Consider the following 72,089-nt stretch of genomic DNA (forward strand, 5'->3'; position numbering starts at 1 on the left):
AATAGCATGGAACAAGACCGAATTTGTAGAATCATATTACGATTTTAAAACATCTAGCACAACTTAACTAAGTTAAAACTTCTAATTTCATTTTTTGCGACTTTAGGACAAACATGATACGTGACCAATTAAGCAACCAAACTCAGTAACTATGGGACTTGAGGGACAGGCCCAAATCCCCTTTGCAAATTGACCTCAAAACTCCAAGCTTAAGGAGCCTGAACCCTGTAAAGCAAAGTGACCCCTGTACATTCAAACCAAGATTCGCAAATCTCAGTATTATCCAGTGGCTAACACACCAGGAGATCTTAAATACTACTGAAAACATATGTTTAATTTCATAATGGTAAACAGTTCATGCAAGGGCTTTAACCTAAGCTAGATCTTATATATAACATAAAACTTCAACTAGTTACATCCTTCTCAATGCCAAACAGTAAGTGAACTAGATTTATAATGTGCAAACATCAAACTCATGTAACACTTATCATTACATAGTTACTACATAATGTTGAAATAGTAGGAAAAAGAGAGAACACTAAATTGAACGCAGCTTGTATTCCATCAAGTTTTACTTGAATTACACAGTCAACATGGGCCAGAGATATACCTGGAAAGCAAAAATAATAGAAAATGAGAAGATCAGCAACATGCAATAGCAGTCATCCTAGATTCAACCACTCAGCAATGAAACAGTGAAATTCACTCAGAAAACTCAATAGAACAGTAAACCAATCAACAAACTTAAACCAGCTCTTTCAATACCCAAGTTCAATCCATTTTAACCTCAAAGAGAATCAGAAATTGTTTCAGTAATGGAAAAACTTCAAAATTCAAAGCAGAAAATTCAATGGAACAGTATTTTTCTCAAACCTTCAGCCGTTTGTGATTTTTTCAATCCCCCCTCCCCCCAAAATTCAGCTAATGATCTTTTTATAGAGGGGTGCTAGGGAAACAAATACAAATTTCAAATTTGCCCTTTGCACCTTTCAACATTTTTATTTTAGCTTAGAGGACCTTAATCTAAAAATCATAAAATCAAATTGGTCCCCATCCCAACTTCCTAGAAGTTTCCTTAAGCTGTTACAAAAGATTCCCTACTCCAATTTCCTAAACTACCCCCACGAACCCCTGAAATTACCCTCAGCAAATTACACGTGTCAAGTTGACCCAATGGCCTGATTTGATACGGGTTTACAACCCAAGTTTAATTCCCTCTTGGGCTTCTGATTTTTCAGAGCCCCATTCACAATCAGAAATCCACAATTCAAGAGCCACAATTTAAAAACTAATCAAAATTTCCCCAAAAATGAGACCTGGAACCCTTAGAATGCAATCAACAAAAAAAGAAGGTGAATGAACTAATTAACCTAAACAACAGCATGGAACTAACTAATCTATAGGCTTAATTAACCAAGTGACTAACTAGAACAAAAATCATGCGATTTAATCAATCAGAAACTAAACAACTTAAACAAGATCAGAGAACAGTCTTGGAAACAAAAAGAACAAAAAGAAAGACTAACGAAGACCAAACAAACATATTCTAAACTCGGCCGAAAATTTGGTGAAATTTCAAATAAGGAAATGAAAAAGAAGGAAAGGAGACAACAAATGAAAATAGAACTAGAAACAGACCCAAAAAGAAGTGGAACTCACCGGTTAGACTCGAACTCGAGACTTGACACTCCAACTTCGTCCCTAAATAAAGTTAGTCACCTATTCTTTGTCAAAAAACAAGTGAACAACACTATTTCGTGACAAAACCCGCTCTAAAACTCATGAGGGTTGGAACAATAATCATGCAAGCCCAAGTTTAGATTTAGCTCTTAGAACCCGGATTTTGATTTAAGATTCGAGGAGTTTAAAGAGGATTTAAGGGAAATAAATGGTGGATTTAGTATGAGGGGGTCTTGATGGTTCCATGGTGTTAATTTGGGAGGGATTGGAGGTGGCGTCACCGGTGGAGGTTTGGGGAATTTTGGGGAGGCGGCTAGGGTTCATCTCTGAAGAGGGAGGGTGTGAGAGAGACGAGTGAAAGGAGGGGATTACATTTCAGACACTCTTATATTAAAACCCACCCAGTTCCCGTCCATTGGATTAGACAAATTCGACGGCCCAAATTAGAGATGATTAAAATGGTGTCGTTTCGATTGTAAGGGGGATGGACTAGGTTGGGGACGGTTCAGGGGCTGGGTTAACCGAATTTTCGATGGGTATGGAATTGTGCTTGTGATTTTTAAGACTAAAACAAAGGCCCAAAATTGACTTCTCAAATCCTTTTTTTTTTCTTTTCTTTTCTTTTCAAATTCAAATCTCTTTTTCAAATAAAATAAAATCATAAATTAATTCTTAAAACTAAATTAACCTACAAAATTGGATTAATTAACTCCAACTAGCAATTACCACTAGTAATTAAAAACCTAATTTAAAGAGAAAAACTACCAAAATTAGAATTAAAAGCGCAAAAATAACTATTTTTTATTTTTCCAATTTTATAAAAAACTAATTTGTTAATTAATCCTAAAATGTAGAATTAAATCCTAAATGCAAATGCAAAATATTTTTATATTCTCCATAATTTAACCAAAATTAACATGCACAGACAAATGCAAACAATTGACAGAAAATGCCACAAAAATTCACAAAATTGCAAACAACGGAAAACATTATTTTTGTTTTGAATTTGTGAGACTAATTCACATAGGGCAAAAATCACATGCTCAAAGACTTGAAATTTAATTGTTTCTGCCTTCTTTGTCTTCCTTATACTTAGTCCCCCAAGTGTTTGATCTTTGAAGTATGAAATCTTGAGCACTTGATTATTCCTTCCATGCGGTCATTTTCCTGAAAAGGAAAAACATACGGGACTTAGAGGTACAATTTTAGATGAAGACTCCTTAACCCATTATAGTTCCATCAGAATAGTTGTAACCCTAGTCCTGGAATTATGTTCTTTCCACATGTCTTTGAAGTCGTAATTCATCATTTCGTGTGGGCTAGATTTTTTCCTATCATCTAAAATCGTTAGTAAAATTTTAACAATTCAAAAATAAAAATCGTGAGTGGGGATACCTGACTGTTGGTATTTCCTTCCCTTAGAAATAGTATTTCTTCAGATGAACAACATTCCAATTTGAAGGTAGAATCTTGCCATCCAATGTTTCAAGCTCGTATGCACCTTTTCCTACGATACCATGAATCTTGTAAGGCCCTTCCCAATTTGGATTTAACTTTCCTGCATTGGCTGCCCTCGTGGATTGGAAAACTTTCTTGAGTACGTAGTCCCCAATCTTGAAGTACCTGAGACGAGCTTTCCGATTGTAGTACCGCTCAATAACTTATTTTTGCGATGCTATCCTTATTAATGCAATTTCCCTCCTTTCTTAAAATAAATTCAAGTTTACCCGCATCTCTTCTTCATTCAAATCTTCGGTAGCTTGAGTATATCTCGTACTTGGCTCCCCTATTTTGACTGGAATTAAGGCTTCAGCTCCGTATACAAGTGAAAATGGTGTTTCTCCCGTACTTGTTTTTGATGTTGTTCGGTAAGCCCACAAGATTCCAGGTAGTACCTCTGGCCAATTGCCCTTTGATTCTTCTAGTCTTTTATTCAAGTTGTTGATAATAACTTTATTTGTTGATTCAGCTTGTCCATTGCCCACCAGATGGTAAGATGTCGAGGTAATCCTTTTAATTTTCCATCTTTGGAAGAATTCTGTGATTGAGAACCTATGAATTACGGGCCGTTATCACATACGATCTCCTTTGGCACCCCAAATCGGCATATGATATTTCGCCAGATGAAATCTTTGGCCTCTTTTTCTCGTACCTGTTTGAAGGCTCTTGCTTCTACCCACTTAGTAAAATAGTCAGTGAGTACTAACAAAAATCTTACCTTGCCTTTGGCTTGTGGTAGTAGACCTACTATATCCACCCCTCACTTCATAAAAGGCCATAGTGCCATAAGTGGATGTAATAATTCAGCTGGTTGATGCATGTTGTTGCCATATCATTGGCACTTGTCACATTTAGCCATAAAATTTTCCGCCTCTTCTTTCATTTTTGTCCAGTAATAGCCAACTCTAATTATGGTTTTACTAAAGATCTTCCTCCAGCGTGATTTCCACAATGTCCCTCATGTATTTCTTTCATCACATATTCCGTTTGAGAAGGCCCGAGACATCTTGCTACAGGGCCACCGAACATTTTTCGATATAAATTGCCTTGATTTAAATAGTAATGAGCAGCTTTTTGGCGAAGTGCTTGAGCCTTTTTCTTATCTTCAGGTAGTATTCCATACTCCAAAAAATTGACAATCTCATTTCTCAAATCCCAAGTCAGATTATTGTAATTTACCTCGTTTTTGTCTTGATCAAGCACTGAATGAAACAAATGTATCACAGAAGCGTTTTCTTCATTTGTTACTTCTGCAACAGATGCAAGATTATCTAGAGCGTCTGCCTCGGCATTTTCTTCCCTTGGTATCTACGTGATTTTCCAAGTTTGGAATTGTCTAACAAAATCCCGTTCCTTTTCCAGGTATTGTTGCATCCTTGCCTCTCTAGCTGTATAAGTCCCCTGCATTTGGTTAACTACGAGATGCGAATCGCTTTTGATTATGACCTGCTCTATTCCGAGCTCTCATGCCAATTCTAAACCTGCAATCACAGCTTCATATTCTGCCTCATTATTAGTGATTGGATGACATTTTATGGCTTGTCGTATGGTTTCACCCGTAGGTGGTACCAAGATAATGCCTAGACCTGCTCCTTTTACATTTGATGAACCATCAGTAAATAAGGTCCAAGTACCTGGATTAGACCCGTTAAATACTTGCAGTTCTTTTTCTGCTTCCAATTGTATCCCTTGGCTAAAATCTGTTACGAAATCTGCTAAAACTTGTGACCCTATTGCAGTTCTAGGTTGATATGTAATGTCATATTCACTTAGTTATATAGCCCACTTGGCTAATCTACCTGATAACTCTTGTTTATGCAATATATTACGTAAGGGGTAGGCAGTTACCACAGAGATAGGATGACATTGGAAATAAGGCCGTAATTTCCTAGATGCCATAATTAATGCTAGTGCACGTTTTTCTAAATGTGGATATCGAGTCTCAACATCTAATAAAGATTTGATAACATAATAAATTGGAGATTGTTTACCTTGGTCCTCTCGTACTAATACGACACTTACCGCAACTTCTGAAACAACAAGGTAGATAAGTAATTTCTCTCCATCTTTTGGTTTGGCTAGCAATGGTGGATTTGACAGGTACTCTTTTAAGCGCTTGTTGACATTCTTCAGACTATTCAAATTGATTTTTCTTTTTCAAAGATGAAAAAAATTTGAAACACTTTTCCGACGACTTGGAAATAAATCTTCCCAAAGCTGTTATTCTTCCTGTCAGTCTTTATACTTCTTTTTTGCTCGTGAGTATATCCGTAATTTCCTCAATAACTTTAATCTGTGTGGGATTTACTTCAATGCCACGGTTAGAAACAAGAAAACCTAAGAACTTACCTGACGACACGCCAAATGCACATTTCTCTGGATTTACCTTCATGTTAAATTTGCGAAAAATCTGAAATGTGTCAGTCAACTGTTGAATATGATCCCTTACTTGTTGTGATTTGACCAGCATATCATCTATTTACACCTTCATAGTTTTTCCTAGGTGTTCTTGAAACATTTTGGTTACTAGATTTTGGTATGTTGCCCCAACATTCTTTAAGCCGAACGGCATAACTTTGTAACAATAAGTCCCCCTGTCTGTGATAAAGGAAGTTTTCTCTTCATATAGAGGATCCATTTTAATCTTATTATATCCTGAATAGGCATCTAAAAAACTTAATAATTCATGCCCTGCAGTAGCATCAATTAGTTGATTTATGTGTGGTAACGAAAAAGAATCTTTAGGGCAAGCTTTAGTTAGATCAGTGTAATCTACACAAACTCACCACTTATCATTCTTTTTGGGTACTACCACAATATTAGCCAACCAATCCGGATACTTTACTTCGTGGATGAACCCCGATTTTTAAAAGTTTTTGCACCTCGTCTTGAATTACCTGATTCTTGAAGGAGCCTTGCTTCTTTTTCTTTTGTTTGACAGGTGGGTATGATGGATCTTCATTTAATTTGTGGTTCATTACTTCCGGTGGTATACCTGTCATATCTGAATGGGAACAAGCAAAACAATCTGCGTTAGCCTTTAAAAATTTAATCAACTTGCATTTCATTTCTGGGCTAAGGTTGGTTCCAATGTAGATTTTTCTGTCTAGCCAATGTACAAATAGTACCATAGCTTCCAGTTCCTTGATCGTTGTTTTGATGTTTTCATTCTCTTCTGGTTCTTGAATAATATCGGGCCTCGAATCTACATTTGTTTGCCCATCTTCAGTTGAGGCTCGTGTTGCTGCATCCTCAACTGAATTCTATGATTGCTATTTTTCATCACTTTTTGCACTTGAATCTGCCACAGAGTTTATGCTTCGAGAAGCTTGTTGATCACCACGGATTTGTCGTATTCCCCATTGTGATGGAAACTTGATGACTTGATGTAAAGTAGATGGAACATTGTCCATTTCGTGAATCCATGGTCTGTCGAGAACCATATTGTAAGCCATATCCATTTACTACCTGAAATTTGGTGTCTTTGACAACTCTTTCTGCGAAAGTGGTGAGTATTATTTCCCCTTTTGTTACGATGCTCGAGTTATCAAAACCAGACAAGGTGTGTGCCTTGGGTATCAGCTTATCATCGGCTTGCATCTCGTTTACTACTCTTAACAGAATGATATTCATGGAACTACCTGGGTCAATCAAAGCTCGTTTTACATTAGTGTCATGTACAAATAAAGATATTGTCAGTGCATCATTATGCGGGGTTAGCACGCCATGTGCAACTGCACCATCAAATGTAATACTATCTTCTTCCAAAACCTGTCGAACTCTCTTCCTGTAGGTAACTATAATTTTTGACACTTTTTTTGCTGTCTTGTATGTCACGCCATTGATCTCTTCTGCTCCACTTATGACATTAACCGTCCTTTTTGGTGAAGGAGGTTTTGCTGGCTCCTACCTATTCTTCATATATGCTTGCTTTGCTTTTTCACTAAACAATTCAGTTAAGTACCCTTGTTTTAATAAATGTTCTACTTCACCTTGTAACAATCTGCAATCTACCGTTTTGTGACCGTGATCGTTGTGAAACTCGCACAAAAAATCGGGATTCTGCCTGTTTGGGTTTGATCTCATTTCCTTTGGCCACCGTACCTTGTCTCCCATGATTCTCAAAACAACCACTAACTCGGATGTGCTAACAATAAAACTGTAACCACCGATCTTTGCTTTCGAGCTTCTATCATCATCTCGCATGTTTCATGCTTTTTCGAACCTTGATGATGAACCTGACTCTCTATCTCTTGATCTGGGATCATACCTTGGGTTTTCCTGTTTTGAACGCGACTCCCTTCCTGCTAGTCTCATGTAAGACTTGTACCTATTTTTACTGGACCTTTTTTCAGTTTCAGCTCGTCTTGAACTCACCCTTTCATCTTTCCGAGACTGAATAATAGTATCTTCTTCTATCCACAGCTTCGTGTTGTATCTATTATAAACATCACTCCAAGTTATTGCTGGAAATTCTCGTAAACTTTCCTTGAGTCTCCTCATAGCTTCCGAGATTTTTTCATTTAGATTACTGGCAAAGGCCATAGCCGCACAGTTATCAGGTACACGTGGCAGCATCATCCTCTCACGCTGAAATCTGTCTACGAATTCCTTGAGCAGCTATGTATCTCCTTGTTTTATTTTGAAAATGTCCTCCATTCGTTTTTTAACTTTTTGAGCTCCCGAGTGTGCTTTGATAAATGAATATGCAAGCTTAGGAAAAGAATCTATAGAATTTTCACGTAAAAGAGAGTACCATGTTAATGCTCCCCTCGTGAGCGTTTCTCCGAATTTTTTGACCAATACTAATTCAATTTCTTGCTTGGTCAAATTGTTGCCCTTTACACCAATTGTGAATGTAGTTACGTGATCCCGTGGATCAATTGTTCCATCATATTTTGGAATATCGGACATCTTGAATTTCTTTGGAATTGGTAAAGGAGTGACACTTGGCTTCTAGGGTTGTTGAGAGTATTTGTCCATATCTATTCCCTTGATTACAGGAGGCACTCCAGGTAACTGCTCTATGCGATCCCTCTGCTTTTTGGGCTGCTTCTGCAAAGTTAGTACTAAACTTTGTAAATCAGAATTGACTGGGTTACCTGACCCTCCATCACGAGATTTGCTAGGAGTTCCTCCACTGCCTGAGTTAACGAATCATGAGCGAGGATTTTCCACGGTATTGTTGTTTGGAGTTGGTGTTGGTGGTACAACACCTGGCAGATGGTTAGCAAAATCCTGAAGAGCATTACTGACCTGTTGGGCGATTAATTTTTTTTCAAAGCTTCATCAATAGCTTGATTATTTGGGAACTGCTCATTCGTATTTGATTCATATCCGTCAGGAGTCCCCTCTCAGGATTGTCGAGGAGAGTTTCGTTGCGAGGGAACTGGAGTTCCTTCATCTTGTTGATTCTCCTGATGTTGCTGATTTTCTTGGTGTTGTAAATTTTCTTGGGTGTTGCCGTTGACATTCAACATGATTGTTTTGACAAAAGAGTCGATTTAGAAAGTAAAAGATTATTAGATTTCCAGTAACGGAACCAATTTGTTTAACCAGAAAATAGAAATTTTAGTCAAAGCTTAATTTTAGAAGAACTCGGGTTATTGATAATCAAATAAGGAAATAATTACGTAATGAAAAAGAAGAATTGAATTGAAAAGTAGATGAGTAAGCAAATAAAGCAAAGTAAATTAGTGTATTTCAATAATAATCAGTGTTCCCATACAAATGTTATTTCTCTCCTTTTATAGCTATTTCTAAGTACTACGTTTCTTTCCTTTCATAATAGAGCTATAATGAGTAATTAATGGCATTAATGTAACGTTATAATTAGCAATCGTAACTGTTTCGTGAAGATTTTATAATGTTCCCCATCATAGATGCTCATTGATTACGGATAATACGTATCTGTAGTTTTTTCTAACTAGGTTCATTCCTCCGATGTCTCTTCAATCAAGAGGTCCGAGTAACCGTTCGTAACCGTTCCTTCTTGTTTTCTTGAATATTTGCCTGTACCTATTAAGGCTTGCGGCTCTTTGAATACTCTTTGCCAGCTGTCATTCTTCCATTGATCCACGTGTCTCGACATGTCAGCACATAATTAATTTCAAATATTAACTCGATTTTCCCTAATACAACAGATACGGAAAATAAACATGGAACCAAAGGTAAGAGATAAACCTACAATATTTTGGCAAAAATTGCTCCGTGTATGTCCGCCTTCAGCTATCGTGCTCATAGGTGCAATACTAAGTTTTTGAGCTAACTTTTATTGTTGAGTTAGGTCCAAATTTCATTACTTTATTAGTAATTGAGTTGATCTAACTTAGTTATTTTTTCTTCTTCTACCAGTGTAGTAGTTTAAGTACTTGTTGAATAAGAATAACTAAAGATAAAAAAATTCTTATAGGATCACCACATAACAATTTATTAATTATCGTTTTTTACATAACAATCCCTATATTATTCCGTACTATATTGCATTATAATTTTCATATAAATGGTGTGTGAACCAAATACTATGTATTTATTGCAGCCTAAAAGTCTAAGGATTCATGGGCATTTACTAATGAAATGCCCCAATGAAATGCCCCATTTACTTGGCGAGGTGTACCGACAGCCACTTTAAAGTCTGTTGTTTAAAATATATTTGCAGTTTACAATGAATTTTAAGATTATTCAATTTGACCAAACTTCATGACTAAATATGTTTTTGAGATGCTAGTATGGCTAGTCCTGAATTATAAGTCAAGGCTTAGTGTCCTTAATTTTTGATATGCTAATTTGTAACTCAGATACTGCTAATTTAAAAATTCAGAACATAAGATTCGAATTTGTGGACACAATTTTAAACTTTAGGAAACAATGTCTTGAAGTTTGAACCTTGAGAACATCGTATCATGAAGTTTTATAATTAACTAATCTTTAAATATGTTGTAAATTGTGTGTATATATTAAATAACATACTTAAGAATGGCTACCTAATGTCATTTCCAGCATTTAATTTCAGTTGTTTGGACCTCAAAAGTTCTGATCATTTTAATATGAAATTTTTATATTCCTATACCATATAGTAAACTATATTACCCTCTATGCTTAACTTTTAATATAATTACCTTTTATATGCCTAATTACCATTTATGTACATTTTAGGGGTTTTAATGGTATTAATTAGTCTTCTAATTTAACTCTACCGTATATTCTCACTCCCCCCCAAGTTTCTCTCTCCAAATCACACCCCCTCACCCACGTATCAAACCACACCCCACGATTTTCTCTTCTAAAATCGGCGAAAATCTGTAACTCCTCCACCATTGACAACCATTAAAAAGCTTTGATCGAATTTGGGTTTTCAAAAGACATTATTTGTTTGGATTGGATGTTGTTGCAAAGAATTGAGAATTCTCTCTACGTCTCTCTCTATCTCTCAATCCCAAATTTCAGTAATATAAAGCAAAGGAAAAGAGAGCAACAATTCCACCATTGACAGCCATTTAAAAGCTTTGAAGCTTTGAATTCGAATTTGGGTTTTCAAAAATCATTATTTGTTTGGATTGGGTGTTGTTGCAAATAATTGGGAATATGGTTTGGAGTTTATATCTCAATTTTGAGGGGGTTTTGGGTGATGAGGGAGTAGATTGGACTTGATTTTGGCTGAATTTCAGATTGAAACTCGAAGAAGAAGAAGAAGACATGACATACATTATATTTACGAAATTGTAGTAACATTGTAGAAAAATTATATTTTGTTGTTTATATATATATATATTATTTAACTATTGTATGAAAGTTGAACAATATTGTATAAAAATTATATTTAAGTTGTATGATATTGTAGTTGTATATAACTGAGTAGAAATAATGTATGAAAATTGTAGATAAGTTGTAGATATGTTGTATAATATATAATTAGTTGTATGAAATTTATTTTTACTATGTACAAAAAAATGCAAAATATACAAAAGACATATTGTAAAATTTTGTATAAAATTTGTATTTAAGTTGTATGTTATTTTAGTTGTATTTAACTAGGTAGAAATAATATGTGAAAGTCGTAGATAAATTGTATAATATATAATTAGTTGTATGAAATTTATTTTTATTATGTATAAATCAGATACAAAGGACATATTGTATAAATTTTGTATAAAAATTATATTTAAGTTGTATGATATTGTAGTTGTATTTGATTGTGTATAAATAATGTATAAAAATAAACACGTCGTAATAACTGTTGGAACTTTGAAAGTGAAGTTAGCTATTCTATTTGTATTTGCTATGTAAATAGTAGTAGAAGATATGATACAATACGAACCAAAGAGGACCATTATTCATTAATGAAAACTCAAATCCACTCAATTTGTCCTCGCGAACTTACGGAGACGTATGCCTAACTCAAAACTACACTAACATTACACATAAGTAACCATAATTTCTGTTAACAAAAACCAGTGTCAAGAAAAATTATGTCTTTCTCTGGGCACAAATCAATATTCTAGTAATTATTTTCAAAATCAGGAGACCTTTGGTAATCTCCTAAAACCATACACATTGAAAGATAAATTTTATTCATTATTGAAGGCACTCAAACAAGTTTCCTCATCTGATGAAAGTTGCAACCAAACGAGAGATGCAAAAGAAATCAAGGAAGAAACAAGTACTAAATAAAAATAAAAAATACGACCCAAAAATTATTTAGCGAAAACATGAAATGTAACTTTATTTGAAGCCATGAAATACATCTTTAAGCTTTTCTCTTCTAAGTGATAGAATCTCTTGTTGAAAAAAAAATATCAGCAAAATGTATATGCACAGATATACAGAAGGAAAAAATATCAAATAAAAGTAAAAACTGAGAAACCTTCTTGAAGAAATCAGCGGAACATAATGGAAGATTCGGAGAGAAAGGGGAGAGAGGAGAAGAAAAAAAAAAGGAAAATGATGTAACTAAATCCCTTAATTGAAGGTACTAATAATGAATTTGGAGCCTTTTAAGGTGGAATGTATATATTTTGTAAACAAAACTTGTGTAGATAGGGTAATTTACTAAACATGAACATTTAGAGTAATATAGTTTACTATATGGCATAGGAATGTAAAAATCCTTTCAATATGTGGTCAAATTTAAAAAAGGCCCAAAAAGAAAAATTGGATCGGTACTTCTAGAAACTTCCATCTGTATCGGAAAAAGGCTCAAGTTCAATCAGTATCCAAAAGGCCCATAAATACTTTAACATCTTTAGGACAGCAGGAAAAAGAAGCGAACGGTCTATTGTTTAGGGTTTTAGAAAAACCCTGCAGCTTCCAGTTCTCCTTTTGCAATGGCGTTCTGGGGTCTCTTTCCGTTATTTTCATATATGAATTCCAATTTTTAACAGAAGAAACGAAATGCACTAATCATATAAATTTATAAGTCTCTCATTTTCTTTTGTGTCTGCTTTCAGGAGTTGAATTGAAGCCTGGTAAACCATTCACTCATAATTTTGAAAGTGAGCGTGGTAGACTTCATGTCTCTCAGGTTTGTTTCAATAGTTTAAACACTTGCTTTCCCCATTACGATGTTCATGTGACTAATTGTATGTTCATTTGAACTATTGTAGCATTTAGAATCTTTGGCCTTGATATAATTTGGATAGACAACAACACCTATATATCAATCCCAAACAAGTTGGAGTCGGTTATATGAATCTTCATTGACCATGTTACTCCATACTAACTCATCTGAGACCAATATTGTACAAAATAAAAAGTACTACAAGTTCTTTATATTTTCTACCCACATCTAAATCTCTGAAAGGCTAAATAACTCCTAGGAAAACATAGGACGTAAAGTAAAAGTGATAACGTGACTAAAATCTTTCTCCAACTAATCGCTTAAGTTTGCATTGTCCCAAGAGATTGTAGGTCCTCGGAGCAACTTCCTAGTTCCTTCCAAGTTGACAGAATTTAGATATTGTTAAAATTTTATATTCTTCTTGTTTACTTATATTTTTCGTCGATGTGGTTGAAGTGCTTAGAGTTACGAAATGGTGGTATTGATGCTTGTCACATATTGGGTTATTGATATCTTGTTTTGTCAGAATACATGGGAATTTTATCAAATAAAGAATTAGTATATCAATCGTTTAGGTTTTCGGTCATATAATTTGGTCGAATTATGTTTTTGTGTACAAAGCATAATCCTAACTTTTTTCCTAACACTAGATCCTCCTTTCCTAGATCTTTGTTATTACTTGCCATTTGCTTTCTTTGTCATATTACATTGTTGTTGCTATTGTTTGTTTATTGCTCCTTTTTCTGGTCCAGAGCAGAGGGTCCACAGGAAACAACCCCGCTACCCTCTTAAGGTAGGGGTAAGGGTTGCGTACCCACTAGCCTCCCCATACTCCATTTGTGGGATTTCACTAGGTTTGTTGTTGTACTAAATTTGGAAAGGAGCATTAAGCTTTATTGGTGTATAGCAAAGACGAGTTAGCTCATCTAGAAATATGTGGAAGTTATCTTTGGTGTCCCATGTCCATTTGCACTTGTTTAAGGTACATTTTTTTCCTTCTCATTATTATGCTTATTTCATTTGTTTTCTGCATGATTCAGGCAACATTAGGCACTGGCTCAACAAACAAAAAAAGCATCGTTCAATGTATAGTAGGTGATAAGAAGCCGATTTACTTGTGTTCCTTACTGCCAGAAAAACTGGAGACATGCCCATTGAATCTCGAGTTTGAGGAGGAGGAAGAAGTTACCTTTTCAGTTATTGGTTCTCACAATGTTCATCTATCTGGTTTCTTTTATGGAGAGAGTGAGGGTTGCTGTGGAAATGAATATGGATCGTATCCTCTAGATGCTATTTTTTTATTCAGCTTTAATTTTACGATTTTGATTTATGGAATTACGTAAAAGAATCTGTTTTGTTGAAGGCTTGAATCTATTTTATGCGTTCCTTGACATTGGTGTAAAGCGATCTTTATGAGGAGGATGCTGCTGAGACTGATAGTGAGTCTGATGATTCAATCGAATTTGAGTATGACACAGAAAATGAAGACGAGGATGGCTCAACTGATGATGATTTTTGCATGTATCCACCTTCACCTATTCCCAACAGTGGAGGTAACTTTGCTTAATACTTTTTTCTTTGGGTCTCGGAAGAAACTGCCAATGGTGTATGAAGTGTTTGAACTTTTAGTAGTATAATATAGAGAAATGTTATAGGTGGTTTAAAAGAAAAGAAAAGAAAAATTTCTCCTTAAATCATTACAACCACCCTTTAACACGAAGTCTGGTATATAAGTGGGCGCAGAGTAGAGGAGCAGGTCCATACTTCCTCAAGTTTTGAACCTCTGGGCCAACTAGGGTTAGGCTAGCTAATTCACAGGCCATTCTTATCAAAGAGAAAAAGGAAAATATTTTTCTTCAAGTTGGTGGAACTATTTCAGGACTTGATAAAAATGAAACTATGTTTTGTTTTCTAGGTTGTTCCTTATCAAAAGAAAATCACTGTCAGGGGACTGATAAAAAGAAAAAATCTGTTGGAGGAAGAATTTAATTTCTAGGACTTGTTCTTTGTCAATATTAATTTCTTTTATGACTTCTGAAAGCATGACATTTACTAGTTTGGCAAAAAATGTTGCACCTATAACTCAAATAGTTAATTCGTGCGATTAAGAATGAGGATCTGTTCAGATAACATGTTACAACAACAACAACAAACCCAGTATATTCCCACAAGTGGGGTATGGGGAAGGTAGTGCGTACGCAGACCTTACCTCTACCTAGTAAAGGCAGAGAGGTTGTTTCCAATAGACCCTCGGCTTAGAAAAAGTGAGAAGAAGAAGGGAAAGAAGACAAGAAGACAAGGGGGTAAGAAGAAGAAAGAGAATAAATAAATTAATAAATTAAAAGAATGAAAAGAACTGTGTGTGTTGGGTAAACACTAACAACAAGAAATACGATAACAGAAGCGAACTAAATCACATGATAAAGTAACGATCTACTTAAGCATATGTAGGAACCTGAGTGCTACTAAAGTAACTGGTAAGAAAAGGAGAAACTTACAACTACCTACTAACCTTTTACCTCGACCTCCATACCTTCTTATCAAGGGTCATGTCCTCAGTAAGCTGAAGCCGCGCTATATCATGTCTAATCACCTCTCCCCAATACTTCCTTGGCCTACCTCGACCTCTTCTCAAACCCGCCATGATCAGCCTCTCACATCTCCTGACAGGAGCATCATTGCTTTTCTTTATGTGCCTGAACCATCTCAGTCTCGACTCTCGCATCTTGTCCTCCACGAAGGCTACTCCCACTTTTCCCGAATAACTTTATTCCTAATCTTATCTCTCGTGGTATACCCACTCATCCATCTCAACATCCTCATTTCTGTTACTTTCATCTTCTGCACGTGTGAGTTCTTAAGTGGCCAACACTCCGCCCCATATAGCATCAGATAACATGTTATCATAGTTGAATATTTTTCTGCTGCTCCTAGGACCATGTCCACCTTTCCACCCAAAAAGTTGAAAACTTGGCTTTCCATTATGGAATTGGTTCTTTATTGATAATACATTGATAATGAGTAGTAATAAATGTTCATACCATTGATTCCTCGAGTGAGTATGTATATCTGATCTTGAATATATATGAAGTGTATTTAGGGAAAAGGACCTTATATGACACAACAGTTTTATTGCGTAGTTTAGTCTATTAGCTTATTTTGATTATGCATTTTGAAATGCATATTTCCTTGTATTTTAAAATGCCTTACATTTTGTTTGCATTTTGAAAAGTGAAAATTGAAGAGATAGTGGAGGATGAAAAGCCTAAAGATGAAAATGCTAAATCCAAAAGGCCAAAGAAGAAGAAAAACCAGTCAAATGGGACTGATGACACAGAGAACTCTGAGCGCCAAATAGTTGTCAAGAGTAATACTGGCAGTCCTCTGCTGGAGAGTGAAGATGAAGATGGCTTCCCGATATCTGCTCCCAATGAAAACAAAGCTAAATCAGTGAGATCAAAATTAAAATCAGATGGAATTAAAGATCAGGATACCCATGAGGAAGTATTGAATGAGAAGGCAAGAGATACTGTTGATGAGAGGAAAGGCTTAAAAAAAAGAGGTCGTGATGATACTAGCAAAGTCAATGATGGTCAAAGGTGAGGAGCATTTTACTTTAGTGTGTATTGTGAATTTTGAATTTAGCATGTGGCTATATTCTATCTTCTCGATCTCAGTATTAAGCCTAGCTTTCGTGATTTATTTAGTGATGATAGTTCTGTTTTCTTCTTATCCTAAAAGCAGAGCAGACAATGTGGTGATGGAAAACAACGCTAAGCAAAATAAAAAGAATAAGAAGAAAAAGTTAATGGATGAGGAGTTGGCTCGTCAAAATGGATCAAACAACAAGTCAGAGCATGCAGAGGCTAATGATGAGCCAGTTCCAGTAGGTAAAACCGAAGATGGTCAGAGGTCAACTGATGAAAAGTAAGTTCTGATCTATTGTAGTCTAGAATAGAAAAGAATAAGGTTAAAGACTGATATGCTTCGTGAGGAATCTGGATTGTTATTTGCATAACTAAAGGCGCCATCTAGCTTAAAGTTTATCCAATTACACGTTCTTCTAGATTCTGGCCAGCTTCCATGTGCTGACTGTTATCTTTTATCAAACTCCGTTGCCTTTACTAGTAAGAAGTCTTATTTTTCCACTAAAACTTGTTCCAGGGATACTGAGAAAAAGAAGAAAAAGAAAAAGAACAAGAAAAATCAACAGGATGGAAAAGCAGTTACAGAGGTTGAACAAGATAAAAAGAATGGATCACAGGAGGTGGAGGAAAATGAAGAGACTAAGCCTTCTCAATTGAGGACCTATGGAAATGGGTTGGTCATAGAGGAGTTGGCAATGGGCAAGCCGGATGGGAAAAGAGCTTTCCCAGGAAGTAAGGTATAGTTTTCTTTTTTTGACTCTATGTGATCAATTGTTCTTTCACTCTGCCGTGGAACGTAATGAAATCTTGGTAGTCACAATTAAGTCAATCAGGATTTAAAGTTTCTCAATCTTTGAGTTCTCTTCGATGAACTTTGTATGGAGCACACTTGTTATTAATAATGACTTTCTGCCACTGAATAGGTTGGTGTACGCTATATCGGCAAGCTGAAGAAGAATGGCAAAATATTCGATTCCAACATTGGGCAAAGAACACCTTTTGAATTCCGTTTAGGTATTATATTTTATAGTATTTAAAGAAGACGACCTCTATTTATTTTGCTGTGTTAAGCTTGCATTTTTGTGCTTGTAGGTATTGGTCAAGTTATAAAGGGTTGGGATGTCGGTGTAAATGGTAATTAACGTGATAAGTAAACCTGATCATTTCTCTAATTTATTGTTACATTTCCTGTGTTGAGTACTAAGATTTTATCTAAATCTGACTGCCAGGCATGCGCATTGGGGACAAAAGAAGACTTACAATCCCACCAGTCATGGGGTATGTCATTTAAGTTTGTATTCTATTAGCAAATTCTGTATAATCTCCATTTATCATTAGCTCAAGAGCATGAAAACCTTCAACATGGCCCTAATTAGGGCATTGACTAGAATTTCCCTTGCTTGGGGGAGAAAAGTGCATCAGTGGAGTAAAGAAATCCAGAACCAATTTAATCATTTTCTAAGCAATTTACTAGTTTCTGTCTATAGACATCCTTTGAATTGCTGTTGCCTAATGAGCACCTTTCTTTTGTTACAGGTATGGATCTAAAGGTGCTGGTGGCGCCATACCACCCAATTCATGGTTGGTATTTGATGTTGAGCTAGTAAGTGTAAAATGATCCTGCCATTGCATGATGGAGATTACCTGATTTTTCCATTCGCAGAATCCCAAAATTGTTGTTGTGGCCTTGCTCTTTAAGCAAAAACAAGTTAGCTTCACTTACTAAAAGAAAGTGTACAAATTATACAAATAGAGCTCGGATGCCAATTTTGTAACAGGGCTGAATTTCAGACTCCTGTCCAAATTTTGAACTTAAATGATTTATAGACCTGCTTGTTTTCCAGAGCGTTTTCTGTTTGAAGACCAGAAGCCTTTAATGATTGAGTTTTGCTTGTGCATATTTGATAATATCTGTTCGTTTAGTAAGGTTTGAGTTCTTACAGTATTCATATTTTCTGGTTCAATCAGAAAAGTGAGAAGAGAAGTTGGATTGCTTCTGCATTCCGTGCAAGATTGGAAAAATCAATGGTTATTTAAGAATATCTCTTTTATATAGTTAGAGTTTCATTCTCTGCAACGGATTCTATATTATATGGCTGTCTAGTTTGAATGAGGCTATAGAGCAAGTTCAATTAAAGATCTCAAACTTCTAAGAACTATGCAATTTCCTCAAAAAAACTTTTATATATTTATATAAATAAACTTACGGAGGCCACTGTATTTGGGTTTTTCTTTAAACAGTTATTCCATTATTTAGCAATTTAGCGCCAAGGCTAAGGCATTCGGTATCTGCTTTTACTGAAACTTTTGGACCAGTAGTTCTACTAGTTATTGAATTTTGCGATGAAGTTATGGTTAATCTAAATCCATGTATGTTTTTGACAAAGTACTAGTAATTCAGATAAGAAAACTCTGAAGTCTGAAGTCCTTTGCTATTTTAATCATATTACATCCTATTTATGCGGACTAAGGGTGTGTTTGGCATGAAAGAAAATATTTTCCGAAAAATGTTTTCCAATTTTTTCATGTTTGGTTGGCTTAAATGTTTTGGAAAACATTTTCTCATCAAATCATTTTCCTCCAATTGGAGAAAAATTTTCCCTATCAAGAGAAGGGAAAACATTTTCTAAAACTCGTTCTCAATATTTGCCATCCCCACCAACCCACCCCCAATCCTACCCTACCCACCCTCTCCAACACCCCACCCTAAATAAAAATATTATTAATAATACTTTCTTTTGAGGGGAGCCTTGGCGTAGCTGGTAAAGTTGCTGCCATGTGACCTGTAGGTCACGGGTTCAAGCCGTGGAAACAACTTCTTGCAGAAATGCAGGGTAATGTTGCGTACAATAAACCCTTGTGGTCCGACTCTTCCCCGAACCCCGCGCATAGCGGGAGCTTAGTGCACCGAGCTGCCCTTTAATAGTACTTTCTTTTCGTGTTATAAGTAGTTTTTTTTTCATTTCAACAAATGAGTTTTTTTCATGATACAAAAAAGTATTTTTTTCGTTTTAACCAAAAAAATGCTTTCTTTTCATGTAGAAACAATATTTTTTTTTAATTCAACAAAAAAGTATTATCTATTATTTCAATAAATTGAGTACTTTATTTTCATGTTGTAGAAAGAGTACTTTTTCTACTATCTAAAAACACTGGAATTTTTTTTTCACTCACCAACCAAACAAGTAAAAATAAGTGATAAAATCACTCATTTTCATGGAAAACATTTTCCTTCGTACCAAACACACCCTAAGATATATTTACTAGTCCCTGAATATGGTTAGTTACCTTTACATTTATATAAGTTCAACAAGATACTACAAAGTTTAGGTGCAAAAGATACTCGTTTCCTGTTAATTACATTCTTAGTCTAGAATTAATCTTGAAACATTTACTACAATTTGTCAAAATTCTGTGAGAATTTCATTTGGAGTTTTACTAAATTTCACTAAAAAAAATTCTATCATACTTGTTGATTGTAGACTGTTGAATTGAAAAGACCCCCTTTTAGCATAAGAAACACCAGTTATTGTATGCATTTACAGAATTTATTCTTTTCTAATAAAAATAGATCCTAATTTGTCCACGATGATAGTGTCCAGTAAGGGTTTCATAAGAAGTTACTCTTGTTCTTCTCTTTCTCACGAAAGATTGTAATTTGAGGATGTGCCCACCAAGAAACTCCTTGTAAAGAAGCCTCAAATTGGCTTTTATTAATACATCCAAATGGGAAATAACCAAAACAACACGAGTGTACAAGAATGGTAGAAAGGCCATTTGTCCAAAAGCTGGGGTGAGTTTGTGAAATAAAAAATGATTCGGAATTTATGATTTAAGTTATATGCACCAACAATATCAAGTGATGTTAGCAACCATTGGCACAAAATACCTTATCACATAATTTATCGGAAATAGTCTCTCTACTTTTTAGTAGGGTTAACATCTACGTATACACTACCCTTCCTAGACCTCACTTATGAGATTATAGTGAGGTTGTTGTTCTTGTACCTGGGGAATAAAAACTATCAAGACAAAACAGGACAAAACTTCCCTTAAGTGAAATTTTTTTGTTAGATGGCCACCTCAAACTCCATCTATTTTAAATTTAATAGCAGGAAAATAGAGAAAAAAGAAAAAAGGATAGTGGAAGGGACTATAAAATGACAGATGACAAGGAAAGAAACAACCATAATAGCTTGAGTAATCAAATGCTAGAATGACATTATGCTATTTAGAGACTCGTTTGATTAGTAGGATGTGATAGACAAGAATACCCATTACAGTGGCATAGTCAAGTATTTCGTTTTCAAACTTTAATGACGTCAACAATTTTTTTTAGAATAGGTGCACCGAACGTTTTAAATTAAATTACACAACATATAGCTAAACAATATGTTGGTGGTGGACAAAGGAGTGTCTCCGGCAGATACAAAGGAGAATGGTGGTGGAATGAAGTGGTACAAGGTAAAGTGGAAGCCAAAAAGGAGGCGTACCGGGCGTTAGGGGGGAGCATAGGCGAGGGGGAGAGGCGAGCGTGCATGGAGTGGTATAAGGTAGTTAGGAAGGAAGCAAAGATGGCGGTCACGGAAACTAAGACTGCGGCTTATAGTCGTATGTACGAGGAACTAGGGGAAAAAGGAGGGGAGAATAAGTTATTTAGGCTGGCCAAGCTGAGAGAGAGGAAAGCTCGAGATTTAGACCGAGTGAGATGCATCAAGGACGACGATGGGAGAGTATTGATGGAAGATTCCCAGATTAAGAGGAGATGGCAGACTTACTTTCAGAAACTTCTTAATGAAGTAGGGGATCGGGATATTGTGCTCGGTGAATTGGAGCATTCCGAGAGTCACGCTGACTCTGGGTACTGCAGGCGCATCAAGGTTGAGGAGGTCGTGGGAGCTATGAGTAAGATGAGTAGGGGCAAAGCGACCGGGCCTGACGAGATTCCGATGGAATTTTGGAAGTGTGTGGGGAAAACAGGTTTGGAGTGGTTGACTAGGTTGTTGAATGTTATTTTTAAGGCGAAGAGGATGCCAGATGAGTGGAGGTGGAGTACGGTGGTCCCACTGTATAAGAACAAAGGTGATATCCAGAGCTGTAACAATTATAGGGGTATCAAATTACTAAGTCATACTATGAAAGTATGGGAGAGGGTAGTTGAAGCAAGGTTGAGGATGACGGTATCCGTCTCTGACAACCAATTTGGTTTCATGCCGGGTCGTTATACTACAGAAGCTATACACCTTGTTAGGAGGTTGGTTGAACAGTACAGAGATAAGAATAAAGATCTGCACATGGTGTTTATTGACCTAGAAAAAGCGTATGACAAGGTTCCTAGAGAAGTTCTCTGGAGAAGATTGAAGGCAAAAGGCGCGCCGGTTCCCTACATTATGGCGATTAAGGACATGTATGATGGAGCAAAGACTCGGGTTAGGACAGTGGGAGGCGACTCTGAGGATTTTTCGGTTGTTATGGGGTTACACCAAGGTTCTGTGCTCAGTCCGTTCCTATTCGCCCCGGTGATGGATGCGTTAACACATCACATTCAAGGGGATGTGCCATGGTGCATGCTATTCGCTGATGACATAGTTCTAATTGATGAGACGCGAACCGGGTGTTAACGAGAAGCTGGAGGTTTGGAGACAAGCTCTTGAATCTAAGGGTTTCAAGCTTAGCAGGACAAAGACGGAATACCTGGAGTGTAAGTTCAGCGCTGAGCAGAGGGAAGTGGGCGTGGATGTGAGGCTTGAATCACAGGTCATCCAAAGTAGAGACAACTTCAAGTACCTTGGGTCGGTTATCCAGGGGGGAGGGGAGATCGACGAGGATGTTACGCACCGTATCGGGGTAGGATGGATGAAGTGGAGGTTAGCATCTGGAGTATTGTGTGACAAAAGAGTGCCACTGACACTCAAAGGTAAGTTCTATAAAGCGGTGGTTAGGCCGGCCATGATGTATGTGGCTGAGTGTTGGCCGGTTAAGAAATCACATATCTAGAAGATGAAGGTAGCAGAAATGAGGATGTTGAGGTGGATGTACGGGCATAGTAGGATGGATAAGATTAGGAATGATGATATTCGAGAGAAGGTGTGCGTGACTCCCATTGATGACAAGATGCGGGAAGCAAGACTCAGGTGGTTCGGGCACGTTCAGAGGAGAAGCTCAGATGCTCCGGTAAGGAGGTGTGAACGGTTGGTTGTGGAGGGCTCGAGAAGAGGTAGAGGGCGGCCTAAGAAGTATTGGGGGGAGGTGATTAGGCAGGATATGACGATGCTTCAGATTTCCGAGGACATGGCACTTGATAGGAATATGTGGAGGTCGAGTATTAAGGTTGTAGGCTAGGAGGTAGCTGAGTATTGTCTTATGTCATAACTTTGGGGGACTAGTTTGGTAAGGATACTATTTTGCTTTTGCTTGGTATCATTCCTCTTGATTTCATGTTGTTCTTATTTTTCATATATATATATATATATATATGTATTTCTTTCGTATTGTTTCTGTGGTGTTACTAATAATGTTTTCTTTTGTCCTTTTGTCTTATTGAGCCGAGTGTCTTTCGGAAACAGTCTCTCTACTCCTTTGGGGTAGGGGTAAGGTCTGCGTACACACTACCCTCCCCAGACCCCACTAGTAGGATTACACTGGGTTGTTGTTGTTGTTTTTGTTGTTTGTATAGCTAAACAATAAAAATACATGTAAAAAGAACTATAATTATATAAATCAAAACTAATATTAAAGAAAAGACAACAATAACAACAACAACAAACCCAGTTTGACCCCAATATATGGGATCTAGGGAGGATAGTCTGTACGTAGACCTTACCCCTACCTAATGCACAGAGAAGCTGTTTCCAATAAAGAAAAGACAACAATAAAAGCTTTATTAATAAAAGTATAAAACGAAAGGAAAGAGACAATCGAGAGGGTTTATACAATGTAGAGAGCTTTTGTTGAATAAATTTTTATAGAGCTTGACTTTTAAATCATAGAATTTGTTTAAGAAATAATTCTCAATTAAGAAATTACTTTTAGGATCAGTTGTTTATTCTTGCATAAATTTTAAGTTATAAGAGTTATTTATCAAAAAAATTAGATTGAAATAAAAGTCAAATAAACCACATATAGTTTTGTTTGCCAAATAGTTTTAGCGAACAAAATGGGCAGATAAAAATATTTAGACATGGATCTGAATTCATGAACATCTCAATTTGAACACCCTAGACCGCTAGGCTACCTCGCCCTACTGTATTAAGGATGTTCAAAATATAATATGTAATCATATGAAGTAGTATTTGGTCTATATACGCACTATAATTTTGCGGCAAAGGATGTTGGATTGGGATCCGAATTTGCTCCAGTAACACATCCTCCATTATCTTTCAATAAGGATCTCTTGTTTGTTTGGTATAAGAAATTTATCATCTTTCAATATTGTAGAGAGTTTGATAATATTCAAGAAAAGAAAATGTGTTCCGCCATATGTTGTGGGATTCCTTGTGTTTATGCTTCAAGTAAGCTAACAATTTAGCAATAAGGTACCACAAATACAACAGCCGGTCAGTTCCTTAGCCCAGCAGCGTAAGCTCCATCAGTTCCTTCTTCAGAAATGGGAGGGGCAGGAATAGCGGCAAAAACAGCTGCATGCTCTCGATTCTGCTCCAGCTGGTGACCGGTTGGAAAGATACCAACAATAACCTGATGCACTCAAGATGTTACAGATTAGTTTTGCAAGCTCACACAAAATGAGGAAACGATAAAAAATTTAAAAGGACAAAAAAAATATTCAAAGTAGCAGTTAAATGTGGGTGCTATTTCAAGAACTTCCCCACTAACATGGATACACACAAAAAAAGAGAGATCAATTATGTTTTTTGTGTTGCAATGCCAGCCAACGTCGTAAATTCCAAAGATCATAAATAGTCCCAAAACTGCTTGCAAGTTGTTGGGAAAAGAATAGCAATGAGCTAAAAAAGCTGGGTAGTTCCATTCTAACCTGAACGAGGCTAGCGGCTACCAACAAGCCTGCAAGTGCTCCTCCTATAACCTGACCATCAGGGTCTGAAAGAGAGACACTCAGTCCACCAGATCTGCTTTTTGTTACTCCATCATCACTTGGCCTAAATGATCCCTCCAGAGAGAGAATATTAAAACGACCCTGCAGCAAAATCATAATTTGGATAAGAAGAAATGCTAATGATGAACATTCCATCATACTTCTTGCTTTCATTCCCAGTGGGAAATAAGTATTTCGATTCATATAGTAGAAAAGAAAATGGCATTTCTTCCCTCAAGAGTTGAAGGTCTGTGCTTTAAATCTACAAGTAAAATGTAACTATTATTTTAAAAAAAATATTCCGACGGCAAAAATAGAAGATAGACAGAACAGGGTGCCTTGGCAAAACAACAAACAACATATTTATTTTTTCATTTGTTTTATTCATTTGGTATGTATGTGGTGCAGTAGCCCCGTAAACTGATGAAGGTACACATCAGCATCCAAGGGGTGTTATAAAAATGTATATGCTGCAGCAAAGAAATCAAGCGCATCCATACATGCAAATCAGTATAGTAGAAGTAAACGGCTCACACCTCATAGGTCAAAGTTCCACCAGAAGAACTAGTCTGATGAAGTGTAACACTTGAAATTGCACCAATTGCAGACAGCACACAAATAGCTCTAGGTTCTTGTTGAGCAAATGAAATTATCTTCATGCTGACATCCTAATACACCAAAGAAATCAAAAGAAATTGGATTTTAAATATTCTAACAGAGGTACAAACAGCCAAGGAAATTTCAGCAAAATAAATGTCTAGAAGCAAGGCTCCTCAGCTATAACAATTGTTTGCCAACAGTAAGATGGCACTTGTCCTGCACTTGGCGTGTTTCATCAAATGCTTACTTTAACCTGGCGGACAAGCTGCACGGGAAATTTTAATGCATCCCTCAATTGACTGCATAACCAAGCCCCAAAATCAAATTGGAAAGAAAAAACTCTCCAATATTTGGACAGACAATTACAACCTCCATCTCATCTTGTTTGACCTACTTTTTACTTTGTATATCCCAAAAATATTACTTTCTAAAAACGGTGAGGCCCGTCATTTCTCTGTGACAACTTTAAACATTTCATGTCTTGAACATATTTTAACATATATCTACCAGAACACAGCACCAGTGCATGTGCACAAGTAGGTTGCGATAAACAAGTACATCATTTCTAGATAATTATGACTATAGACATCAATAAATGTGAGGAGTAGGGAGATAAATGTTCTAAGGTTAATAATTAATATAAGCTTTTGGCTCTGCCAGATCAAGTGTTTCAGTTTTCCCAGGTATGATGAGCATTGAATAATATCAAATTGTTTATTCCACACATATTCGAGATTCCAACATTGTCTTTCGTATATTCAGACGTTCAATACTGCATTCTTGAAAACCACATAAGAAATTTGATTTCAGGTACAATCTTAAAAGAAAAAAAAGGTTGTTTCGATACAACCACTGTGGCACCAGGAGTTGCCTATTTTCCAAAAGTTTAAGAGATATTGGTTTCAACACATGCTAAATAAAATAATTAATGATATGTGGTTTAGCACTCAGAAATTTCTTTATTAAAAACAGAAATAACCAGTAAGCACCAGCCACTTGTTACAGACCTAAGAAAGATGTCTACATCCGGACATTGAGATATCTACTTGTCGAAAATCAAACCATTCATATTTATATCATAGGCATTTTAAATGTAAATATGTATAATTGAGAAAGCAGAAAACTTATTGAGGAAAGCAGGTGAATTGAGCCATATTAATTACTTATCCAGTTACAGTTCAAGGATATTTTATCAATTGTATCGGATAGGAAGTAATAATCACAACAAGGAGTAAATGTTAAAACTACCTCTCCCTAACTCATTGACCTCTTTGACTTTCCTTTCCCAAAAAATCTACCTTTTGACAATTTTCTATCAGAAATCTAGGGCTGCTCAGCCTATGATGGCTTAAAAACCATGGTGATAATGTGCTTCATTTCATTCAGCTGTAGAAAGCAGCATGAAACCAGCAAGAGGCTAAGTGCGCATGAATTGCAAGCAAAGCAAAAGGCAACACATTTGTCTGAATGCAACACATGCCCTAACAAAAAAGGCTAGTTCTTGATATACCAATAAATTCTCACCTTTGAAGAGATAACATAGAACTCCTGCTTCAGTGGGAATAGATGTTCAAACAACAACAACAACCCAGTATAATCCCACAAAGGGCCGCCCCGGTGCATTAAGCTCTAGCACGGTACAGGATCAGTCTCTTGTTCTCAGTGCAACATGTGAAATGACTCAGTCAAGAGATCGATCTTAGGATACCGGCAAAGGAAGAAGGTGGATACTACTTTGATTCCGATTCGGGCGGAGGACCGCTATGTGCGGGGTCCAAGGAGGGCTGGACCACACGGGTCTATTGTATGCAGCCTTACCCTGCATTTATGCAAGAGCCTGTATCCACGGCTCGAACGCATGACCTCCTGGTCACATGGCAACAACTTTACTAGTTACGCCAAGGCTCCCCTCAATAGATATTCATACCAGAAACTCTTTTAGATATGGAATAAAGTTATGAATGTATGTATCATTCTCTACGACATAAGCATCAGCCATATTATTATTATTTTTGTTGTAAGAATTAGCATCAGCAATATAATTAATCCTAGCACCCAAGGGTCTACGCAGCACACCTACTTTGATTCACATCATACAAATGAAGCTCTCAGTTTGTTAGGTGAGAAAAGAAAAGGAGATGGAGAACAAAGAAGGAAGCCATTTTAAGCTTATAAAAGGATCTTTTTTTTTTTGACAGGTAGCTGCATTTAAACACAACAAAGGTTCAGGAAATGTTATTTCCTTCAGACCAATTTCACCAAGCAGAATACCATACTTTATTCAAGTGCTTTAACCTGTTTCTCCTGAAAAAGATCGAAAATTATATACCTCAAGTCCAAGTCAAATTCAGGAGTAATTTCTTACTGTTCACCAATATATTTTCTCTATTGTCTTCACTAGAAGGGCGTCATGCGTTCACTACTGGTCTGATGCCTTTGGCTGACTGACATATATAGCCAATATCCAATTTATATCCATATGGAAATTCTTTTTTGCTTAATATTCACCTGTTATAGTTTATTCCTTTTTGACTAGTCAAATTAGCTCCATTAGAGAAATTTGAACTTGACATACAGAATCATATATTTGATCAACGTGTCTGACCCATTATTCCTCTTCGTCCTTTATCTGTGATTTCCTGAGAAACGCATTGCACATATCACCAGCTAAGAGCTAGATTGAACCCACTTCCCAGATAGTATACCTAGAAGGGGATATGATCTTTCAAAAATTGAGCATTAAGGAACTATCATTAGTTAGTTTAACTGTACCTTCTATTTCATTTACACCTATGTTGCTCAGCGGGTGCAGCTATCCGATATGGGTGCGGATCTAGAAGTCGGAAACTTCATCCCATAAATTTAGGATTAGGGTTACGGATTCGAGTGTGGATATGGATGATGCGATAGGGCCAATAAATGTATAGTACGACATATAAAGTATATATTCCGATTGATTAAAGTTATAGATCTAAAATTATTTAATTCTTTATAAACATCACACACCAAACCCAATCAATCTATACTTCCGGGTCATAGATGTAGACAAAGTACCCAAGGTAAATTGACCAAATCCCGGTATGGATCCCACATCCACACCCAACTCATGTCGACACAGATGCGGCAAGAATTTTGAAGAGTCCAAGCAACATAAATTTACACCACTATTTGGCTGGATTAGGAAAGTCAAAAGAAAACTTCGAGAAGCATTCCATAACATCAGATTAACCTCTTCTTGTATCCCTACCACAAAAATTTAATAATTATAGTCATAAATGAAAGAAATAGATAAGATCAACCTCTCTATAACTCTAACTTTAACGCACACCATCCTTTCATTCTTCCGGTCATAAATCAGGCATAACGGAGTATGAACATTTGAAATTCATTAATATTGGAGTATGAACATCGGAAATTCATTAATACATAAGGCTTACCTCGCCAGCATTAACAATGATCACATGCGCAGAAAGATTTGCACCGACAAAGTATTCCATCCTCTCACCTGAGGAAATAGAAGATTTAGCAATAGCCAAACAAAGTTAAACCTTCAAGACACAGAAAATTAAACTTTTTAGATATAATATCAGCTTCGAACAAGTAAAATTGATAGGCAAGATAATTAGATTATATTTTTTTTATAAGGTAAGGTAATAATTAGATAGTATTTTTTTTATAAGGTAATAATAAGATAGTATTATTTTGACCGCAGAACACATAGAGACCAAATTTAACCAATTTCCACGGGAAATTGGAGAAAATCATAAGCAGTAAAGTTTCGTATTTGTATTAAGAAATCCGTTGATATTATAATAACATTTAGATGGGAACCCAATTCAAAAATGTGTTGCTGGTCCTGTGGTAAGATTTGGAGCCCAAGTTCGTCTCATTCTTGTTGCCCACTTATGTGAGTTCGAATCTCCTTAAGGACAATCTACACTTCCCTTTGTTTTTCGTTTTTTCCACAAAACTTTACAAAACACTCCACAGTCCTACATCTACACTTTATTCTTTTTTTTTTTTTTGTGTGTGTGTGTGTTCTTAATTTTGATAAACGAAACATAACAAATGACTAAAAGCCAAACTATAAAAAGAACCAAATATCGGTACTTATGTTGTATTTAAGTGGTTTGTTACTCTTTTCAATATATATATGTTGAATGTCGGTACTCTTTCCTTAGTCCGGTTATTATAATATATTAACTTGAGGTGGTTGTAGGAACCCATAAACTTCAGATTTTGGATCCAACTCTGTACTAATAGAGTCACTTAGGCCTTTCATCTCTAGCATTGTTATATATGACAACAGTATTAAATCTATTGATACAGTTTCAATAAGAGAGTTACATCTACTGATAAAATATCTATGCGTAGATTTGTATTCTAGTTTCAGAATTTGATATAAAGCATAATCAACTGAGTTTTGTTACTCGCTTGCATTTATTCATGAGGACATATCTAAAAATTTTGCATAATGATGATAACCTTTTTATCACTATGAGAGAGTAAACTATCTTAACACATTGCCGCTAGAAATAAACTTTAATCTTGTCGAAATCGAAAAGAACAAACGATCAGTGAGACGGTAAAAGAATATTACTCCATCTGTTTACTTGGCCAAGAGTGCTGAGTTTTATAGCATCATTAGCTGGTATAATTACTTCTATAATTATAACTGAATAAACTGATTCCAAGTTCAGTATTTCGTCTGTCATGCAAAAATATCAATATACTATATGTATACGTCTCATGGGTCAGAACAATATAAATTCCATCACTTTCCTGCCTTTTTAAAAATTATCAGCTTCTTCACTGTATGCACTTGGTTATTTGTTCTTATCCCATCTCTATATATCTCACAATTATTGTCTGAAGATAGACATGCGTGTTGATTTCAGTTTAGAAGACAGAACACCAAGTGGTCCAACTCTATTTGCTCAATGCATGAAGCTGCTTCTCTTCCCCCACCCCCTCCCACCAAGAAAACTAGTACCTTTAGATGCAGTGAAAATATTCTCCCCTTTCACTATCTTCTTCAACATCATAAATGCCATCAAAGATCCTTCCTGATAATGTGGACCCAGTCTAACTCTAAGTTAGTAAATACTTACAACAACGCAATCCAATAAGCAAAACAGAAACAAACAGAAATAGAGCAAACATATCCACACCACTAGATCCATCCCCATACTGTGAAACATTATTAATCAATAATCACAAACAAATATTCAACAGCGCGATCCAACGTTTAGAAAATTCTAATCCGATTAGCCGAGCAGCAATATCAAAATTGCATTCAAATTCTACAAAATAAAACAACTACGCCTCAGTCCCCAACATGTCGGGGAAAAAATGTTACCTGGAGTTTCGACCTCAAACTTGTTCTTCTTCTTAAGATGATCAACGGGGCAACTTCCACTGTTTCTCCAAGGTGAAAAATTTCCAGTAAGAGGAATTGAAGCTGATATTGGCATTGCTGACAATGCGACCGCGGCTACTTGAGCATCTGGTCCATACTTCCTAGGTCTTCCCTCTTCCTCTTCCCTCTCCCTCTTCTTCTTCTTCTTCTTCTTCTTCTTCTTCTGCTACAATTGTTCCACTAAACTCATTATTAGTAATACTTTCAATCCTTGGGGCCACTCTGTAGCTTTCAGAATTACTAAGTCCGTCTTTCTCCTTCATTCATATACTCCACACTGCTTAGTAAATAATCATAAACCCCTGAAAACTCCAAAATAACTTAAGCCCCCCAAAACAACTAAAGATCAAAAACGAAAAACAATAAATCAAAGCCTCAGAATTACAAGAGAATAAAAATACAATCTTTTTTCCAAATGCTATAAGTAATATATAACAAGTAATGTACCAAGAATCTGTAAATGCTAGAAATCAGTTTCGTCTACAAAAAGATCATCTGACTACGTCAAATTTTTGCAGTGGAAATCTAATGACTACTGATATTCTGAACTGTGGCATAAACTCTGCTACTGCAGAGGAAAGTACAGAGAGCTTAAAAGAAGAAACTATTTTTATGAAAATAGAAAGAAAATATGTAAAATCTTTGTGTTTTCACAATTTCTTTGAGGTGAAATTAGGGTTTTTGCAAGGAAAAAGGTAAAGGACAAAAAATAAAAGTTGAAAAATAATTTGTTTTTTTTTTTGGCAAATACATTTTTGTTCATAAATTTTAGGGAGAAATTCAAAAATAGCCGGATTTACAATTCGTTCAAAAATAGCTCAGTTTCAAAAGTAATCGAAATTTAGCCACTTTTCATGTAAAGATAAATCTGAGCGAAAACACGGTTCAAAACTTGAAAAATACGCCAGTATATTATACTAGAGTTCCAGCAAGTATAATTGTCCAGTATAATATGCTGGAGTTTGGAACACCGGTGCTCCAGTCTCCAGTATATTATACTGGAGTCAGCAAAGTATACCGGTCCAACATAATATGCTGGAGTTCATACACAGGTGCACCGAACTCCAGTATATTATGCTGGACCAGTCTCTGTTGCAGCAAAATAGTGGCTATTTTTCATTGACTTCGTAAACGCTGGCTATTTTTGAATGACCAGTCTGAAAACTGGCTATACCGTGCTATTTTTACTAAATTTTATCCATATTTCTCAAATTCCCAAAACCCAAATTTTTGGCCCAAAATATTACTATTACAGTTTTTTAAAAGGGATTTTTACATACCTATGCACTGTTGGAAACTTTATTACCATCCTTACTCAAGTTTTACTATAATTACATATTATATACCCAATTACCGTTTATGTACATTTTAAGGGAATTAATGATAATAATTAGTGTATTAAAATCACTCTAACGTATCTTTCACTCTCCCACGTTTCTCTCTCCACATCCCACCCCCTCCCCACGTATCTTGCACTCACCCACGATTTTCTCTTCACAAAATTCAGAATCCCTCCATTAACGCCTATTTCCTCTCTTCTTCCATAAGCATTCTAAATTTTACCCTCTTCTCCAAAAATCACCTCCATTAAAATTTGTGCTTAGCTTGATTTTCAATGAAGACGAAAATAACTTCAAAGAACAGCCCTAGAAAAGGCAAAGGAGCCGATATTCCTACATTTGATTTGGGTGTTTTAGAGAATTCACCCAAAAAAATATTATTTGTTTGAATTGGGTATTGTTGCAAAGAATTGAGAATTTTCTATACGTCTCTCTCTATCTCTCAATCCCTAATTTCAGTAATGTAAAGCAAAGGAAAAGAGAGCAGCAATTCCACCATTGACAACCATTAAAAAGCTTTGAATTCGAATTTGGATTTTTTTAAAATTATTATTTGTTTGGATTGGGTGTTGTTGCAAACAATTGGGAATATAGTTTGGAGTTTATATCTCAATTTTGAGGGTGTTTTGGTGAAGATTAGACTTGATTTGGCTGAATTTTAGATTGAAACTCGAAGAAGAAGAAGAAGAAGAAGAAGAAGAAGAAGAAGAAGACGACATGATATACATTATATTTACAAAATTATAGAAAAATTGTAGAAAAATTGTATCTGTTTTTATATAATTTTTTTATTTAATTATTATATGAAAATTGAATAATATTGTATAAAAATTTAAGTTGTATGACATTATTGTTGTATATAACTGAGTAGAAATAATGTATGAAAATTGTAGATAAGTTGAAGATAAGTTGTATAATATATAAATAATTAGTTGTATGAAATTTATTTTTACTATGTATAAATCAGATACACAATATACAAAAGACATATTGTATAAATTTTGTATTTAAGTTGTACATTATTGTAGTTGCATTTAACTGGGTGAAAATAATGTGTGAAAGTTGTAGATAAGTTGTATAATATATAATTAGTTGTATGATATTTGTTTTTACTATGTATAAATCAGATACAAAATATACAAAAGACGTATTGTATAAAATTTATATAAAAATTGTATTTAAGTGATATGATAGTGTAGTTGTATATAACTGGGTAGAAATAATGTATGAAAATTATTTTGTAGAAATTGGAAAGGGGGAGCACCCCTTGTTTTGTAGTGTAGATTCTGCGGACAATTTGTAACTGTATAAATCTGAGCTGGTCAGGTTCTAACGAAAATAAACAATATTCCATGTAAATTTTTGTACGCTCACGTTAACTTGTGCTTAATATTTTTGCAGGTTCCCATATTGATAATTCAAAAATTTAAAAAAAGGAAGCTAAAAAGCGAAAGGCCAAAGCTGATAAAGCTCCACAAAGCATCAAATCTAAGGAGCTTTTTGAACAAACTTAAACTTAAGGCTAGGAAATATAGTTGGTCAAAATAAGGTGCATTGAAGAACATAATTTTTGTCATGAAATAAAAGCAATTTAGTAAAACACGAACAAGAAATAAAAGCAATTTAGTAAAACATGAACAAGAAATAGAGATAGAGAGAAGGAAGAGATTTTCTTCTTCAATTGTGTGTATTTTCCTATCTATTACAAGGTCTTTATATAGGCATGAAAAGTGAAGAAAATATGTCATGAAATATGTCATTGAACATAGAAAATATGTCATTGAATATGTCATTAGCCATTTGAGAGAAAGATCATGGAGGAAGAGTAAACATCCACCATATTTTGATTTTTATCATAACACTCCTCCTTGAATGTCCATAAATAATGTGTCTCGTTAAAACCTTATTAGGAAAAAACCCTATGGGGAAAAAAATCCTAATGTAGGAAAAAGAGTACACATATTTAGAAATATCTCTTTTGGTTGCCTCGTTAAAAACCTTGGAAGGAAAACCCAATGAGACAAAACCTTGTAAGGGAAAAAGAGTACAACGCGTATTAACTCCCCTGATGAGATCATCAGTTCACATCGTTGAGCCTTCGTATCCCAATCTTGTACACTAGTTTCTTGAAGGTTGATGCCGGTAGATATTTGGTGAACAAATCAGCCATATTATCACTTGAACGGATCCGTTGCACATTAATATCACCATTCTTTTGAAGATCATGTGTGAACGATAATTTAGGTGAAATGTGCTTTGTCCTAACTCCTTTATGAATCCTCCCTTTAATTGGGCAATGCATGTTGTATTTTCTTCATACAAAACTGTGGGTAGTTTATCACACTTCAAACCACATTTGTCTCAAATAAGATGTATAGTAGACCTCAACCATACACATTCTCGACTTGCTTCATGAATAGCAATTATCTCAGCATGATTAGAAGAAGTAGCCACGATTGATTGCTTAGTCGATCACCAAGATATGATAGTCCACACATGTAAACACATAACATGTTTGAGATCAAGCCTTGTGTGTGTCAGATAAATACTCCACATCGACATAACCAACAAGATCGGTATTGCAATCATTGCCATAAAATAAGCCCACATCGGTAATCCCCCTTAGATAACGTAATATGTGCTTGATTTTATTCCAATTTCTCCTTGAGCAGAGCTATATCTTGTTAAGACATTAATTGAAAAAGTTATGGCATGCCTTGTAGTGTTAGCAAGATATATTAGCGCACCAATTGCATTAAGATATGATACTTTAGGACCAAGAAGCTCTTCTTTATTTTCATGAGGTCGGAGTGGATCTTTATTTATATCGAGTAATCTCGCAACCATCGGGGTACTTAATGGATGTGCTTTATCTACATAGAAGCTCTTTAAAATCTTTTTAGTGTATGCTGATTGAAGGACAAAAATTCTATCTTTCATATATTCAATTTGTAGACCAAGACAAAATTTTGTCTTTCCAAGATCTTTCATTTCAAATTCTTTCTTTAAATAGTCTACTGCTTTAGGAAGCTCTCCGGGAGTTCTAATGATATTTGAATCATCAACATACATGGCGATTATAACAAATTCAAATCCATATCCTTTTATAAGGACACAAGTACAAATTGAATTATTCTTATACCCTTCTTTCAACAAGTACTCTCTCGGGCGATTATACCACATGCGCCCTGATTGTTTCAATCCGTATAAGGATTTTTGAAGCTTTATTTAATAAATTTCTTGGAAACCTTAATATGCTCCAAGACAATTTAAATCTTTCAATGACATCCACTATACGCATATCAAGTTTTTCATATATTGCCAGATTAAAACCTGAAGTGACTATATCCACTATAAGAGAACATGTCTCCGTATAATCAATGTGAGGATATTTACTAATTTTCTTGTGCCACAAGTCGTCTTTATGTCTATCGACTTGAACCTTTCGCACAAGAACACATTTATACCTCAATTGACTTTATACTTTCAGGTGTTGGACTATCCGTCCGACTTCACATTTTTCAAGTGAAGTCAATTTCATTGCGTATTTTTTATTTGGCCAATCTTTTATCCGTCCAAATTTCATGATAGATTTGATCTCAAGATCCTCGTCAATATTAATCATATTGAGCGCTACATTATATTAACAATATTGTCGACAATCATTTTATGTCGGTTCCATTATTACCCAATAACGACATAACTTATTGAGATCTCTTTATTTCATTATTTTCAGGTACCTGAGCCTCTCCCATGAGGTCTTATGAAGTGTTATGTCGTGGTGCTCTTCTAGCGTAAGCACGTGATTTTTGCCCTATATGAGAATTACTCCCAAAAAATTCAAAAATAAAATGATTTTTCTTTGGTGTACAATTTTGTGATATTTTGAAGAATTATTTGTATTTATCTGTGCGTGTTTATTCGCTAAATTAATAAAAAATACAAAAATATGTCGCATTTTGCATGTAGGATTTAATTCTACAATTGTTAGTAATTAAAATTGTTTTACAAAAATAAAAAATTACAAAAATAGGCATCGTTTGCATTTTTAGCATTTAATGTCCAAATATACAATTTTATGCTTAATTAATACTTAATTGTGCGTTAATTGTTATTGGGAGTTAATTTGCGCCTTTATAACTTAATTTAGTTCTTAATAATAGTTTAAGTATTTTTATAATTTAGTTTTAGAAAAATAAAAGAAGAAAAGAGAGCGAAAATATAAAGAAAGTCGGAATTGGGCCTCTTCTTCAATTTCAAGCTATAGGCCCAAAAAATGGCCCAATCTTCCCTACGACCCAGTCCATTTCGAACTGGGTCGACCCAGTCCATTAACCCAACACCCCTTCTTCATTTTTGTCCAACACAAAACAAAACCAAAAAAAATAAAAAAATAAAAAGTGAATTATCACTATTAATAGTTTTATTTTTTGTTTTTTTATATATAAAAAAATCCGAAAATATTTTATTTTATTTATTATTTTTATTTTTTTTAAAAAAAAAATATATATATATATATATAGTAATTTCGGAAATGATTTTAAAAAAATAAAAAAATAAAAAATAAAAAGTAAAAGAATGTAGAAAATTTAAAAAAAAAAGTAAAAAGTTTTAAAAAATTTAAAAGTAAAAGAAGGTTGGAATTAAAAAATAAATATAAAGATATCTGAAAATTTAAAAATTTTAAAGTAATTGAAAGTAGCATTTTTAAAAGAAAAAGAAAAGATAGTGGTTTATTTTTTAAAGAAAAGTTAAATAAAGTGAGATTCTCTTTTAAAAAAATAAAAAGTGGGATTTTAAATAAGATAAAGTAATTAAAGTTGGAATTTTAAAAATAAAAGTAAATAAAGGTGGGATTTCTTTTTCTAAAAAAATAAAAGCAATTTGTAAGTGGGATTTCTTTTAATTTAAAAAATAATAAAATAATAAAAAACAAATCTGAAAATTTCGAAAATTTTGCTATAAATAGAAGAGAAAATTTAAGAAGAAGGGTGGAAAAAAAGAGAGGAAAAACTAGATAGAGAGAAGAAAAAAAGAGGGGGCGGAGTGAGAAGTATACACCCGATATACATTCTGTATACACTGAATATACAGGGGCAGAATTCATTTTGGAGAGTTTTGAAGTTGAAAAAAAATAGTTACTGCTTCATTGCCTCGCTTAAGATCTGAAATAGTCAGAACCTTCCTGCCTTTTACTTCTTCACTATACTTGGAGTCGTTTATAGTCTCCTGGGTTTTCTGCTATTCCTACTGTACTGGTTTGCGATGTTGCTGAATCTGTTGTTGCTGTGTTATTACTGCTGCTGACTTCTCCTTCTTTTGTTCTTGTACTGCTGTTTCCAGGTACACATTTGTACAATCTCGGCTTGAAGCAAAAAATGAAATATTAATCAGGCTTTGTTCCTGTTGAATTCCTCCTGTTTAGATTTGTGGTTGAATATAATTTTTCTTTCTTCGTATAAAGATGTAGTTGAATGATTAATGAATAATGAGGTTGTATATGTATACTTTCTTCATCTAATAATGTTAGTTTAAATTACGGAGAATAATTAATCTGTTTTGATATTATGGTCAATCTCATGTTCTAGTATTATTGAATAACAGAATATAAAATGAAAGCAGTTTTTCTTTGTACAAACTCGATCGCAATTTTCCATTCGCATTAGCCGTAAACTAATAACTAATAAGTTACGTTTTTCAGCATGTAAATAATTAAGAGATTTTCTTTTAGTTTAGAGACGAACTTAATAGAAAATATAGTCATTGTAGGTTTATCCTGTAAAAATAAAAATGAGACGAGCCTCGCCAAATAAAACGTATAGATTGCGGGGCCCTCACAAAATGTATGGTTTAATTAGAATTCGGAAGGACCGTTTAGCGAATTTCACGGTCTTCCCCAAAATAATAACGCGATAGTCTCTTTAGGCGCGTGTTTAATATTTTACTTTCTTAAGCCTGGGTGTGCATTTCATGTGACCCGAATCCAAATCCCAAAACATCAAATAAAACGTGTTCCGGATTGTGGGTGCATTTCATGTAACGCAGTCCAAAGACGTGTTTTAAGCGATGTTCATATTTCTTTTAAAAACAATAATAATAAAGCGGTTAAAAGATAAAATTTGCACATAAGTTCATATTTGTATAAAATCAGACAATCAAGCCGAATATAACAGTTGAGCGACCGTGCTAGAAGCACGGAACTCGGGAATGCCTAACACCTTCTCCCGGGTTAACAGAATTCCTTATCCGGATTTCTGGTACGCAGACTGTAATATGGAGTCATTCTTTTCCTCGATTCGGGATTAAAATTGGTGACTTGGGACACCCTAAATCTCCCAAGTGGCGACTCTGAAATAAATAAACCAATCCCGTCTCGATTGTCCTTTAATTGGAAAAACTCCCTTGCACCCTCGCGGGTGTGGAAAAAGGAGGTGTGACAGCTCTGGCGACTCTGCTGGGGACTTGGCCCAGAACCACTGGTTCAGGGTTAGAAATTCGAGCTTAAAATAACTGTTATAGTTGGCTTTATTTATTATCTGATTTTTACATGTTTATGCTTAATATGCTAAATGATGCTTTTACCGCTTTAATATTATCTGAATTGTGTATAAAACTGCTACGAAACTCTTCTTCTTTCTGAGTCTTCTAAATTTATGGTGTACACGTGCGCGTGACCCACCTTTCTGTTAGAAGTCATACCAAATAAGACGAAGTTGGGACAAGTAACTAGGCCGGGCAGACTTTCGTGCTCCCGGTACGTTGCCCCCATTTCGGCTCAAGCTGTCCACTTGGGTAAGCCAGGGCTAGAACAATATGCCTCAGGTTTTTTTTCACTTAGAATAACTCAGCTTCATGCCGGATCCCTAGTAGGAACGTTTGTTTGCATCACGTGCATTTGACTTTGGAGGCTCAACACAGGGGTTGGGTCTGTCTAGGACAGGTGTACCAAAAAATGAAAATGACCATCCTGATGCATCTTACTTGCTGCTATTTGCGCATTTATTTGATTCGGACTTTTGTGTTGACTGACTTTTGAATATCAGGAATAATATTTTGAAATTGAAAAAATAGCGGTTAGGGAATTGATTGTTTATTTTTGGAAAAAAAAAACAATGCCCAAATAACTGTCAAAACTCTGCCGAAATTTTGAGAAAATGAAAAAAAAATATTTTATTAGTTTGTTTTATTAAAAGCAAAGGAAAAATAGAAAGAAAAAAAAAGAGTCGTTGTTCTGTCTTGTTTTTAAAAAACAAATTAGAAAAAAAAATAGTTTGTCTTGCCATAAAAAAAATGAAAATGAAAAAAAGTCTTGTTTTAAAATGAGTTTTTATTTATTTATTTGTTTAGATACCAAAATAAAAATAACTAATAAAATAAAAAGAGTCGCGTCGAAAGTGGTTTTATTATTTGTTGCAAATATGTATATATATAAAAATCCAAAAAAGTTGTTCTTTATTTCCAAAAAATGTATATATATCTTTATTTGTTGCAAAAATATTTGTCGTGCCAAAAGTCTAGAAAAGTTTTTTTTAGACTCTCAATTTTCAAAACAAAAAAAAAATCCAAATTTTTTTTTCCGTTATTGACTTCTTTAGAAAGTCTTTTTAATTATTAAAAAAAATATATATATATATATATAATAAAATAAAATAAATTCGAAAATATTTTCATTCTTCTTTAAAAATTGAAAAGAAAATTCAAAATTAAAAAAATATTTTTTTTAGAAAGCGTTTCTTTTATTAAAGGTAAAATTCCAAAAAAAAATATTTTCTTTCTTCTTAGAATAAGAAAAAAAATATCTTCCTTTTACTTTTGAAATTCTCAAAGTTCAAATCAAAAGAAAAGGAATTCTTAGAAATCTTTCTTTCAAAAAGAAAATCAATCAAAAATCCAAAAAAAATATAAAAATACTTCCTTTCTTCTTTTAAAGCAGTTCTTTTACAAAAAAAAAATCATAATTTAAAATCAGTTTATTTACTTTATTCATGACCGGCCCGAACTACGCGGGTTTGATTCTCACCGGATGTGAGATACGTAGGCAACCCTCATCGGGTCCAACCCCCTTTTTTGCTAAAATAGCCAAAAACCAATAAATAAATAAAAAACGTGTCAAAATTTTAATTTTGTCATAAATAAGTCGGGCAGTGTCCAGCCTCCCATTTGCTAAAAAAAAATAGCCAAAAAAAAAATATGTCTAATTTTAATTTTGTCATAAAGAAATCGGGTGACGCTGTTTTATCAAGACATAGCCGAATGTTCCCGAAAAGGACGCCGGAAGGCTGACTTTGCATAAACAGCCACTTTTTGGGTCATGTGTAGGATTTTGGTTCAGTTGACCTACACGGCCTTAAAAAAAAAAAAATCTTCGTCCCCGAGGCGCTGAAGGGCCGTGTTTGCAACACCCGGTTTTTATTGTAATTTGAAAAAAAAAACAAAGAGTCAACGGTTAGGTGAATACCATTTGGATTTTTGGTCAAAATAAGCCGACCCAGCTTTGACCACGTCTTAAACCGTTCTTGCCAAAATAACCCTAGAGTATCTTTCAATTATTGAAAGGCTATTTTCGTAAAAGAATGAACAAGTTTGTAAAGTGTCGTAAAATAATACTCTCCGGCCTCAAAATTTGGAAGGGGCCACATTTGAAAAATAACCGTTTGGTTGTCTTTGTCAAACGGGAAAAGAAGCTGGTCGTTTATTTTTGGAGTTTGTAAATCTTTTAATTAGAATATGTGGGTTGTTTGATTTTCGAGTTTGTAGGTCATCTTCAAACCTTTGAAACCCAGTTTTGTTTAATATGAAAATTGAAAAAAAAATGATTAGTATTGTTTATCTTTTATTGGTCCGAACTACGCAAGGTCTGATTCATGCGGGGTCATGATACGTAGGCAATCTCCATAAGATTCGACCACAACAAAAAAAAAATGAAAAAAAGCAAAAAAAAAAGAGAATGAAAAAGAAAAAATGGAAAAAAAAGATTGAAAAAGAAAAAGAAAAAAAATGAAAAGAAAAATCGAAAAAAAAGAAAAGAAAAAAAATGTTGTTAATAATGGGGACCAACGGAGTCCATTCTAACCTGTTTCGCTTTGAATCACAAAGAAAGTTAAGGTGGTTGGTTTGTGGTAAGCCGGAAATACAAGACCGAGAAGCACACTTTGTGGGGATCAGGCATGATAACAGAAGCACTCGAATCCTATTGGGACTTGTTGACTAAGGTTGATGATATCGAAGTTGGAAATGGTCTGGACAATACTGATGCAAAGCTCAGTGGCTAAAGATGCCAATTTTGATAAAATGGGAGGACGCTCCGTTCCTTGGTTAGCAAGAGAGAAGCTGGTGGTGTCTTATTTTGTTGTCATTTCTGTTGTCCGGATTATTCTTAGGGTTGTAATCCGAATATTATCTTGTGTCAAACCTTCTTATCTTTCCATTTTTGTCGTATCAGTTTGTTTAAGTCTCGTTAATGTTGTGTTAAGATTTTATTCTGGTTGTTTTGTTTGTTTTTCTAACCATTTCGCCGGAAGTCTAATACAAAAGCCGGTCTTTTATTATTTCCAGTCATCTTTTTATTTAGTCCTTTTGTCATTTTCGTTCAATGCCGATTCTAGGGACATGACATGCGCATACAGTTTGGGCCTGGTCTATAAAGTTAATCATAAAATCCTGGGGAGGTGATCAAAGCATTTAAAGGAAATAAGAACGGTTTGAGATTATTTGAAGCCCGAGTCATATGGAACTGGGGCAAGTAAAACATAAAGAAAATCGTTAAATGCAAGATTCGCCAAATTGGCATGAGGGTCGTGCATGAGAGTGAGAGTGTCGCCCAGCAGTGCTTTAGAAATGACAAATGAAAAAGCAAGTGTTTAACATAATTGTCAAGTCCAGCACCATCGGAAGAGACTATAAATCTATGTTCAATTGTGTTGTTTGCACTTGGCATGTTTTGAAGACTGGAATGACGAAGGCATTTTATTCTGCTACCTAAACACTTTATCCTTCGTTACCCCTTTTGAGCCTTATATATTTTCTTTCATACCCCTCGTTCGGAATCAATAGCAACGACTAGGAAATACGAGCCTGGAAGGTAAAGAAAAAATCAAAAAAAAAAAAACACAAAAACAAAAGAAAGTCAGAAGAAAACAGAGGAATTGGGAACTACGTTTGACCTGATTCCTCAAAGAGGATACGTAGGCGCTTCACGGCTCGGTCATAGTTTTGAAAAAAATGAAAAAAAAAACCAATCAATTAAAATAACCCCAAGCAAGAAACTGGGGCAAATGTTGCATTTGTTGTAAATAAATCTAATTCCGAAGGTTGTAACTAATAACCCAAAAATTAATGCATTTTTGAGCCTTTAATACCTTTTTTTTTCTAGCCCTATCCAAAACCCACATTACGGTTCAAAGAAAGACCTTCTGATCAGTCTTCAAAAGATTTCAAGTCAGACAAATGAGAGTCTCACCGGTGAGCATAACATTTTGTTCCACAGCAGAAAGGACTCTAATCTCCAACAGAAAGAGTCATACCGGCAACACTCCAAAACCCCAGCTGAAAAGTGATACAAATGAGAGAGTCTTATCGGTGAAAACCTTCACATGCACCATAAGGTGATGAAAGTTGAGAGAAAAACCCAAAATGAGAGAGGCTTGATAGTGAAAACCCTTCGGGCACTACAAGTCGAATAAGATTAAGAATCAGATGGGGAATTGCCAATTGAAGATCTTGAAAGATGATTGACGAAGGATAGGCCACATAGGCATGTCATGACCATTAGAGTCGGTGTCTGCGTTTGATAGGGTTTTATTTATAGTTTCTTTTGTTAAAGAGTCATCTTTTTCCGTTGTCTTTTATTCTGTTCCCTTTTATCTTTTCCTTTCATAGAAAAATTCCCCAGTAGAGTCTGTTTGGTCAGAACCAGTGGGAAATGATTTCAAAATAGGCCATCAGCTTTCCAAGATAGGATATGACTAATACATCCAAGTGATATAGTCAGGAAGGAACAAGCGCGAGGCCAGTGCCAAGAAAGATATCCCCAGCAAAAGGATTGACGAGTGTCAAGAGGGATATCCTTGCCGAAATCAAAGGTTATTAAACCTCAAGACCAGAGCCCATGGACAAAACAAGAAAAACAATAAGCATGATTTGGGAAATTCATGCGAGACTAAAAGGTCGGGAAAATGCAAGTTTCCAAGCCATGCCACGAAAGAAGAGGGATATCCCCAACAGAAAAGGATTATCCCCAGCAAATAATATCATCCCCAACAAGTTGTGGAACGCAGAGCAAGGAAGGGAAAAGGGAAAACCATCCCAGTGGGAGTATCACAACCAACCACCGCGTTTTAAACTAACAAATTTTGTTTAAATTGAAACAGGTAAAGGAAGTGGCATTGATGACAGAAATACAGGCCATAAGGGAGACTGTCAAACTGGGGCAGAAAATTTTCCTTTCATTTGGAAAATTTTCTGGAAGTCAGATAACCATTCAGGGTAAAATGAATATAGCACCAGTCTCAAGGGAAGTGGTCTTTGAACCAGTTTTATCCCCAGCATAACAAGCTTTAATAAAAGAAGTTGTTCCCCAGCAGACAGAACAAAGGGATGACATTTGTGCTCATAAGAGCAAAAACCATTATCATCCCCAGCAGTTTCCAGAAGAATGATGCATCAATTTGAAGGGATAAAATTCCCCAGCAGCATTATCCTCAACAACGTTATCCCAAGAAGATAACACTTTTATCCCCAGCAGTGTTGAGAGAAAATAAATTCTGAAAAAAAAAATTGAATTTGTAGGAGGGGAAGAAAGGAGACTCCCACAGTGGTATTATCCCCAGCAAGCAAGAACAAAGCAGAGCGGAGGATAAAAAATTGAAGAAGAAGTCAGGCGTCCACCTGGAGAATGAGGATGAAAAATTGAAGAAGAAATTAGGCGTCCACCTGGAGAACAAGGAAGAGAAATGAAAGTATTAGCAGTCAGGCGTCCACCTGGAGAACAAGGAAGAACAGTTGAAGTATCAGCAATCAGGCATCCACCTAGAGAACAAGGAAGAACAGTTGAAATATCAGAAGTCAGGCGTCCACCTGGAGAACAAGGAAAAGCACCAAAACTGGGGCAGAAGATTTTCTGCCATTGTCGAAAAATTTCTCGGAAGAACGAGGAAATCAATTCAAGTTTTAAGAGATAGCAAGACAACACGATTCGAAGAAAAACAGTCGGAGGTAAGACAATTCCAAGATTTTGAAAATGGGATCATCCGCCCTCGAATAGGATATTTTGGGTTCATCCGCCCTCGAATAGGATATTTTGGGTTCATCCGCCCTCGAATAGGATATTTTGGGTTCATCCGCCCTCGAATAGGATATTTGGGTTCATCCGCCCTCGAATAGGATATTTGGGTTCATCCGCCCTCGAACAGGATATTTTGGGTTCATCCGCCCTCGAACAGGATATTTTGGGTTCATCCGCCCTCGAATAGGATATTTGGGTTCATCCGCCCTCGAATAGGATATTTTGGGTTCATCCGCCCTCGAATAGGATATATGGGTTCATCCGCCCTCGAATAGGATATTTTGGGTTCATCCGCCCTCGAATAGGATATTTTGGGTTCATCCGCCCTCGAATAGGATATTTGGGTTCATCCGCCCTCGAATAGGATATTTTGGGTTCATCCGCCCTCGAATAGGATATTTTGGGTTCATCCGCCCTCGAATAGGATATTTTGGGTTCATCCGCCCTCGAATAGGATATTTTGGGTTCATCCGCCCTCGAATAGGATATTTGGGTTCATCCGCCCTCGAATAGGATATTTTGGGTTCATCCGCCCTCGAATAGGATATTTTGGGTTCATCCGCCCTCGAATAGGATATTTTGGGTTCATCCGCCCTCGAATAGGATATTTTGGGTTCATCCGCCCTCGAATAGGATATTTGGGTTCATCCGCCCTCGAATAGGATATTTGGGTTCATCCGCCCTCGAATAGGATATTTGGGTTCATCCGCCCTCGAATAGGATATTTGGGTTCATCCGCCCTCGAACAGGATATTTTGGGTTCATCCGCCCTCGAACAGGATATATGGGTTCATCCACCCTCGAATAGGATATTTTGGGTTCATCCGCCCTCGAATAGGATATTTTGGGTTCATCCGCCCTCGAATAGGATATTTTGGGTTCATCCGCCCTCGAATAGGATATTTTGGGTTCATCCGCCCTCGAATAGGATATTTGGGTTCATCCGCCCTCGAATAGGATATTTTGGGTTCATCCGCCCTCGAATAGGATATTTCGGGTTCATCCGCCCTCGAATAGGATTTTATTTTTTAAAGTTGTTGAAATCAGGAGCCCCCTCTGAAGAACAGAATGACGATGTATTGGTTGAAGAGAGGAATGACATTCATTTTTAAAGTTGTTGTTGAAGTTGGGAGCCCGCCCATAGAACAGAGGCATACATTTCAGTCTTTAATTTTCAAGCATTGAACTTGGGAGCCCGCCCAGATAACAGAGGCATACATTTCAAGTCTTTAATTTTCAAGTATTAAAATTGGGAGCCCGCCCAGATAACAGAGGCATACATTTCAAAATCAAGTCAGAGGACAATAAAACAGAGGGTTACAATAGGAATCCCCAGCAGGAAACAATAAAATTTCCCGGCACCGGGAAACAGAAGGTTGCAACAAGAGGTCACAGTACAAACTCAAGTACATGTGTCAAAAGAAGTAAAGCACCGAAAGAAATGCAAGCAGACAAGGAAGCAAGACAACAAAAACAAATTGTACTCTAACCTAGCTTCTTGTTTTTTTAAGCACGGTGTAACAAGGAGATCGGTAAGCAGTAGTAATAGCATGCAACAACAGTAACATTGCAGTCCAACGGTAGTCCCAGCTACCAAAATTTCTCGAACTACATTGACCTGATTCCTGTTTAGCCCAGGATATGTAGGAAACCTTTGAAGCAAAGGTTCGGTCAAATCTTTTTCAAAAAATGCTTCAACGGAGTACTCGGATGGGCAAAAATCGCTCGCTTTATCTTTGCACGAAAACCCTTCGTGTCTCCGGGCAAAGAGGGGCAGCTGTAAGCACGTGATTTTTGCCCTATATGAGAATTACTCCCAAAAAATTCAAAAATAAAATGATTTTTCTTTGGTGTACAATTTTGTGATATTTTGAAGAATTATTTGTATTTATCTGTGCGTGTTTATTCGCTAAATTAATAAAAAATACAAAAATATGTCGCATTTTGCATGTAGGATTTAATTCTACAATTGTTAGTAATTAAAATTGTTTTACAAAAATAAAAAATTACAAAAATAGGCATCGTTTGCATTTTTAGCATTTAATGTCCAAATATACAATTTTATGCTTAATTAATACTTAATTGTGCGTTAATTGTTATTGGGAGTTAATTTGCGCCTTTATAACTTAATTTAGTTCTTAATAATAGTTTAAGTATTTTTATAATTTAGTTTTAGAAAAATAAAAGAAGAAAAGAGAGCGAAAATATAAAGAAAGTCGGAATTGGGCCTCTTCTTCAATTTCAAGCTATAGGCCCAAAAAATGGCCCAATCTTCCCTACGACCCAGTCCATTTCGAACTGGGTCGACCCAGTCCATTAACCCAACACCCCTTCTTCATTTTTGTCCAACACAAAACAAAACCAAAAAAAAATAAAAAAATAAAAAGTGAATTATCACTATTAATAGTTTTATTTTTTGTTTTTTTATATATAAAAAAAATCCGAAAATATTTTATTTTATTTATTATTTTTATTTTTTTTAAAATATATATATATATATATATATATAGTAATTTCGGAAATGATTTTAAAAAAATAAAAAAATAAAAAATAAAAAGTAAAAGAATGTAGAAAATTTAAAAAAAAAAGTAAAAAGTTTTAAAAAATTTAAAAGTAAAAGAAGGTTGGAATTAAAAAATAAATATAAAGATATCTGAAAATTTAAAAATTTTAAAGTAATTGAAAGTAGCATTTTTAAAAGAAAAAGAAAAGATAGTGGTTTATTTTTTAAAGAAAAGTTAAATAAAGTGAGATTCTCTTTTAAAAAAAATAAAAAGTGGGATTTTAAATAAGATAAAGTAATTAAAGTTGGAATTTTAAAAATAAAAGTAAATAAAGGTGGGATTTCTTTTTCTAAAAAAATAAAAGCAATTTGTAAGTGGGATTTCTTTTAATTTAAAAAATAATAAAATAATAAAAAACAAATCTGAAAATTTCGAAAATTTTGCTATAAATAGAAGAGAAAATTTAAGAAGAAGGGTGGAAAAAAAGAGAGGAAAAACTAGATAGAGAGAAGAAAAAAAGAGGGGGCGGAGTGAGAAGTATACACCCGATATACATTCTGTATACACTGAATATACAGGGGCAGAATTCATTTTGGAGAGTTTTGAAGTTGAAAAAAATAGTTACTGCTTCATTGCCTCGCTTAAGATCTGAAATAGTCAGAACCTTCCTGCCTTTTACTTCTTCACTATACTTGGAGTCGTTTATAGTCTCCTGGGTTTTCTGCTATTCCTACTGTACTGGTTTGCGATGTTGCTGAATCTGTTGTTGCTGTGTTATTACTGCTGCTGACTTCTCCTTCTTTTGTTCTTGTACTGCTGTTTCCAGGTACACATTTGTACAATCTCGGCTTGAAGCAAAAAATGAAATATTAATCAGGCTTTGTTCCTGTTGAATTCCTCCTGTTTAGATTTGTGGTTGAATATAATTTTTCTTTCTTCGTATAAAGATGTAGTTGAATGATTAATGAATAATGAGGTTGTATATGTATACTTTCTTCATCTAATAATGTTAGTTTAAATTACGGAGAATAATTAATCTGTTTTGATATTATGGTCAATCTCATGTTCTAGTATTATTGAATAACAGAATATAAAATGAAAGCAGTTTTTCTTTGTACAAACTCGATCGCAATTTTCCATTCGCATTAGCCGTAAACTAATAACTAATAAGTTACGTTTTTCAGCATGTAAATAATTAAGAGATTTTCTTTTAGTTTAGAGACGAACTTAATAGAAAATATAGTCATTGTAGGTTTATCCTGTAAAAATAAAAATGAGACGAGCCTCGCCAAATAAAACGTATAGATTGCGGGGCCCTCACAAAATGTATGGTTTAATTAGAATTCGGAAGGACCGTTTAGCGAATTTCACGGTCTTCCCCAAAATAATAACGCGATAGTCTCTTTAGGCGCGTGTTTAATATTTTACTTTCTTAAGCCTGGGTGTGCATTTCATGTGACCCGAATCCAAATCCCAAAACATCAAATAAAACGTGTTCCGGATTGTGGGTGCATTTCATGTAACGCAGTCCAAAGACGTGTTTTAAGCGATGTTCATATTTCTTTTAAAAACAATAATAATAAAGCGGTTAAAAGATAAAATTTGCACATAAGTTCATATTTGTATAAAATCAGACAATCAAGCCGAATATAACAGTTGAGCGACCGTGCTAGAAGCACGGAACTCGGGAATGCCTAACACCTTCTCCCGGGTTAACAGAATTCCTTATCCGGATTTCTGGTACGCAGACTGTAATATGGAATCATTCTTTTCCTCGATTCGGGATTAAAATTGGTGACTTGGGACACCCTAAATCTCCCAAGTGGCGACTCTGAAATAAATAAACCAATCCCGTCTCGATTGTCCTTTAATTGGAAAAACTCCCTTGCACCCTCGCGGGTGTGGAAAAAGGAGGTGTGACAATGTCGTGGTGCTCTTCTAGGGCACTTGCCTCCTTATTATGACCATTTTGAATATTTGCTCCTCTCCTTCTTCAAGGAGTTTTATCTTTGGAACCGATTGGTCTGTTACACTTCATGCGTGCCATAGACTCTGTCCCTCATGGACTTTATTCTATTTGGAGCATTAGCAGCTGAAATATGACATTTAGCTTTGGGTCAGCAAATGCGTCTGGCAATAATTTGTAAATGAATTATCACTTGAACTTCAAGTTTATATTTTCTTGTGCGAGGATCTATATGTATTCATAATAATTCATTTCACGTATCACTTTCTCAGCTGCCCATTTTCTCCCCCTAATGTTGGAATCACCAACACATTTCCCAACCATCTTTGGGAACTCATCTTTGTGCATTTTGGTGGCATAATTAATTCATATAGCACATCCATATTTCTATATAGAAATTATTTGGTTCCTGACCCTGAACCGATTGTGATAGGGAGAAATTTTTATAACTTGGCTAGATGCGTACACGTGTTGTTGTATATTAAATAATAAACCTCATACCAAATTTCATTTTTGGGAGTTTTGTTCTCATAACCAATGATTTAGCTATAATTGGAGGCATACAATTTCTGCTAAATCAACTTGGATTTAAACCAGTATTATCAAGATAAATCATCATAATTTATATTCTGGAACTGTGCTCTAATAATTTGAGCAAGCAATCTTGCAAAAGTCAAACTGCAAGTTGATAACAAATGCACATGTGACCATAGAATAGATGCATCTATTAAAAATCATATATTAGTAAACGGTCCACATGGCAGGTGACTGAGCCCATATATTTATCACCTTTTATTCGTTCCAGAAATCAAGGGATTCAATCCCAACCTTAACTGGTATATCATGAGAATAAGCAGCACAAGAGAATTCTTGAAGAATCTTCTATTTTTCAATATATGTCAATATAATTCTTAATTAATTTTTTCACATCATAATTGAATCGAGATGGTCAACCGGTCATGCCAATTAATATTTGTTTTAGTAAACCTCTAGTTTACTTGTGGCATATGATTCCATCATCATGCTTATATTTGTGTAGTTCAAATAGGAAGAAAATCGGGTAACCTTTTATATTTACCCGGTATAATTATAGAAATATGAAGATATTCAATCTTCATTTCATTTATAGTCTCAATTTGACAACCACTTTGACTTATACATTTGAAATTCAAAAAGTTTCTTTTGAGACTTTACAATATCAATGTCATGAATAATTTTATTCATCTGGGTAGTAACAAATTAGTTTTTTCGGAGCTCTTAACAACTTTTGTACTACAAGATCTTTTATCATACCATTCATATGGTAAATGTCTCCTTCACGGAGAAACTTATATCATAATAAATTGTCATGGTCAAAATTATCATAAGCAAAATTATTTCTTGCTTTAATTTTGCCTTTAATAATTTTTATAAGGTATGCCAAAATATTTTGGCGTATCACATGTACGAGACCAATGACATATTCATGTAACCACACAATAATATTTGTTCTCTTTATTTCATTCAAACCTCCCTCAAAGGTGAGTTGTGTGGTACTCATCCAATCATGCCTTGCATGTCTTGATTCATTACTTTTATCACATATTATCACATTCACCTTTAGGAATGGGTCTGCATTCTCAATGTTTATCACAAGTCACATTCTCTTCAAGGAATGGATCATAATCAGCGATGTGCTTCATACCAATTTGATGATAAACATTGTCTTCACATTTTGAAGGGCTATTTTGAGAACCCTTGTTGTTCTCCTTTTATAATCATTGTGATGATTATTATTATTTGGAACGCTATCGTTCATTGTTCAACCACTTATCTTCATTTAGACTTATTATGCACTGCTATCACATTTACTTCAAGAATGTAGCAAATCAAGTGGGACAATTTTCATGTCTTTTCATGAAAAATATATTATTTTTCTTTAGTCATCATTATATCATAAATATGGTACATTGGGACTCAAACCCAATATCTTACCAATATAAAGGCATGTTAGGTCATAATAAATTGGGACTCAAACCCAACTCTTATCATTATGGAGCATCAGGACTTGATCTCGATGTCTTACCCTCAATCAATGGCATAATAGGCTAAACAATATTGAGATTCATTCTCAAGACTTAATTTCAATCACATGCCAAGAAAGTTATACACAACTAATTTGCATCTTAGCAAATCAAATTTGCTTTGTTAAATAAATGTACAAATCTCAAATCAGCGTAAAGCTTTATTAATCATTTGTAGCATCTATATGAAATACAACCGTTTGTAGTCAGAATATTTCTTTTAAATTCTATTAGAGTTTAAAAGGATCATAAAATCATTGTCATAATATTTATTGAGTCTCTCTCAAAAATATTGTTGTTTTCGGGGTATACCCTACCTATTGGATTTGATTAAATGCCATGACTTTCCTTCACTCAATTCAACCAAGCAATTAGTGAATAAATTTATCAAAAGTACACCATATAGGTAACAATACATATATATAGTACTAATACATAAATTCAACATTTATATTACCTGAAAAGTGACATTATAGGTCACAACTTACCAGTTGTAGCTTGTGCATCATTCATATAAAATATTTAAAAAATGGTAAGTCAGTAGCAAGCATCAAGTAGGTCATGGATACTCAAAAATACCTCTTCTAGTAGTCATACTAATCATTGTTTGCTTTCAAATGATACGACCATAAATTATGAAGTATACTTTCTCAATAGCTGATTTGTTTTCCAAACTTCAAAGAAGTAATTAATCAACCTAGATAAAGATGTGAAGTATTTCTTGTTTTCTCCAAGATGATTTATGCTTTTAATCAGTATGACCAATTTTATTTTATTTTTTATTCCTTTTTTTTGGTGCTATATGCAAGTGTAAAAATCCAAAAGGAAAAAAATATTCATCCAAGTAAAAGAAAATTTTAAAGCGGCAAGACAGATTGAAGATAGTTAACACATAAATATGCATAGGACAATTTATATAAAATATCCTTGGTTACCATGACATGCATCATATCAACAATTAACTGCTACTATGATTTTCACATATAGAACTTCGAAAATTTTATTCCATTCATGTGATATAAAAGATGTAATATTAATATGTGCTTATGCAATACAGGTGTAGTACGAAGTTGTGTGCATATGAGATTTTAAAGGAATGACAAGTATAAGATAATCATACCTTCTTACATTTCATTACTTACCATATGTAGTTTCTCTTTACATTTAACCATGTGATGATATGTATAGCTTCTAATTGTAATTTTTTCGGATGTAGGAAATTTTTTTGTAGGTATATATACAATTGGTTAGAGACTCGTGCTGATAACGTGTTATGAAATAAAAACAATTTAGTAAAACACGAACAAGAAATAAAAGCAATTTAGTAAAACATGAACAAGAAATAGAGATAGAGAGAAGGAAGAGATTTTCTTCTTCAATTGTGTGTATTTTCCTAACTATTACAAGGCCTTTATATAGGCATGAAAAGTGAAGAAAATATGTCATGGAATATGTCATTGAATATGTCATTAACCATTTGAGAGAAAGATCATGGAGGAAGAGTAGACATCCACCATATTTCAAATATTTATTTACTTTATCAAGGGACTAAACAGAAAGACGGGAAAGCACTAAAAAATATTTCTATCAATCTGGAGAGAAGAGGGGAGAGATGAGAGAAAAAAAGAAAAGAGTGTAACTAAATTCTTTGATTGAAGGTACAAATAATGGATTATGAGTTTTTTAAGGTGGATTGTATATATTTGGCGTAATGATTTCCTGGTCATTCAAACTTGTAAGGTTTTTGAAAGCCGATACATAAACTTTAGACTTTCCTATTTGAACACTCAAACTCGTGAAACCCTTAACTAATAAACACATTTGACCCTTGACCCTACGCGTGTGTATTACACATTCATAGATGTGTCCATTCAGTTAACAAATGACCAATGAGATTGTTACACGTCAAGGGCGCGAAAACAAACCCCATAGCTGTGCTGGAATAAATTTATTAATTTCTACTTTTTCTTCTGTTTTCCTTATTTTCTTCTTCACCATAGCTGTGCTGGAATAAATTTCCCCATCCAGCCACCATTTTCAATGGTGAAACTTGTGATCTGATCCATTAAAAGTGAGACTTCCCAATGTCGACAAAATCAAAATGGATAAACATCAAGAAGAAAGAAAAAATAATCACGGAAACCCAATGTCAAAATACAAGAAAAATCACTGCAACTTCAAGAAAAATTACTCTTCTCTTCTTCAAAATATTTGTTAGCCTTTTGTAAAATAAGAAACAATGGGTATGATTGGACCCCATGAGTGCAATGAAACCTGATGTCCTTTTTGCGCTTCTGTTTTGTTTTTCCGGCGAAAGTTACGCCCAAAATCACATTTGGATCTGATATATTTTGAGCTCGATTGTTGACAGTTTTATTCTCTCTGTTGAAATTAGAAGGAGCATACACAAGAAAAAAATGGTGAAGAATTTTTTTTTACTTCATTAATATAGTAGAACAGTGGAGAGGACAAAGGGTAAAGGAACAGTAAACGAAAAATTGGACGAACGAGAATGGAGAAAACGATGAAGGGAGAGAGGTAGGTTGAAAGTTTTTTTTCTTTTCTTTTTTGGTTTTCCTTGTAGTTTCTGTTTATTTTTTTGATTTTACAATCTTTTTAATAAATAGTAACAGATACACGCGCCATTTGAATGTGACTTGTACGCACTATGTCCACGTAAGATAAGCTACCTCCACATAAGCATAGTCAATGGTCAAAGGTGTTTATTAGTTATAGGTTTTACAAGTTTGAGTGTTTAAATGGGAAAGACGAAAGTTTGTGTATCGGTTTTCAAAAGCCCTACAAGTCTAAGTGACCAGGAAGTCATTTCGCCTATATATTTTGTAACTAAAGTGTGTTTAGGTCGGGTAAATACCAAAATATGGTTTGTGATAATATAATGAATGTCATTGATGAATGTACTATTGGGTATTTGTGATAGTTTATAGAACTTGCGGGTATAAGTCATGTTTTATGTTTTTTTTTTAAAAACATGAAATATGTTTTGAAAACTGATGTCCAAACATATTTTTCATCTTCAAACCAAACTTCACCCAAATCAGATTTTTCAAAACAAATTTGAGAATCTATAGCCAAACGCTAGCTAATACTATTGCAAATTCAAAGTAGCATTAATTTTGATTAAGTAAATGGGTTGACGCTCGTCTTGGAAATTTATTTGCTTTTAAAAACAGCAAAGTTAAGTACAACAACAACAAGGATAACCCATTGAAATCTCACTAATGGGGTCTGAGGAGGGTAGTGTATACGCACACCTTACCCCTACCCCGAGGTAGATAGGTTGTTTCCGAAAAAAGACAATATAGCATTACCATCAACATAAATTTGGAGGGCATTCACTTTTAAATTATGGTTTATTTAATTAGTTAAAACTGTAAAGTTAATGTTGGAGCAATACAAATTTTCCAATCTGAGACCCGGTCTTTGTCTTTCTAGGTGAATTAATGTTGAATATTCCAAATATATTGACACCCTTTATGAAATAAATTCCAAATATATTGACACCCTTTATCCTTGTTAAAGCAGAAAACACTGCTTAGGCAGATCTAAAGACTGTCGATGTCCTTATTATGGAGCTTTATCCTAGCATTATTAAAGTAGAAAAACTGGCAGGGGCAGATGCCAGATTAGATTCAAAATTGCTAAAATGTCACAGTTAAAAGTCGAAATGCAGATTAATTTTTTTGGATAATTGTGGTGTCGCGACCAAATTGGTCAATGGCGGATCTAAAGATGTCAAATTGCAGGATATTTCAAGAATCCAGGAACTATGAGCCACTGCGATTGGTCAACTTGGCAGTAGTCCAGGAAGTATTGGGACTTTCGAATGATGTGCAGCACATTTTCTTTTTGGATATGTTGGTGATAAGGAAGCAAAAGAGCTTATCTCTATGACCATATTGTTGCATTTGTCAAGATTGATATGAACTAGTGTGAACATTTGAAGCCTCTTTTTTGAAAGAAATTGGTAGATGTATTTTTCATGCATTTACATTGCATGTTCATACTTAATGTGATGTCATGCATGACATTATTAGGGCAATTTTCCTTCTATAAATAGCAAGGGTTTCGTTCATTTGTAAACATCTCTCACTTGCCTTCTTATCTCCTAAGACATTTGAATCTTCTTTCTCTCTTGTAGTATTTAACTTGTATTTTTGGAATGAAATAAAATTTGAGTTGATTGTGTCTTAGGACTAGGCAAAAATCAAATTTTGGCGAACCTCGTTAATTTTCGGTGTTCTTTTTATTATTGTCTCATTTACTATTTATTAGCTACCTTTAGATATAGTAGTTGTGATTTAATCACTCTCTATATATTCGGCTTCCGCAACAATTGGTATCAAAGCCAAGGTTCTATCTTAGTATGCTCTGTGGTTGCAGCATAGTCTCAACTTCCGCATCATAAAAGAATTATCTTGGTGTTCTGTACTGTCAACAAATAAATAGTATATGTAGCAAAAATAGAAGATAATAAAAATGAAGAATCTACATCAAGTGTCAATAATATGTCATCATTGGCATCTTCGCTTATGACAAGAATTGTGTCAAATGCGAAATTTGCAGTAGAAATTTTTAACGGGTCAGAACACTTTGGGGTGTGGCAAGGCGAGCTAGATCTTGCCATTGAAGAAAGGAAACCAGATGTTATTGGAGAAGAAATTGAAAAATTATCAACCGTGTTGCTTGCGGTACCATTCGATCCTACCTTGCTAGAGAGCAGAAATATACATAAAGAAAATTTCTGCAAGTAAATTATGGAAAGCATTGGAGGATAAATTTTTGAAGAAAAACAATCAAAATAAATTGTACATGAAAAAAAGATTGTTTCGCTTCACCTATATTCCTGGTACCACAATGAATGAACATATTACCAGTTTCAATAAGTTGGTCACAGATTTGCAAAATATGGATGCAACTTTTGATGATGGTGACTTGGCCTTGATGTTGTTGGGATCAGTTCCTGATGAGTACGAGCACCTTGAAACTACTCTACTCCATAGAAATGATAAAGTTTCTCTCAGAGAAGTTTGTTCGGCTTTGTACAACTATGGACAAAGAAAGGGAGAAAAACAGAAGAGCGGAGAAGGAGAAGCACTGATTGTGAGGGGTCGTCGTCAAAATCAAACGAGGACAAAGAAGGGAAGATACAAGTCAAGATCTAGACCCAGCAAAGATGAATGTGCTTTTTATCGAGAAAAGGGGCACTGGAAGAAAGACTGTCTGAAGTTGAAGAATAAGGCCAAAGATAACAATGGAAAGGCTATTATGGATTCAAATGTAGCTGATTGTGATGATTTGGACTTCTCATTAGTTACAACAGAGTCCTCAACATCATCAGACATATGGTTGATGGACTCCGCTTGTAACTATAATATGTTTCCCAATAGGGAGTGATTCGTGAATTTTCAAGAAGGAGAATATGGAGTCGTCCACACAGCGGATAACAATCCTCTTACCTCATATTACATTGGTTCAATACAATTAAGGAACCATGATGGAATGATCAGAATATTAACAAATGTTCGATATGTGCCGGGTTTGAAGAAGAATCTCATTTTTGTGGGAGCCCTAGAATCAAAAGGGTTCAAAATCATTACAAAAAATGGAGTGATGAGAATATGCTCCGGTGCACTAGTGGTAATGAAAGCCAATCGGAAGAATAATAACATGTACCACTATCACGGTAATACAGTTATTGGGACAATGACAGTGACATCCAGTGACGACAAAGAGTCAGAAGCAACCAGGCTATGGCACATACGCTTGGGACATGCTGGAGGAAAATCCTTAAAAACTCTATCAGATCAAGGATTGTTAAAAAAGGAGTAAAGACTTGCAACTTGGAGTTTTGCGAGCATTATGTCAAAGGGAAACAGACAAGGGTTAAATTTGTTACAACGATCCATAATACTAAAGGCATTTTGGATTGTATACACTTTGATGTTTGGGGTCCTTCCAAAACACCTTCATTGGGTGAGAAGTACTATTTTATAACCTTTGTTGATGATTTTTTTCCCGAGGAGTGCCGGTGTATACAATGAAGATGAAAGATGAAGTGTTGGGAATTTTTCTCAAATGGAAGACGATGGTGGAGAATCAAACAGGTAGGAGGATCAAGTGTATTCGCACAGACAATAGAGGTGAATACAAAAATGATCATTTCAATAAGGTCTGTGAAAATGATGGCATCGTCCGACACTTCACTGTCATACATACACCACAACAGAATGGAGTGGCAGAACGTATGAACCGGACCTTGCTGGAGAAGGTACGGTGTATGTTGTCCAATGCTGGCTTGGGCAAATTTTTTTGAGCTGAGGCAATAACATATGCATGCCACCTCATTAATCGTCTACCATCTGCCCCTATTGGAGGCAAGACACCATTTGAAAAATGGCATGGAAAACCTGCTGAAGATTATAATTTTTTGCATATATTTGGCTCAATTGCATACTATAATGTGAAAGAGTCAAAATTGGATCCGAGAGCAAAGAAAACTATGTTTATGGGGATTACTTCTGGAGTTAAAGGATACCGCTTATTGTATCCAGAGGCGAGAAAAATTAAATTCAGCAGAGATGTTACCTTTGATGAATCTGCTATAACAGATAAGGTGACAGTTGAAGATGTCAAACAAACTGATGGTGCTTCAAAGCAGGTGGAGTTTGAGGGAAAATTATTTTTTCCAACATAGGGAGAAAACGAGGAAACAACAGAAGATTTTCCTCTGGAAGTAGAGCCAGTAGAGGGGTATATTCCAACTCAGGAATCTCAACAATAACTTGAATCAATAGCAACCAGCAAGCCAAAAAGAACAATAACGAACCCTGTTCGACTCAAAGAGATGGTGGCTTGTGCAACCTCAATTGTAGCTGATGATGTTCCTACCACTTATAAAGACGCACTCCAAAGTTTAGAAGAAGATAAGTGGAGGATTGCTATGAATGAAGAAATGCAGTCCTTTCATCATAATCGCACATGGAAATTGGTCAATCTCCCGAAGGGAAAGAAAGCAATTGAGTGCAAATGGGTATTTGCAAAGAAAGAAGGATTTCCTAACCAAGAAGATGTTCACTACAAAGCGAGATTGGTGGCCAACGGATATGCTCAAAAGGAGGGAATTGATTAGAATGAGGTGTTTTCTCCAGCCGTGAAACACTCATCCATTAGAGTTTCGTTGGCTTTGGTAGCACAGTTGAATTTGGAACTAGTTCAGTTAGATGTAAAAACTGCATTTTTACATGGAGACTTGGAAGAGGAAATCTATATGACTCAGCCAGAAGGATTCAAAGTTGCTGGAAAGGAAAATATGATGTGCAAACTTGAAAAATCGTTGTACGGATTGAAACAATCTTCTAGACAATGGTACAAACGATTTGACAAGTTTATGTTGCGACAGAAGTACAGAAGAAGCAAATACGATCATTGTGTATTTGCGCAAGCTTGAAGATGGATTCTTCATATATCTTCTCCTATGCGTTGATGATATATTGATAGCTTCCAAAAGTCAAGAAGAAATTGAGAAGTTGAAGATTCAACTAAGAAAGGAGTTTGAGATGAAGGATTTGGGTGAGGCGAAGAAAATTCTTGGCATGGAGATAAAAAGAGATATACATTCAAAGAAACTCTATCTATCTCAGAAAAAATACTTGAAGAGAGTAATCGATTGATTTGGCATGAATGATAACACGAAGTCGGTTAGCACTCCACTTGCTCCTCACTTTAAGCTTAGTGCTACTATGTCGCCAAAGAATGAAGCTGAACAAGAATATATGTCAAGAGTGCCATATGCAAATGCCGTTGGTAGCTTGATGTAAGCAAAGGTTTGCACAAGACCTGATATTTCACATGCTATCGGAGTTGTAAGCAGGTATATGCATGATCCAGGAAAGGAGCATTGGCAAGCTGTGAAATGGATTCTACGGTATATTCATAATACTGTAGATGTTGGATTGATTTTTGAGCAGGAAGATAGTCAGTGTCTGGTTGGATATTGTGACTCGGATTGTGCGGGTGATCTGGACAAACGAAGATCAACTACTGATTATGTGTTTACTTTTGCAAAAGGCACCAGTTAGTTGGAAGTCTACTTTGCAGTCAACAGTTGCTTTGTCTACAACAGAGACAGAGTACATGGCTATTACAGAGGCTGTAAAAGAGGCAATTTGGCTTCAAGGGTTGCTTAGAGAGCTTGGTATTGGTCAAGAAAACATCACACTATTTTGTGATAGTCAGAGTGCTATCCAATTAGCAAAGAACCAAGTTTATCATGCAAGGACGAAGCACATTGATGTTCGATATCCCTTTGTAGGAGATATTATAGAAGAAGGTGGAGTCATGGTGCAAAAAATTCGGACTACAGACAACCCTGCCGATATGCTAACAAAAGTAGTGACTGCGATCAAGTTTCAACATTGTTTGAACTTGATCAATATTGTTGAACTTTAAAGATTGAAGTTGAAGACACAATCAAAATTTATCAGTAAGAGAAAATTGAAAATGTGGAATCTTGCCAATGTGGAGATTTGTTGAATTTGTCAAGATTCTTTTTTGAATCTTTTTTCTCTCTTGTAGTATTTCACTGGTATTTTTGGAGTGAAATAAAATTTGAGTTGATTGTCTCCTTTTATTAGCTACCTTTAGATATAGTAGTTGTGATTTAATCTTGCCTCAAAAAAAAATTGTGATTTAATCACTCTCTATATATTCGGCTTCCGCAACACATACGTTTGATTGATTTTGAGAAACCAACTATGAGGGACATTACTCATTAGGTTCAACAGGAAAAGAACATATTCTGGGACCAGGAAAACCAACTATGAGGGACATATTGGCTTCTCAGTAAGCTGCACACAACAATAGATCCAGTGAGACTCCCAATTTGAAAGAGAAGCTTCCACTGCTTATCAGGGAGAAAGATATTATAAAATCCAATAGTGCATGTCCAATATTCGTAAGACTATGTACACGTTAAAGAAGTCAATATGAATTGACTACTAACTACCAAACAATAATTAAAAGCATTAGTTGATAATGAATTCTGGTTGGTGTCAAACCAGTGATACAGTCTTCAGCTGTGTTCTTGGAAGAACAAATCCAGCCCTCCTCTCCTCAAATGAATACTCAATCTCTTCAGGAATCTCCTCAACAGGCTTGGAATAATTGTAAGGAACAACAACATTATGAGCCGGGGTTATAGCTGTCTGCATAGGTGCAGACATAGTTGATGGAGTAGAAGGCACAGGAATTGGTGGCATTGCTATAGGAGTTCTGTTCTCTTCTTCTGTGGTATAAAGTGTCTTAACTGGAGTAGAAAATGGGATATGGCTACTAGGAAGCGTCGTCTTAGTTGCCATTTCATTATGCTTTCTATTCATATCTTCCAACATGTTAGTTGCATTGGACTTGGATGAATCAGTGGAAGAAATGGGTGAAAAAGGTTTCCGTGTCATAGTTTTCTCTATTTCACAACCATTTATGGACTGCTTTTTTGAAGGAAGTCCAGCAAGATCCAAAGTTTTTCTCCCTACACAAAGAAAGTGTAACATATTAGATTGAGAAATATACATCTCACAAAAAGAACATATATCAGGACAGTCCAAGAACGTCATACTTTTCTCGGGTTATCTAGGAGATTAGAAATGTAAGAAGATTGATTACCTCCTGATAAAGCTGTCAATCCATCATTGATGGAATGATTAAATTGATCTTTTTGATGAAAGAGATCAGATTTCTTTGCTTGATGTGTGTTTGGAGTAACCTTGGTCGAATGAAGCAGTTCAGGCTTCGGAGTTTGGAGCATTGTTCCTCCAACAGAAAGCCTTCTATTGGTTGCACCACTGCAGGACATTCTACGACCCTTTTTTGCACTTTGGTTCTTCATAGGACTGGGCTTTGAGCCATAGATAGCCTCATGTTCTGCCATTAACTGTCCTTGAAGTTTCTTCTGGTCCTGAGATAAGATAATATTTGGTGGAGGTTTTATTAATGACTCTTAATGATTAAGCAAACATTTAGGATCAACAAAAAGCCAATTGAGAGTTCGTACTCGTTCTCTTTTACGTTCTTGCTCCATTTCTTGCCGTAAGATGTTATACTCTTCAAGCATAGCGAGAAGACGGATCTAGCAGGAAATAAATCAAAAACTTGAGGAACATTGCTCAAGTCTCTGCAACTTATACCAGAAAGCTAACTTAATTTAGAAGGCAAAAGTGGAGAGTACATACCCCGTCATACATGAATTCTACTCCTCTCTCATTTTCCCATGCTTTTGTTTTTGATGCCAAAGCATCGACCATTGCTGTTCAACAACATTAGAAGTTCAGAGGTCATTATCAGGAAGTAATTCTCAAGTCTGAAATTTCATCACCAGATCTATGATAGAGAACATAAGAAGTTTAGATAGAAATGATGCTCCCCAAACAATAGGGAATACACAAACAGTCAAGAAGTAACTTACACCTGGAAGCTTATCAATAACAGTAAGTTAAGGCATAACAATTCTAACTTTATCTTTTCTAAACACGAAATATCATCACTGGATCATCTATGAGAAAATAGCAACTTCAGATTAAAATGAGGTAGAGAACATAAGAAGTTCAGATAGAAATGATGCTCCCCAAACAATAGGGAATACAAACAGTCAAGAAGTAACTTACACCTGGAAGCTTATCAATAACAGTAAGTTAAGGGATAACAATTCTAACTTTATCTTTTCTAAACACGAAATATCTTCACTGGATCATCTATGAGAAAATAGCAACTTCAGATTAAAATGAGGCTCTTGAAACAAAAGGGATTGCAGACAATCAAGAAGTAACTTATACCTGGAAGCTTATTGACCAAAGCACGAGCTTTCTCAGCACGCTTTAGAGTAAGGTGGGCACCTCGTCCAGCATTGTAGCGATTGTCATCCTAGGCAGGAATTAAAGGAGATGGTTAAGTAATAATGCATACACTTATACATGTCATTGCAAGTCAAAAGCGAACTAACCCTGTTATACTCTTCAAGCCAACACTCCTCCTCGCATGCAGCTATCCATTTCTCCACTTTCTCTAATATTTCTTTTCTGCTGAAAGCTTCCTCTTTAACTTGAGCTATTTGGAGCTCAATTTGCTCAAGGATAGAAGCAGCATCAACAGCTCCTTTTAAAGAGAAAGAAAAAGGCAAAGGATCTTTACATCAATCACATAAAAAGGCCATAGGTGTTAGACTAGGTCTTCTTTCTTGACCACAGGATAAATACCAGATTCAATAGCTTCAATAGCTACATCCATCGCATTATCTGAATCAGCAACCAAGTGAGTTCTTCTGCAGAACTCTTCTAGCTCAGACCTCTTCTTTAAAACAAGCTCTTTCATTTTGCTTGCTTTCAACTCTTCCAAGCGGGACACTTCTCCCTCAACCTTGATAGTAAAATATCAAGTTTAGTTCACTCTCAGTAGGCAAAGGAATGGTTTCGCCGTGGATGAGGACAAATAAATCATCTAATTCGACAGTTACTATAACTTACATAATTAATGAATTCCACCGACAGTATATTTGGCTCTGTTATCTCATGTTCTGAGGCAGCTATCTTACAAGTAACATTTTGAAACGTCTGTTGCTCTTCAATTGGTGTGTCCATCAAATTCCATAGTTCCAGCATGGAAGATGCAAGATCTTGTAGCTGCAACAATCAGAAGGTCAACAACGTCTACATACTGAAGAAAAAAACAGTAACTTCAAAACAATTTAATCATCTGCTTACCCTTTGCATCCTTTGCAACTTAACCTCTCGTAGTCTTCCTATTGCAGCAGCTAAATGTTGGATGGTATCATTACTTATATTCTTTGTTCCTTCAGATTCCCCTAGACTTGGATGAACCTCATTGACAGTATGCTTGAAATCCATACCAAGAACCAGGCATAGTGAGTTCAAAGCACTTAGGTGGTCCAAAACCTGTTTTAAGCGTTCACTCTGCCGCAAAAAGGATAATAAAAATCAGTCAAGATAATAAGTTCTTACTTTCATTTGGGGGTTGTGGGGATTTTGAACAGCTGATTAGGGTGCTGCAGAATATTGACCTTCTCTTTTTGAAGTGCCTGTAGCTCTGCATGTAATTCTTCTAGCTTTCTTAATGATAAATCACTTTCATCTACTACCACACTAGTAGTACAACCAGTGGGCATAAAAATTTCATCCCTCATCTTCTGTATCTGCTCTATAACTTCAATGAATTGATTCTTTCTATCAGATTTCCTCTTGCGCATCTCGTCCAATTCTGGAAGAATGGTTCTAAGTTCTGCCTTCAGACCACCTAAGTTCTGATCAGACTGAACACAAGATTCATTGTAAAAATCCATTAATGATCTTGTGAAACTAAATTAACATGTAAATCTAGTTCTAAGTCAACATGAACAGGATACACAATTACAACTATTGTCTAAAATTATCATCTTCTGACCTGCCTAATATGCACCGGTCTCTCGCCCATTGCCGAACAGATAGTTGCAAGCTCTGCTTCGGAATCAGCAATTGCCTGCCTTAATTGAGCTCTACTCTTGTTTGCTTGGTCCACTTTTCTTCTATATACTTCTAGACATTCTCGTTCGAGCTCATACAACAATTTGTCTCTTTCAGTATCAGGTTCCCCAACTTCATCCCATATTATCTATAAAGAGAGGAGAAAAAGGACAAATGTTAGAACTTTAAGATTTACATCAAGAAAGGATGATGTTGTGGCAAATTCATGATAAGTACCTGCAGTTCATATAACAGTGATCCACATGTAGTTTCCATTTGCTGAATTGTATCACTTTGAGTAGCTGGCATCTTATAAATAATGGATCTGTAACAGTCTAACAGAGATTAAATCTTTATTAGATCAGTGTAGCATAAAAACAAACACCACGAGAGCAATTTCACTGAAAAGCAACAGTAACAATTTAACACAAACACCGATGTCAGTAATTGAAGTAAATCTTAATAATCCTTATTACTGCTCGATAACCAATTCTCTGCTAGAGAACTTCAAAATAATTAACCAGGATAAATCCCTTTAATAAACCCTAAATCTATATGCTAAAACCAACATAAAGAAAGATATTAACCAGTTCAATTAATAAATCCCTTTGAAATACCAATCTAATATATACAACTAAAGCTACAGCTACGCCTCAATATCCCTGAGGGAAACATTTATAAAAAGAAAAAAAAGAAAAAAAAAAGAAGAAAAAAACATGCTTTAGGCGTCGATTTACGTACTTTCCCTATAAATTAATTGGAGAAAGAGAAAAGTTGTTGGAAATTCATGGTAGATGAAGGAACCTACCTCAAACAAACAGTGGCGTTGCGATTTGGAATCGAAAGATGAAAAGCTGACTAAAGGATGTTGATTTTTTTTTGATTCAAATCAAATGTAGCTAAGAGAGAGAATGGGAAAAGTAGCCGTTAAAATATGAAAAATTCGACCGTTGAAGATAAGCGGATCTATGGTATAATAATGTGTCATATTCTGCAAAAGGTTCAGTAACGTTCGACCGTTAGTTCAGTTTCGTCCCTAGATTTTCCGACGTTTCAATTTAATAGTCCTCAATCTGGCGAAAAAGGATATTCAGTCCTCAAATTTGAGTTTTATAGTTACACTGTGGCAAGTGAAATTAGTCCACGCATGCTAATTTGTGCCAAAGAAGGGTAAATTATAAAAGTAAACAGGGTATTAAAAACGTGAAGGATAGGGTATTACTGATTTTAGGATATGAAGATTGAGGGGATCGCCAAATGCTAGGGAGGACGAAAATTTAAGAAAACTAGGATTAATTATCATTGGTTGAATTATTTATTCGCTTTTCTAATGGTTATTCTCTCTAGTTGTTTATGGTACTTTTCATTTGTCCTTGGTATGAAAATAACATATTCGAATAACGATTATAACAACGCTACATTGAGTTTTTTAATGAAATAAATTTTGAATTGATTAGAGCAATTCAAAGACCAAATTGTACGTCCCATTTGTAAAATGTACTAGTGTCTTATACAAGGACTAGAAAAAAAGCCATCATGTGCTTGGTATCAAGGGGGGAAAAGGACAAGAAAAGAATAATGAGAAAAAGTTGGGATTTCTCTTACGTTATTTGGTTAAGAATTCAAATGAGCGGAAGGAGGGAGGAAACGAATTTACAAAGGAAAATTTTGGTGAAGTATGTGAAAGATGTAAGTGTATTTCTCTTCATAATACAAAAGATAGATTACACCCAAAATATATACACAAAGAAAGACACATAAGTCAAGAGCGTATCCCTAAGATCACGCCTCTTTACCTACAATCTTTGACTATATCAGACATATAATCTAACATACAATCTAATGTTGAAATACTCTGACAGGATCTTTAACACTCCCCCTCAAGCTGGAGCATACATGTCATATGTTCCAAACTTGCTGCAAATGTATTCAATACGAGCTCCTCTAAGGGACTTAGTAAGAACATCTGCCAATTGGTCATTTGAACAGACAAAGCTAGTGACAATGCATCCAGACTCGATCTTTTGCCTAATAAATGACAATCCACCTCTATATGTTTCGTTCTTTCATGAAAAATTGGGTTAGAGGCGATATGAAGGGCAACTTGATTGTCACATATAAGCTTCATCTGTTTGAACTCAACACATTTGAACTCTTGGAGGAGCTGTTTCAACCAAATAAGCTTGCAAGTACCAAGGGCCATAGCTCGATATTCTGCCTCTGCACTAGATCTGGCAACAACATCTTGCTTTTTACTTTTTCAAGAGATTAGATTTCCTCCAATCATGACACAGTACCCAAAAGTAGAGCGTTTATCTAATGGAGAACCTACCCAATCAACATCAGAATATCCAATAATATCAGTGTGACCTTTGTCTTCATATAACAGTCCTTGCCCTGGAGCTCTTTTGATATATCTTAGGATGCGAATAACTGCGTCCCAATGATCTTTACATGGAGCTTGGAGGTATTGACTAACCACACTTACCGCAAATGAAATATCTGGTCGCGTGATAGTGAAATAATTTAGTTTACCAACCAGTCTTCGATATTTGCCAGGATCTTCAAGTGGCTCCCCCTGTCCAGGGACGAGTTTTACGTTTGGATCCATAGGAGTGTCAACAGGTTTGCAGTTTAACATACATGTCTCATTTAGTATGTCTAAAGCATATTTTCTTTGTGAGATAGCAATGCCTGTCTTAGATTGTGCTACCTCGATACCCAAGAAATACTTTAGTTCCCCAAGTCCTTGGTTTGAAAGTGACTGAACATATGTTGTTTTAGCTGAGATATTCCTTCATGATCATTTCCAGTTATGACAATGTCATCAACATAAACGACCAAATAAATGTTCTTTTCTGGACCATTACGTCGATAGACAACAAAGTGATCTGCCTCACTTCTAGACATCCCAAATATTTGGATAATAGAGCTAAATCTGCCAACCATGCTCTCGGAGATTGCTTGAGGCCATACAATGAAAGTTTTAGACGACATACTAAGTCTGACCCCCCCTGAGCAACGAACCCAGGAGGTTGCTCCATATAAACTTCCTCAGCAAGCTCGCCATATAAGAAAGCATTCTTAATATCTAGTTGATGAAGTGGACAATGATGTATTGCTGCTAAGTAGATAAGCAATCGGACAGATGCAATCTTGGCAACTAGAGAAAATGTGTCACCATAGGCAAGGCCATAAATTTGGGTATATCCTTTGGCAACAAGGTGAGCTTTTAGCCGTTCAACTGTTCCATCTGAACCTCCTTTACTGTGTATATCCATCGATATCCAACAGTATATTTTCCCTCCGGTAACTGGACCAATTCCCAAGTGTTATCGATTTCTAGAGCAGCCATTTCTTCAATCATAGCACCTCTCCACCTTGGATGTTCTAATGCTTCGTCAACAGTTTTTGGTATAGGCACATTAGACAATGTAGATACAAAGTTATAATATAAAGGGGATAGTCGATGATAACTTAAACAGTTATATCTTACTGGTCTTTGAGTAATGCGTATACCTTTGTGTATGGCAATTGGTGGAGTTACTGCATCTGATGAAGGCATGACTGGAGCAGGTGACGAAGGGGTAAGAGATGAGTCATCAGGAGCTACTAACGTGTATAGATCAGGAGTAGTTTTATCATTAATAAGAGCAGGAAGACGAGTACGACGAGAGTATACTTGAAGGGGAGGAGGAACGACTTCACGGTTGTTTGGAAGATTGACCTATGACATAGGAAGATAGGTACTGGCAATACTTGAGGAATCAAATTTCTGCTTGTAGTGTTTAGGGGAAAATAAGGAGATGTCTCAAAAAAGGTTACATCTAGAGTAGTAAAATATTTATTTGTTTTTGGATTGTAGCACTTGTAACCTTTCTTGTAATGAGAGTATCCTAGAAAGACACACTTAATTGATTTTGGTTGGAGTTTGTCATTTTCAGGACTGTGATCATGAACAAAGCAAGTACATCCAAACACTCTCAAAGGTAGATGATAAGGATTTTGACCCGGAAAGAGAATGGAGTGAGGACTTTGATGTTGCAACACAGTCGAGGGCATTCTATAATTAGATAACAAGCAGTGAGAATAGCATTCCCCCAAAAACGAAGAGGAACATGATGGTGTATAAGTAAGGTACGTGTTGTTTCAATGAGATGCCGATTTTTACGTTCGGCGACTCCATTTTGTTGAGGAGTGTATGCACAAGAAGTTTGATGAGTGATTCCTTGAGACGACATAAAATTATCAAAGGGAGATGATAAGTACTCCTTGGTATTGTCACTACGTAATACCTTTACTGAAACACCAAATTGATTATTTATCTCCGCACAAATTTTTTGAAAAATAGCAAATAATTTAGAATAAGTTTTCATTAAAAATACCCATGTGCAATGAGAAAAGTCATCAATAAAGGTAACAAAATATTGAAACCTCAAATTTGAAACAACACGACTAGGACCCCATATATCTGAGTGAACAATGTCAAACATAGAAATGGCCCTATTATTGACTCTTTTAGGAAATGAAATGCGAGTATGTTTCCCAAGTTGACAAGATTCACATTCAATAGACGATAATGTGAAAAGACTAGGAATTAACTTCTGAAGCTTTGCAAGACTCGGGTGACCTAATCGGTTGTGGAGAAGATCAGCTGAGGCAGCGGAAGTGAAGGCAACATGAGGTTGTGATTTGGACAAGTAATATAGTCCCTGTGACTCATATCTTGTTCCAATCGTCTTCCCCATACTCCGGTCCTACACAACAACTGAGTTAGCAAAAAAAGTGACAGAACAATTGAGATTTTTGGTTAATTTGCTAATGGAAACCAAATTGAATGGGCATTCAGGAGCAAATAAAACTGAGTTTAAAGAAATAGAGGGAAGAGGCTGCACTTTCCCTACTCTTTTTACTTCAGTTTGTGAGCCATTAACAAGAGTTACTGTAGAGAATATTGAGGAATGAGAAAGTTTGAGAAAAGATTCTGATTACCAGAGATATGGTCAGATGCACCAGAATCCAATATCCATGGACTAATGGGTGAAGACCTGGTCAAACAAGTAAAGGAATTACCAGTTTGTGATATGTCTGATGAGACTCAATGTTGTTTAGCCTCTTGATACTGCAAATAATCACTAAAAGCTGCTACAGACAAAGTAATAGAATTGGCTTGTTGACCATCTATATCTTCACGAGTTTGAACTACATGAGCAGTACTGTGATTTTTAGGACGTGTTGGTCGACCATGCAGTTTCCAACAAGTTTGTCGAGTATGGCTGGGCTTGTTGCAATAGTTGCAGTAAGGTCTAGAGCTTTTACCTTTCTCCCGATAGACACTTTGTCCCCGTGGATCTTCATTTTGCACAGCTAACACAGATGTCTCAGCTTTATTAGTATCAATTGTTTCTGAATAGATACACAATAACCGAGCAGATACGTCTAAAAGGGAAGGAACTATGGGACTCGACAAGATTTGATCCCTTACAGAGCTTAGATCAGATCTAGGACCTTTCAATGCCAAAACCATAAAGAACTTATCTTTTTGCTGCTCTTGCGTAGTGATATTTGCAGAAAGTGGCATAAGGAATCAAATTGATCCTTCAGAGTATCTATTTGTCCTAAATAACTCGCCATATCTTGATTATCCTACTATAGTTGGACTAGATCCGAGATAAATTTATATATACATTGTACGTCATTCGTATACAAAGCCTTAACTTTAGTCCAAACCTTATAACAAGTTTTACAAGACTGGAATAGTTTGAGTAATTTAGGATCCAAAGAATTCCATAAAAGATTACACAATTGTACATCAATTCGAGTCTACTTAGTTCTTTCACCAATATTAATATCGCTAGCACTTTTGACTAAGTGATCTTCATATCCCTGTCTCATAAACCACATCTCAACCTAAGAAGACCATGGTGTGTAATTATCACTACCTTGTAATCTAACAGTTGTAATAGAGGAAGGATTTGAAATTGAAGTAAAAAATGGTTTAATATCATCTGTTGGTGAAGAATCACTTACCATTTTGAAATTTTAGTTTCAGAAAGGTAAGTGGGTAAATAACGTGGGACAAAGAACCAAAGCAAGAGCACTGTATAAGAAAATGAAAAATTCAAGATTTTGTGGAAAATAAGGCTTGTCAGAAAAATACCCACCACCTATAAGGAAAAACAGTAGAGTGGGACTTGCAACAAAAAAAAACTTTAGCCAGGGAAAAGCTTATCAGAAGCTAAAACTTTCTTACCCCTCACGTGACCCACCAAACCAAGACTCACCAGAGCACTCTCAAGATTTTTACTTTTCTCTTTCAACCCCAATTTTAATTCCCTTTCCCAACAACAATTTGAAAGTTGACTATAATGACTATGAAAAATGGATGAAAAGGGTGGTGGTTATAGATCTAGAGAATGGGGGCCTACCTACTAGGTGATTTGACTCAAAAGGTAAAAAGATCCAAGAACTTCGTTGGAGAAAGGCAAAAATATTCCGAGAAGGATGACTAATTTCACTAGAACACTTCTTTGGTTACTGGAGCCGGAAAAAGTGATCGACACTCGCGGACCTGGAATGAAAACTGGATGGCCGGAAAAGCCGAGTGAATAGCGGCTGCCGAAAAAAGCTACCGGAGTAGTCACCGGAAAAAGGCTACTTAATGGTAGCTCTGATACAATGTGAAAGATGTAAGTGTATTTCTCTTCATAATACAAAAGATAGATTACACCCAAAATATATACACAAATGAAGATACATAAGTCAAGAGCGTATCCCTAAGATCACGCCTCTTTACCTACAATCTTTGACTATATCAGACATATAATCTAATATACAATCTAATGTTGAAATACCCGATAAGATCTTTAATAAAGTCCCTATGAGAAATGATTTCTACTTTTAAGTTTTTCTCTCTTAATTTTCTCATATGGATCCAAAATAAGAATTTTCCTCTCTCGACTTCATTTGTATATTTCTTTAGCCAAACCAACTAAGTAAATAAAGAACAAATTTCTTAACTTTCTTTTCATTTCCTTCGATCAAATTGACAAATTTGGTATTCCATGTACCATTTATGTTTGCAATTATCTCCCTATCGACCTTTATTTCAATTTGAGCACTATTATATTAATAATCTGATAAAAATAATAACTAACATATAACACAAATTTAAATTTTATCTATATGAAAAATATATTTATATTATCGATGCATTTACCTCTATATTCTGTTGATACCCAATTTTTCCCTATATATTTTTTATATACTCAAAACACTTTCAAAATAGCATATGTGTGCATATATGAGCACCCCAAATTTTTTTGGCATTTTTAATAATTTTTAAGACCAATTTATGGCCTATTGTGCACTATAAAATCCATTAATTATTCCCAAAACTTGCCATTTTGGTGAATAATTTATTTCACTCTCACATTTACGGCAAAATATAATTTACATGATTTTTGCATAATTTTACAAATCCATTTAGTATTTTTAAACTAAAATTGCACGAAATTGCAATTTTAGCCTACTTCTAGATTTAATAGCAATTTTTATTACAAAATCAATCCTAATATTTTTAAATTAATACCTACATATTGTTTATCAACCCAGTATTTTTAATTTGATTTTTAACATCTTTTACTATTTTTATAAATTCAAAAGAGTAAAATGGCTATTTCAATTTTAGCCTCTTTTTGATTTCAATTACAGCCTAATTCTAACCCCCCCAATTCCCAACCCAATTTTATTTCTACCCGATCCAGACCCAATTAAACGAACCCGCCCGGATCCCATTTTAAAATCGTGGCCGTTGATTGTTTTAATCAACGACCCCCATTTGCCCTTTCCTTTTTTAACCTAACGACCCCCCAATCCCCTCTCATTCACTCACTCGTCTCTATCTCTCTATTTCTCACTCTCTCTGGAACCTTCCACCTCCTCGCCTCTCTGATGAGCTCCCTTCACCTTCTCCGGCCATTTTCTGACCTAAATCTATGGTGGTTTCACCACCCACCAGTCTCCTAAGGCTCCGCGCACTTGATTACTGAAGTTCCATGGCCTTGGCCACGAAGAATCGAACTTGGACCTTTGTCCATTCAAGTTCTCCGTCCATCTCCGGCCATCTCCGGCTCATCTCCGGCGTGTCTTAGCCTTATGAGTCCATCTCGACTCGGACCAGCACCTTTTCCAGGCCTTTCTCATTTTCTAGGGTTTCTCTGAAATCCTATGCCATTTCGAGGTTTTCTTGTTTCTCTCTAGATCTACTTTAGATCCGTGCTATTTCTGAGGTTTTTAAAGTATTTCTTACATCATTTCAAGTTTTTGCTTTCAAAACTGTCCGTCTTCTCGAACCTAGGGTTTCCTTGATTTTTACTTGTTCTACTGTGATTTCTTACCATATTTTGCTTTGCTGTAACTCCTAAGTGTTTTCACTATGGTTTCTATGTATTTTTCTTTTACTGTATTTCCTCCTAGGGTTTGCTAGTGATTTCCTTTACTGTGTTTTCTTTCATTATGATTCCATGAAATGTTTATGTTCCTTGGATTTTCTGAGTTTACTTTGCCTGATTTTCTACGCTTTCGTCTTTACATTTAATCTATGGAGGAAACCCTAGATTTTGGGGGTTTTCAAAACACTTGTGTGCGATTGTTTTGCTTCCTATGTCTAAACTAGTTTAATTTCAAAAACCCTAATTTCTAAGTTCGTCTCATGTTCTCTGATTCTTGCTAAGCTTTGCAAGACCTTCTGATTTGTCTCATGCTATCTGACACTCTCTTCTAGCTATGTTCTTCTACTCTTAATTGCATGACCACTCTGTTTGTTTAATTCCAGCCTCACATGTTTAAAGCTATGCACTCTTTATAGTCAGACCTTTCCCTCTCGAAATAATCCTAATTTTGGGGATTGATTTCAGACTACCATTATATGAGCTTGTTTGATTCTT

General features: G+C 35.4%; 3 protein-coding genes and 1 pseudogene across 4 annotated transcripts; 1 reads left to right on the forward strand and 3 right to left on the reverse strand.

Annotated features, from left to right (window-relative positions):
- Window positions 1-12,373: 12,373 nt before the first annotated feature.
- LOC107778501 (peptidyl-prolyl cis-trans isomerase FKBP53-like) lies at window positions 12,374-18,228 on the forward strand. The gene is made up of 11 exons (XM_016598771.2): window positions 12,374-12,516; window positions 12,627-12,700; window positions 13,777-14,012; window positions 14,141-14,289; window positions 15,969-16,335; window positions 16,481-16,663; window positions 16,901-17,120; window positions 17,307-17,397; window positions 17,476-17,517; window positions 17,613-17,661; window positions 17,920-18,228. The coding sequence occupies exons 1-11, from the start codon at window positions 12,504-12,506 to the stop codon at window positions 17,999-18,001; spliced, it is 1,506 nt and encodes a 501-aa protein (XP_016454257.2). The 5' UTR covers window positions 12,374-12,503; the 3' UTR covers window positions 18,002-18,228.
- Window positions 18,229-23,707: 5,479 nt separating this feature from the next.
- Window positions 23,708-31,209, reverse strand: LOC107782323 (AT-hook motif nuclear-localized protein 1-like; annotated as a pseudogene).
- Window positions 31,210-59,515: 28,306 nt separating this feature from the next.
- LOC107787663 (65-kDa microtubule-associated protein 3-like) lies at window positions 59,516-64,084 on the reverse strand. 2 transcript variants are annotated; one of them, XM_016609268.2, is made up of 13 exons: window positions 63,950-64,084; window positions 63,379-63,466; window positions 63,083-63,289; window positions 62,703-62,951; window positions 62,386-62,595; window positions 62,149-62,304; window positions 61,882-62,041; window positions 61,629-61,780; window positions 61,462-61,549; window positions 60,862-60,935; window positions 60,684-60,758; window positions 60,296-60,587; window positions 59,516-60,161 (listed from the first exon to the last, which is right to left on the reverse strand). In XM_016609268.2, exons 2-13 carry the CDS (start codon window positions 63,448-63,450, stop codon window positions 59,686-59,688), a joined length of 2,211 nt encoding a protein of 736 aa, XP_016464754.2. In that variant the 5' UTR covers window positions 63,451-63,466; window positions 63,950-64,084; the 3' UTR covers window positions 59,516-59,685. The 2 variants fall into 2 exon arrangements, with proteins under 2 accessions (XP_016464754.2, XP_016464753.2); XM_016609267.2 differs by having other exon boundaries at window positions 63,379-63,476.
- A 1,317-nt stretch (window positions 64,085-65,401) lies between these two features.
- On the reverse strand, window positions 65,402-68,722 carry LOC107787662 (uncharacterized). Its single transcript, XM_075255806.1, has 7 exons — window positions 68,265-68,722; window positions 68,134-68,189; window positions 67,971-68,083; window positions 67,527-67,898; window positions 66,661-66,868; window positions 66,169-66,454; window positions 65,402-65,936 (listed from the first exon to the last, which is right to left on the reverse strand). The coding sequence occupies exons 1-7, from the start codon at window positions 68,720-68,722 to the stop codon at window positions 65,402-65,404; spliced, it is 2,028 nt and encodes a 675-aa protein (XP_075111907.1).
- Between the last annotated feature and the right edge of the window lie 3,367 nt (window positions 68,723-72,089).

The sequence above is a fragment of the Nicotiana tabacum genome, chromosome 6 (genome assembly GCF_000715075.1).
Source record: "Nicotiana tabacum cultivar K326 chromosome 6, ASM71507v2, whole genome shotgun sequence".
Taxonomy (NCBI): Eukaryota; Viridiplantae; Streptophyta; class Magnoliopsida; order Solanales; family Solanaceae; genus Nicotiana; species Nicotiana tabacum.

Bases quoted from the DNA above. Each gene is read 5' to 3' on its own strand.
- LOC107787663 (XM_016609268.2), bottom strand. From the start codon at position 63,450: ATGCCAGCTACTCAAAGTGATACAATTCAGCAAATGGAAACTACATGT. The intron at 61,781-61,881 runs GTATTTATCCTG...TCTCTTTAAAAG, and splicing joins TATTGAAGCTATTGAATCTG to GAGCTGTTGATGCTGCTTCT. The intron at 60,162-60,295 runs GTAATCAATCTT...TTCTTTGTGTAG, and splicing joins ATTGACAGCTTTATCAGGAG to GGAGAAAAACTTTGGATCTT.
- LOC107778501 (XM_016598771.2), top strand. The intron at 14,013-14,140 runs GTATCCTCTAGA...ATTGGTGTAAAG, and splicing joins TGTGGAAATGAATATGGATC to CGATCTTTATGAGGAGGATG. The intron at 16,336-16,480 runs GTGAGGAGCATT...TCCTAAAAGCAG, and splicing joins AAAGTCAATGATGGTCAAAG to AGCAGACAATGTGGTGATGG.
- LOC107787662 (XM_075255806.1), bottom strand. From the start codon at position 68,722: ATGCCACTTTCTGCAAATATCACTACGCAAGAGCAGCAAAAAGATAAG. The intron at 67,899-67,970 runs GTTTCCATTAGC...GTTGTTGTGTAG, and splicing joins CTGAATGCCCATTCAATTTG to GACCGGAGTATGGGGAAGAC. The intron at 66,455-66,660 runs GTATACGCATTA...GAATTGGTCCAG, and splicing joins ACCAATTGCCATACACAAAG to TTACCGGAGGGAAAATATAC.